Consider the following 72,089-nt stretch of genomic DNA (forward strand, 5'->3'; position numbering starts at 1 on the left):
AGAGTTCCAGCGAAAATAACATTTTAACTTTATTCTGTTTAAATAAGGTAGGAGAAAAAGCATCTACCATAGCCGTTCTTGTAAGTTAGGTTCATCCCAACCCTCGCGTAGGGTGTTCTACGGAAACCCTACGCTCGGATTGGGATGAACTTAACTAACACTCTCGGCCACGAAAGATACTTATAATCTTCTTCTGTGGCGCAACATTTAAGAATGCCTCTCTTCTGTTGTAACTAGGGATGCAAACGGATATTCGAATATTCGATCGAACGTTTGATATTCGAATGTCAAAATCGGTATTCGAATATTCGATGTTTTTTGTTTGATAAACCATTTGCCTACACCTTTGTTTATGTATATATTCGCGTGTCTCGTTTTTACAACGATCCCTTATGCCAGGGGCGTGGACGCTATGACACTTTACACTTGTCACATGTTTATTAGGGACATATCGTCGGCGACTATAAACAGTACCCGTAATTTAAAAAAAAACTGGCTATTAGACAAGTGACATTAAACAAGTTTCAGTTATTTTCGGTACATTTTAATGACCATGCCAATATAGGATATATGGAATCAGCTACAAAAGTGGTGTCATGGCTGCCAATTAAGCTGTGCAATATTGCTCAAATCGCCGTAATGATATGAATGAGTTAAGTGCTCTACACTGTTTTCCATGTTTCAATATATATAACGTTCGTGCTTTGAAATGTAACAGTATAGAATAACGTTTTAGGATATTATTGTACAATAGATGAGTCAAAATTCAGGGTTATTTTCGTTTATTACTGAACTAATTCCCGAGTAGGGTTTGATTTTCCATAGTTATATTTAGTAACGATCAATCCCAGAACGAGGCTGCTCGTCCTTCGGAAATACCCTCCGTTGGTGATCACGGCATTCGACCGGGAATTTTCGATCATGGCCTTTTTTACAAATATAAATGCTATTGAATGAAAATTAATTTGAGGTTTTGTTTGTACAAAATATTTTGCTTTTTGTTGGATTTATTTTCTGTAAATGGGGATTTTAGAGGCTAATTTTGGGGAAAATCAGGGTCTGTTGCGTGTACCAGCAGTGACAAAGGCCCCGGCTATAAATGTAACGAATAATAATAGTAGTTTGCTACATTTCTTAAATATTCATTTTGGTAATCGAATATTCGATCGAAAGAATTACCGAATATTCGAATATCAACTTTGCCATTCGTTTGCATCTCTAGTTGTAACAGAAGCGTACAAACGCGAACCTCTCCATCATCCGGGCGACCCGCTACAGCTGTGCAGGTTGCCGCAAGTACTATTCAAAATCATTTTCTCATTTGTCTTCTGTTTATCTCTGTCTCGTGTAAGGGGGTACAAAAGACGTGCTCATATAACTGATTGACTGATTAAGACACAATTGCAAGCTGTTATATTCTGATTTGTTTTCCTTATATAACTGAAATTTGCATTGACCAAATTTCTCAGCTCACTGAAACAAATAGTTTTGCATTAAATAAACATGAGCTCTGACATCAATAAGGCAGAGTAAAGGGTGTAACAAAAACCGTATTTATGTTCTCTGCAAAATGCAAAATTAATGTATATTCTAATAAGCAAGAGTTACCGAATTTCTAATTTTAGTCAATTGCTGGAATATCTCTTATCTGGCGAACAGAACTGCAATTGTATCATCAGCAATCTCATACTTCTTTTCTGCTGAATGTCATATTATGCATTATTCATATTACTGAATATACATTATTCATATGACTGAATATGTTTTCTGCAGAAGTTCGGCATTTCTTCGAACTCCTATGCCTCAACCAATATATAGGATTCGCATATTCATTTGATCGTGGCCGTGCGTCCAGAAATGTCAACGCACAGGATAAGGATGACCTAGATATCTGAGAACTCAGCGTGCTGGTTGTTCACTAGTTTGATGCCTCCGAGTTGTCGTGCAGGTTATGGCGACTGACTTCGTGAACAAATGAGTATTAAGGATCTACACACGATCACCTTTGATTGTTTTACCTAGACTCACAAAACCATACCGGAACCATGTTCAGTCTATGAGGTTTTCCACCACAGATTTTGCGTTGAAGTCCCGAGTTATCGCCCTTGTAAATTAACAGTCTAGCAATAATATTTTGGCTGGCGCTATCCTAAACCCTTGGCTTACAATCCTATATTGCTTCGGATTGTTGGTCATTGTCAAATTGGGTAATTACATGTATTAATTATTGTTTTAAATTTGTTTGGCCGGATATATCGCCGGAGTTTGTCTGGTATTTCTGGTATTTTGTTAATTCAATGAGTTTCCTCATGGATTTGTAGATGAGCACCAGCTCGAAATGGAGGAAATAGAAGTGTGATCATTTTGTACTGGCTTAAATTCAACTAAATAATACTCCATCACGCAGCATTCTGCCATCAAACATGTACATGTGAGGCAATCCGTGACCAATATATAGGTATTTTTGTAATATACATTAAATGAATTATTGTTTTTCTCAAGAAACAGCTAAAAAGATTGCAATGTAAATGAACTTCTTAGACATTCACAATTTATTTTTTACGATCGTTGATTGCTTGCTTTTTCTTTTAATTTGTTTTGCCATTGGCATATCGACATCACATAATCTCCCTGTGATGTACAGAAGCACCGTGGCAGTAATTGTTGTACAGTGACTTTGTGGCAGTATACAGTTGTTGCATGGGCATGTGTGTAACATTCGAAACAGTTGTTCCTAGGTCGCTTCTAAACTGTTGTCCCGAGGCCGATATTCTGGAATTGCTGTGCAGTAGCACCATGACAGTAATTGTTCTCCGTATTGTTTTACAGTGGCACTATGACAGTAATTGATCTCCGTATGGTAATACAGTGGCACAGTGACAGATATTGTTCTCCGTATTCTTGTGCACTAGCACAGTAACAGTAATTGTTCTCCATATTCTTGAACAGTGGCACCGTGACAGAAATTGTTCTCCGTATTGTTGTACAGTAGCACTATGACAGTAATTGTTCTCCGTATTGTTGTATGTACAGTGGCACGGTGACAGAAATTGTTCTCCATATTGCTGTACAGTGACACAATGGCAGTAATTGTTCCCCCTAATGTTGTACAGTGGCACCGTGACAGAAATTTTTCTTCGTATTGTTGTACAGTGGCACAGTGGCAGTATTTGTTCTCCGTATTGTTGTACAGTGGCACAGTGACAGTAATTGTTCTACGTATGGTTGTACAGTGGCACTGTGGCAGTTATTGTTCCCCGTATTGTTGTACAGTGGCACTGTGAAAGTAATTGTCCTCCGTATGATTGAACAGTGGCACTGTGACAGTAATTGTTCCCCGTATGGTTGTACACTGGCACTGTGACAGTAATTCTTCTCCGTATTGTTGTGCAGTGGCACGGTGACAGTAATTGTTCTCTGTATTGCTGTGCAGAGGCACTGTGACAGCAATTGCTCTCCGTATTGTGGTACACTGGAACAGTGGCAGTAATTGATCTCCGTATGGTTGTACACTGGAACAGTGACAGTAATTGATCTCCGTATTGTTGTACACTGGAACAGTGACAGTAATTGATCTCCGTATTGTTGTACAGTGGCACCGTGACAGTAATTGTTTTCCGTATTGGTGTAGAGTGGCACTGTGACAGTAATTGTACTCCGTATTGTTGTACAGTGGCACTGTGACTGTAGGTGTTCACCGTATTGATGTGCACTGGCAATGTGACAGTAATTGTTCTCCGTATGGTTGTACAATGACACTGTGGAAGTTATTGTTCTCCGTAGTGTTGTACAGAGGCACAGTGAATGTTATTGCTCTCCGTATTCTTGTGCACTGGCACTTTGACAGTAATTGTTCTCCGTATGGTTGTACAATGACACTGTGGAAGTAATTGTTTTCCGTAGTGTTATACAGTGGCACAGTGACAGTAATTGTTTTCCGTATTCTTGTGCACTGGCACTGTGACAGTTATTGTTCTCCGTATGGTTGTACAGTGGCACTGTTGAAGTAACTCTTCTTCGTATTCTTGTGCACTGTTACAGTGACAGTAAATGTTCTCCGTATTTTTGTGCACTGGTACAGTGACATTAATTGTTCTCCATGTGGTTGTGCAGTGACACTGTGACAGCTATTGTTCTCCGTATTGTTGTACAGTGGAACAGTGGCAGTAATTGATCTCTGTATTGTTGTACAGTGGCACTGTGACAGTAATTGTTCTCCGTATTGTTGTACACTGGCACAGTGACAGTAATTGTTCTCCGTATGGTTGTACAGTGGCACTGTGACAGTGATTGTTCTCCGTATTGTTGTACAGTGGCACTGTGACAGTAATTGGTCTCCGTATTGTTGTATAGTGGCACAGTGACAGTAATTCTTCTCCGTATTCTTGTGTACTGGTAGAGTGACATTCATTGTTTACCGTATTGTTGTAAGGTGCCGCTGTGGCAGTAATTGTTCTCCGTATTGTTGTAAGGTGCCGCTGTGGCAGTAATTGTTCTCCATATTGTTGTAAGGTGCCTCTGTGGCAGTAATTCTTCTCCGTATTGTTGTAAGGTGCCACTGTGGCAGTAATTGTTCTCCGTATTGTTGTAAGGTGCCACTGTGGCATTAATAGTTTTCCGTAATGTTGACAGGTGCCACTGTTGCAGCAATTGTTCTCCGTATTGTTGTAAGGTGTCACTGTGACAGTAATTTTTCTCCGTATTCTTGTGCACTGATACAGTGGCAGTAATTCTTTTCCATATTCTTGTGTACTGGTACAGTGACAGTCATTGTTCTCCGTATTCTTGTTCACTGGTACAGTGACAGTAATTGTTCTCCGTATTCTTGTGCACTGGTACAGTGACAGTAATTCTTCTCTGTATTCTTGTGTACTGGTACAGTGACAGTCATTGTTCTCCGTATTCCTGTGCACTGGTACAGTGACAGTAATTCTTCTCCGTATTCTTGTGCACTGACACAGTGGCAGTAATTGGTATCCGTATTGTTGTACAGCGACACAGTGGCAGTAATTGTTCTTCATATTGGTTTAGAGTGACACAGTGACAGTAATTGTTCTCCGTACATTTGTACAGTGACCCAGTGGCAGTAATTATTCTCTGTATTTTTGTGCACTGGCACACTGACAGTAATTCTTCTCCATATTCTTGTGTACTGGTACAGTGACAGTCATTGTTCTCCATATTCTTGTTCACTGGTACAGTGACAGTAATTGTTCTCCGTATTCTTGTGCACTGGTACAGTGACAGTAATTCTTCTCCGTATTCTTGTGTACTGGTACAGTGACAGTCATTGTTCTCCGTATTCTTGTGCACTGGTACAGTGACAGTAATTGTTCTCCGTATTGTTGTACAGCGACACAGTGGCAGTAATTGTTCTTCATATTGGTTTAGAGTGACACAGTGACAGTAATTGTTCTCCGTACATTTGTACAGTGACACAGTGGCAGTAATTATTCTCTGTATTTCTGTGCACTGGCACAGTGACAGTAATTGTTTTCCGTATTTTTGTACATTGGCACTGACAGAAAATGTTTTCCTTTTTTTGTTATATGGCAACGTGACAGAATTTGTTCACCATATCTTTAGTTCCACACATAAAAAACTAGTGTTTATTTCCCAATAGCACGGTAGCAGAAGACGGCCACAGCCAGACGAGGCGTGACGCAGACTTGGTTGGTACGCTTGCCTGAACCCGCCAACTCACTTTTATAATAATAGCGCATGTGAGGTTACAGTGAACAGTATTAACTGATGTCATTTTCAAAATAACCTCTTAAACCGTATGTTCAGTGATATTCCTATTGATTTAAGGCGGAACCGATGTATGTAAAGTTGGAGTGAAGTGTTGGCTCATATTTAAGTGGGCTTTTCCGTATCGTATTAGTTAAAATTGTGAAAATAACTATAAGCTGCTTAATATGATGATGTGACTGTTACTTTTGAACGTTAATTGTTGGAAGGATATATTCTGATAAAACAAAGAGTATAATTATTTTAAATCATTAGAGAAGGCTAGTTGTAACAATTGTTCAAAACAATGGATTTCAAAAATCTGTGGATCTTTATTCTGTTGATAATTTTGAAAGAAGGTAAGCTACCAATACCATTTGTAGTTGTTTATATGCAAAATGATGAGTAATATCTAAATCCGGCTTAAGCAGTCATTTAAATATTAACATAACGACACAGGGAGTGACTTTTGGTGTAATGATGTTTATAAATACGTTTTAAAATAGCTTTACAATATCATCGATGAAATGTGTTTAAAAGAAGAAATGAAATGTCTTAAGACATTGTTATTGACACACGGACTTAGATTAACTTTTAGAGAAAATGTATGATTTTTTTGTATATTAGACCAACCTGATAGTTATACCAGTATTGTATAGCCTAGTATTTTTAGTTTTTGAAATAATGTTTTATTCATGTATATATTGATATAAGGACAACCTTTGCTTGTAACGGCTTGTTATTGATACATTTCATGTTCCTATCTCAATAAATATACTCATTAACATAAAAAGTAAACACATCCTTAACAGGTAGAATGAAAACACAGAAAACATTGATTTTACCACAAATATTTTATAAGGTAAAGAAAAGAACACCAGATAAGAAAATATTGACTAATTCTCTCATCGTGTTAATTGCCTCAGGTGAATACTTTCATAAATTAAAATTGTTTGTTAAAGGGACCAACTCACATATTGTATTTCGGCAAACGACCTTTTAAACCCCTTTTTATGAACCAAACAGCAACTGGCAGAAATTAATTTGAACATAATTTTGTATCAAAATAGTATGGCAAACTTGTTTTTTTTATCTCGTTAAAACGACTTACATTGTAACGAGATAGATATAAGTCGTCAAGATAAAGATACTTTTAACGAGTAAGTAAAACACGTATGTCACTTGTATTCCATTGTAATTTTGTCTAAGGTAAATATGTTTAAAGTGACACTCTTATTCAAAATCATTACATACACATGTATAACAAGCATACTTTTTGAGTGATAAAGCTTTAACTACTTACTAAATAATGCCATAATGGAAAATATTTATTACTTAACAATATTGTAACCGTGTATTTAATAGCTGAAAACGCAAAAATATTAAATGATTGGTGAATGCTAAAAGATTTACTGTGATCTTCTATAGTCTCATAACGTAGAAATACCGTGTTTTATGCTCATTTCTTTCAAATTAAACTCGGTATCCTTCATAAGAACCATTGGTTTCGACATTTTGTCATCCTTTTTGGAATATTAAAACAAAAGGTTTAATTGTGGTAAATCTTACATGGGAATAAGAGTGCATCTTTAATACGTCATATAACTCTAATTTAAACTTATAATGATGATGATTTATCATTGAAACCATCATTTGGTTCGTTTATCGTTGCCTGGCCTTTTAAAGCGTGAATGTGTCCCTTTAACCTCAAATCAGTTGTAAACAGTTTCAGTTACCCACGTAGTATTAAACATCTTTTAAACGCCCTGTTTTGATAAACCTAACCACCAATAGAAATATGTGACACTATTATAACGTAGTTAATTTACAAAGTTTTTGCATGATCAAACAGGGGTATGAAATTGCTACCGTATTGCCGCAAATATTTCAAAACTAACATTTATGGAGTCTTTTTAAAACGAGAACCCCAGTCAAGTTTGATATTTTCTTTAGTTCATGGTTCAAAAGAATTCATTAAGTCCTCTTAACTATTTCATCTATAATTAAGGTATCGTGTGATATCTATACACCGAGGTTTTACTAGCTATGTTGTATCATTGAATAGTGGGGAGGGGGAGGGAGACATTTTCACGACGCTAGAGGGAAATTCATCAATCAGCGTCGGACTAAGTTGGAGTAGTGTTCTTTTTAGGTTGTGGACCATAGTACACAGATAGGGATTTAACCTTGTTTAGGGCGACTTTGGTTCTTTAACCTGTATAACATTATCACGTGTGACACCAGTTAACGTCCCTCCAAGAAGAGTGTTACTTTTGTAATCCCCATGATTGAACCAGTGACCACTGCACTGGCAATCCTGTGTCTTGCCACTTGATCATTGAAAACATGACCAACTGAGGCTGACATGTATATACGGAAAGTCAATTACCAGCAATTTCTTGCAATCAGTTTTCTTAATCAACTCATTAATTGCTCTAGATATGTTTCATTATAGAAATCCAAACTAGAGCGAACCTCTGTATACGGACGACGATTAATTACTGAAATATGTAAATGCACACAGTCTAGTGTCGTAAATAAGTATATGCACCAAACCTTAACCTGCCTGTCCTAAAACTAGCTTATGTAAAGTAATTCACTTTTGAAATACATTTTAAATGTACATGGTTCTTTAAATATACAATGTTGCTTTAGATGCTGCAGTTGTTAAGTATGCAGGCTCATGTCTCCGTCACTCGGTTTCTGTGGTAGGAATAACATTTAATCATTTAGAATCTGACGAAAACAACCGCATTTAGTCATTAATTGGTTATATTGCCAAGATTCCATTTAGTTATTAGTTTGTTTTATTTCAGTGAGGTTTAAAAGCCGGCAATGCCTAGTATAGAGTCATTCGATATCAATTTCGCGCTAAACACTAAGAATGTTAGCATTTATTATTTGTCTTCTTAACAATTACGACTACAGGCCGCGCACAGTCCGATACAGACATAATCGTTTAGAATACCAAAAATAAACATATTATTTCATATTTATTATGCAAATCTAAAGCTCTTTAATTACAAGGTAAAACAGATTCCATGCAAAAAGAGATTTGAATTCAAGCCGAATTCTTTCTCTCTTGTACACGAGAAAGACATCTTAAAACCTTGATTTCCTTAGACTGAAATTCAACTCGCAGTCTGAAATAAAAACACATTTTCTAAGAAAAGATTTTCCCACGCAAACAACATCCCTGTTACAACTTAGCTGGGACTTAGCTGGGGTTCTTCTGAGTATTTTATAAGCATGCTTATCAAATTATGAGCATTTTTTCTACTAATTGAAAGTCTGGCGTTCTTTAGAACCGGCAGACTATATAGAACAATCGGCATCATTAGTTTTATGTTTAAATGGTCCGCATTGAATCTGCTTTATACTATTACATCATAATTATACATAAATGTCTTTCAAAAATGATAAATGATTTTATTGTTAACCATTGAAGCTGAATTCTTCCTGCTTGTTTTATTTCCAATGAAAAGATGGTATAGATTTGACGATACATTTGCAATATTCAACTTAAGGTATCTCATTCATCATTGATACACAAATTAATTTTAATGTTTCATTTTAAAGTGACAAAAAGTTATGTTTGAATGTTTTTAATGTTTTCATCAAGAAGTTTTTAGTCAATGTTTTTTTTTAATGACACAAAGTTATTAAAGAATAAAATTAATAGAATTGCTGTACTCTTATAGTAACATTTTGTTTAATCACCCCCCCCCCCCCCCCCCTTGATATTTCATATCATTATAGCAGCGTCATTATGGTGCCATTCAAAAATGTAATCCGGTCAAAATTAATGAAATGTTTGATTAATACATATTAAACATAGAAATAATCTCGATGTTAATATCTAAAAGGCACTTTCACATCTTTGACTCCAAATGATGGATGACATATCTTAAACAGCACGACGCTGATTAAGAGAATAACGAGTGATTCAGTGTAATGCACGGGAAATTTGGGGGAAATTAATTTCGTTAAGAGATGATATCAGCAGGCAATCCTCATCCGGTAAAAGATTCGAGATGTCAGCTTCCGTTGTTGTTTCAGGGTATATTTCAGATGTCTGGACCTCACTCTATGTTTCTATCACAGTTATTAATTCTGATGAGCTTATCTCCCGCCAAAACCTGTTGTTTTTCTATCCCATCTTCTCAGAATGGGAAAAACTGACAGAACAAAGTTCTTATTGTAGAAGAATCACGCTTCCTTTCGTTCTTTGTTCTTTTGTTTCGAAACAGGATACATTAACTCCGCGATAAGGCACTATTTTCTTTATAACACTCTCATTATTAATTTGAGATTTCCCGATTCTGTCCTGATTTTTATATGATTCATTGTTGATAAATGTCAAGCTGGGATTTGTTTACATCATTATTGCTATGGGCGAACCCAATTTATATACTTACTAATAATATTGTGAGTGGTTCCATGCTGTTTTACAGTCATATTAATATTTTGTGGTCGGTGTAGGGAAAGGAAACGGTTGATATATTTTCTGCTATTTTTTTAAGTTTTAACCCGGGTAATGAAAACAAAATGTTATAAAAACACCGGGCCACATAATGTATTTTATGACATTTTGAAACATTATATGCTATGACTATGTTCTTTGTCGGTACACGTCAAATAAACGTTCTGTTATATTCTATATTGTTTTGTGAACATTCTAGAAGATGCTTTCGTTCTTGTGTTCATTTCATTGATATACAACTCCCATCACATTTATCATTAACTAATGACACTAAAATGCATAACATTATTATAATTCACGATTTTAAACACACATGGGATATCAGGCGCGTAGCTGCCCATTTGCGTCTATGCGGCTGAATCCACATAACTCGGGTAAAAACATCAGCCAAAGTTGCAGTATGCGTACTTGACTACTTGATCCTTAAACTGTCCATTTTCCAGAACTAAGAAAAGCACATCAGAAGGCCCAGGATGACAAAGATTGCATCATTATTTTCAAAATTGTCCGAGGGGGCATGCCTCCGAAACCCCTAACATAATTACGAATCCACATGAATAGAGGGCTAGCTACGTCCATGGACATGTACAAAATGAAAGATGATATTCAGCGAGGGCTTATAGAATAGGCTGTAAAATAATAACTGTCAACCTTCAAAAAAAACAAGGTTAATCGCCGTTGTTATATAAACATCTAAATAAAAAATACAAACAAATCATTTTTACCATCTTAAGATGGTATCATACAAACTTGTATAAATACACAGATTCTGGAGAAAATGCCCCTTTGGGCCAGTATTGGTGGCATTGACATTATGGAGACACCGGCAATCTATTTTCATACTTGTTTCTTTTCAAAGGATCAAATGCCGCCGATGATTGTAAGTACATGTACACTTTCCCACTGCTCTAAATGATATGCAATCAGACGCATGCCCTTCGTAGAAAGAAATACTGTACTTGATATTTGCACACAAATAGTCAGATCTTGAAAATGTTAGCATTCGCAACCATGTAGATGCTATATAGTATAAGTACTCGTAAATTATTTCATCTGCTGTATTTAGAACTTGATCTGGTGCCCGCCTCCAACCCAAGAGGTTGTGGGTTAAATCCAACCAGTCGAACTTTTTTTGTCACTGAAAAGGGACTGAGAGAGATTTTATTAGCTATCGGCTTTCGTAACAATCACGCTGAAAGAAATTAGTACACACTGATTAATTGCAATTCGAGAATAGTTTATTTATAAAAGTCCCAAAAAGAACCCCTTGACAACAATACATGTACACTCTGTTGATGCTTAAGTAACCATGTAGATATTCTATGCTATGTTTCGTTTGAAAAGTATAGGTATATTACTATTATTTGAGACTTATAAGGCAAGGTTTCATATAAGTTACAATTTATACGTTTATATATTTATAAACATTCAAGTGGCAGTTTCACATTTTACATCGCGTTGATTGGTGTAAATCGACCGTTTTGTGAGAAACGAACCATCCGGATAACACTTGTTAAATCGCAGAAGGCTCGCAAAAATAACAAACATGTTTGTTTTAAATGTTGAACTTATTTCCCACATCTTTGAAAACACATGTGTGTACGTTGCCTTTTTCTTCTATTTTTTGTTTAAATATTTAACTTTTTTTCCCATCTGCTAACACTCACAATATATACCAGGGAGATTGTAAGATTTATTATGTTATTGTAACAGTGTAGCTTTGTTTATTTCAGAAATATACAGCTATCTAGATTTATGGCATGAAATGTACCAGCATCTTCAACGTAGTCTCTCCAAAACTGTACATACAGTTTAGTGCCTTTTATAGCCCACTTCATCACAGGAAATTTAGTGCCTGCACATATTTGATAATAATATAGAAATGCGTCATAGTTGCAGTCAGTATATCCAATTACACGATGGCACGCATTTATATGGTAATATACCGTACATATATGGTGTATATGTGTATATGAATTGTATGTATCATATAGTATTGTATACTGCGATAGGCAGTCTTTTTTAGATCATTAAAGTGACACTCTTATTCAAAATCAATACATACACATGTATAACAAACATCAATTTGACTGATAAACCTTTAATTACTTAATAAATAATGCATTTATGGAAAATATTAATTACTGAATACAAGATTGTAACTGTGTATTTAATAGCAGAAAGCGCAAAAATATTAAATGATTGGTGAATGCTAAAAGATTTGCTGCTTAGTATAGTCTCATAAGGTAGAAATACTGTGTGTTATGCTCATTTCATTCAAATTAAACTCGATATCCTTCATCAGAACCATTGTTTTTTACATTTATTTATCCTTTTTGGAATATTCATACAATAGTATTAATTGTGTTAACTCTGGAGTAAGAGTGCATCTTTAAGGCAGTTTAACTTATTATGCATCTTTTTTGTATTTTTGGAAACCTTTATACGCAGGAGAAATCTAATTAGGAAACATTGATACCACCAAAGGATATTCATTATTTTCGTACAAATAAGTATCTTCTTTATACTTATACGTTTGTTTTCTATTGCACTGCCCAAAAGTTGGTAGGTGGGGATTTTGTGTGGTTAAGTTGTGTCATAATATCATTGTTTCTCTTCAAAACAGCGCCATTGCCTCTGGATTAACGTAATCGGAACTGGAAACTACCGAAAAGATCGGCGATATTGGCGATCAAAAAATAAACATGTTAATATAAAAACATTATATATTTACGTTGGGTAGGTTGGGAAACCGGAAGAAAACATACGTCAGCTTATGTCGATCTGTTATCAGATAGTGGAAAATTCGTTTTTATTAACATCCAGTCTTAATTGGCAAAATCTTCCCCGGCAGCTGTTAACAAACTATGACTAACACTAACCTTAGCTATTATTGTTCGTTTGAAATATGTTTTGATTGTAAAACAACTTCTGTCTTTTTCACAGCCTCCTCGGAAGAGGAAATTATATGCGCGGAACCATGGACGCGCATCCACCGCTCATGCATCTTCAACAACAGCACCTTGACGAGCCAAAAGGAATCAGCCGCCATGTGCGACTCCATGGGCGGGTACCTGCTTGTGATCAGTAACGTTGCAGAACGAGTAAGCGCATAGATTATGGTCTAATAGTCAAGAGATATATGATAGAAGTTTTGAACAGTGCGGGTCAGTTGTCGAAAGATATGTATAATTCTGCGAAATAGTATGATGTCTCTATTGTCTGAAATCGACAATGTGTGTCTATTATCGAATGTTGTCTTTATTGCAAACTGATGTGTCTATCGAAAACTGATGTGTTTCTGGCATCGACAATGTGTGTCTATTATCGAATGTTGTCTCTATCGAAAACTGATGTGTGTCTGAAATCGACAATGTGTGTCTATTATCGAATGTTGTCTTTATTGCAAACTGATGTGTTTCTGGCATCGTCAATGTGTGTCTATTATCGAATGTTGTCTCTATTGAAAACTGATGTGTTTCTGGCATCGTCAATGTGTGTCTATTATCGAATGTTGTCTCTATTGAAAACTGATGTGTGTCTGGCATCGTCAATGTGTTTCTATTATCGAATGTTGTCTCTATTGAAAACTGATGTGTGTCTGGCATCGTCAATGTGTGTCTATTATCGAATGTTGTCTCTATTGAAAACTGATGTGTGTCTGGCATCGTCAATGTGTGTCTATTATCGAATGTTGTCTCTATTGAAAACTGATGTGTGTCTGGCATCGTCAATGTGTGTCTATGATCGAATGTTGTCTCTATCGAAAACTGATGTGTGTCTGAAATCGACAATGTGTGTCTATTATCGAATGTTGTCTTTATTGCAAACTGATGTGTTTCTGGCATCGTCAATGTGTGTCTATTATCGAATGTTGTCTCTATTGAAAACTGATGTGTTTCTGGCATCGTCAATGTGTGTCTATTATCGAATGTTGTCTCTATTGAAAACTGATGTGTGTCTGGCATCGTCAATGTGTGTCTATTATCGAATGTTGTCTCTATTGAAAACTGATGTGTGTCTGGCATCGTCAATGTGTGTCTATGATCGAATGTTGTCTCTATTGGAAACTGATGTGTTTCTGGCATCGACAAAGTGTGTCTGTTGTCGAATAGTATGTGTCCTTCGTAGAAAAATGTATGATTTGTGTTACTGAAAGAAATCAAATGCTGTGTCTGTTTCCGAGTACACAGACAAGTACTTGTCTAACAAGTTTGTGTTTGTTAACATATATGGTAGAAGTCTGTTCAAGAATATTGCGTCTCTGTAAACGAAAAGTGCATGTCTGTTAACAAATAGTGCGTCTCTGTTAACAAAAAGCTCGTGTCTATTAACAAATGGTGTGCCTCTGTAAACAAATAGTGCGTGTCTTTTAACAAATAGTGCGTGTCTGTTAACAAATAGTGCGTGTTAGGTTAAAAAATAGTGCATGCCCGTTAACAAATAGTGCGTGTCTGTTAACAAATAGTGCGTGTCTGTTAACGAATAGTGCGTGTCTGTAAACGAATAGTGCGTGTCTGAAAACGAATAGTGTGTGTCCGTTAATGAATAGTACGTGTCTGTTAACGAATAGTGCGTGTCTGTCAACGAATAGTGCGTGTCTGTTAAAGAATAGTGCGTGTCTGTAAACGAATAGTGCGTGTCTGTTAACGAATAGTGCGTGTCTGTAAATGAATAGTGCGTGTCTGTTAACGAATATTGCGTGTCTGTAAACGAATATTGCGTGTCTCTTAACGAATAGTGCGTGTCTGTAAACGAATAGTGCGTGTCTATAAACAAATTGGACGCTCTTATTATCAAATAGTGCGTGTCTGTAAACGAATAGTGCGTGTCTGTTAACAAATAGTGCGTGTTTAGTTAAAAAATAGTGCATGTTAGTTGACGAATAGTGCGTTCTCAGTTAAAAAAGTGCGTGTCTGTTAACAAATAGTGCGTGTCTGTTAACAAATTGTTCATGTCTGATGACAAATAGTGCGTGTCTGTTAACGAATAGTGCGTGTCTGTAAACGAATAGTGCGTGTCTGTAAACGAATAGTGCGTTTCTGTTAACGAATAGTGCGTTTCTGTTAACAAATAGTGCGTGTCTGTAAACGAATAGTGCGTGTCTGTAAACGAATAGTGCGTGTCTGTTAACGAATAGTGTGTGTCTGTTAATAAGTAGTGTGTGTCTGTTAATAAGTAGTGAGTGTCTGTAAACGAATAGTGCGTGTCTGTAAACAAACAGTGCGTGTCTGTTAACAAATAGTGCGTGTCTGTAAACGAATATTGCGTGTCTGTAAACGAATAGTGCGTGTCTGTTAACAAATAATGCGTGTTTAGTTAAAAAATAGTGCATGTTAGTTGACGAATAGTGCGTTCTCAGTTAAAAAAGTACGTGTCTGTTAACAAATAGTGCGTGTCTGTTAACAAATAGTGCGTGTCTGTTAACAAATTGTTCATGTCTGATGACAGATGGTGCGTGTCTGTTAACACACGGTTCATGTCTGTTAACAAATAGTGCGTGTCTGTTAACGAATAGTGCGTGTCTGTAAACGAATAGTGAGTGTCTGTAAACGAATAGTGCGTGTCTGTTAACGAATAGTACGTGTCTGTAAACGAATAGTGCGTGTCTGTAAACGAATAGTGTGTGTCTGTTAATAAATAGTGCGTGTCTGTAAACGAATAGTGTGTGTCTGTTAATAAATAGTGAGTGTCTGTAAACAAATAGTGCGTGTCTGTAAACGAATATTGCGTGTCTGTAAACGAATAGTGCGTGTCTGTAAACGAATATTGCGTGTCTGTTAATGAATAGTGCGTGTCTATAAACGAATAGTGCGTGTCTGTTAACGAATAGTGCGTGTCTGTTAACGAATAGTGCGTGTCTGTAAACGAATAGTGCGTGTCTGTTAACGAATAGTGCGTGTCTGTTAACGAATAGTGCGTGTCTGTAAATGAATAGTGCGTGTCTGTTAACGAATAGTGCGTGTCTGTTAACGAATAGTGCGTTTCTGTTAGCGAATATTGTATTCCTATTAACAATTATTGTATTACTGTTAACAAATATTGAGTGTAGTGCGTGTATGCTTAAGCATATAACATGTCTGTAAACGAGTAGTGTATGTATGTTAACGGTTATTGTGCGTCTGTTAACAAACATTGTGTTTTTCTTTTTACAAATAGTGTATGTTTGTTAACGAATATAGCATGTCTTTTAACGAGTGCGTGTCTATTAACAAAAAATATACATGTTTAATATATAACCTTTATATAATATGTAAGCCTGTGTCTGTAATAAAATTGTGCACGCCACTCCGTTAACGTTAAAGTTTTGTCGGCTATCGGGATAATGTATATCTTCCCTTAAATCGAAAATGTTACTTTTCCTCTGTTTGACTTAATTTGACAGGAATCCTTATTTATTTTCAGCAAGGTGTGGTAAATGAAATCAAGAGGTTAGTCAACACGTATAGGTCAACCGATTACCTAAACTGGTGGGTGGGGCTAAAGTTTGGTGGCGAGCCCGCACAGTGGAGCTGGTTTAGTGAGGAAGAGTTCAACACTAAACTAACGTAAGTAGCTTTTCCAGGGGCGGTTCCAGGATTTGACGCTTGAGGGGGCGTAACATTTTGACTTGCGCCCCTTTCTCAGAACTGAAAATTATTTTGGTTTAAATGTTGGAAGAGGTAGTTTTGAAGTACTTTGCCAAGAATTATTTGACAATTTTTTCTCCGTAATACTGCACTGTTGTCGCATTTCATTACCTTTTTTCATCCTATATTAAAATAGAAAAGTTAATTTGGAAATTTTTCCTCCCCGGGGTCCGCTTGTGGTTACGATTTTGAAATACTATGTACACCACTGTTCTTTCTGTAAGGGAAGACTGCTCTCTCTAAATACATGACTATGCTATATAGCTAAAATACAACAGCTAAATAAATCTTTAAAAGTTGATCATATTGATCTATGCATTATTATTAAAGTATTTTAGATATTTCATTTTTATAACATCTGTTTGACATAAAGACATACTACGACCAATGTTGGCATTGTTTATATCTTTAACATTTTGTCTTGAAACAACAACAACAACAACAACAACAACAACAACAACAACAATAACAACAACAACAACAACAACAACACAAACAACAACACAAACAGCAACAATTACTTATTCAAGAACATGAACCACATTAGTATCATGTGAATATTCACTTCAGTGATTGGGCTCCGGCACAATCAGGAGCCCCGGCAGACTGTGCTATGTTCGACTACCAGGGGTATCTCCTTGAAGAAGACTGTGAGTTGCAGCACCCGTTCATCTGTGAACAAAACCGTACTGGTACGTACAGGATTTAACAAGTGAAGTTCGCTCGGTAGTATGCGAAATACAGAAAATATATTTGTGAGAAACGTTGGAGTCAGGATGTAAATGTTCAATTTCAAAAGGTCAGAAGTCAAGTTAATCATATTACTTTATACTACGTACGTAACTTAATCATGGATATATCAATGTCATTCGATATTTCAGTTTAATTTTCCTACTATGAAATGGATGATTTGTCATCAATTAATGATCAATGTAACCGCAACATGACCTGTAAATTAACGTTAAATAGTAATTTAATATCACTGTTTTACGAAAACAGTAGCAAATAAAACCCTGCATTGCAGTCCGTAGTAATCAATCACTTTTAGCCGTAATATTTCTAAGTTTTTCACAAACACACATATCTTTCTTTCCTTTCTGTTTAAAGCTTTAACAACCACAACGGCCGCCACAACTTCAACTACTACAGTGGCACCAGTCACCACCACTGGGGAGATGGTAACGGAACAAGAATCCACTTCCGGTGAACCAGAAATCTCAACAGAGCGGACCGGGCAGCCGACTACTCAGCATACGACACCCGATGTCGGTCCAAACCAGACGACGCGTAACCACACGGATGAACCGACGGAACTTCCGGACGTCAGCAACCAGACTAGCGGTACACCGCGACCCGACGGCGACACCAGCAGCACACAGGATCCTGGTGTTTCGACTACAGGTCAACCGGATGTGACGGATCCAGCTAATCAGGGGACGACTACCGATGGTCAAGGAGACTCAGGCTCAGAGTCGACGCCTAAACCGGATGTTCCCAGTGGCGGAACCCGACCATCGAATAACGTGACCGGAAATCCGAATCCTACAAACAGACCGACGCAAAACCCGAACATCACAACGGATAACTCTAGTCAACCCACTGATCGCACAGACAACCCAGATGTACCGACAGGCAGGACGCAGAATCCAAATAGGCCAACAGACAGAACCCCAAATCCAAACAAGCCGACGGACCGACCACCGAACACCAACAAGCCTACCAGCAAAACCAGCCCGCCAACGCCGACGACACCGTCTGCAGAGAGAGAAAGAGAAATTGAATTGGAAAAGTTTAAGGTTATTTTACCTTGTAATAAAATTGTAACACTATGAAAGAAACACAAAGGTTGACAAAACTGTGACGGATTATTTTTAAAAATACAAAAGAACTAGTAACAAAGGCACCCCAACGGGTTTGTCAATTTTGTCTACACTTCTGTCTATATTGTAGTTATTTAAATCAAAAGCTAAAAAATCAATAAAAAATACCATATATATAATTAAGAACCCTTTTTGACATTCATATGAGAATCCTATTGTCTTCCCCAACAGGACTGTTACGCTGTGAACTACGAGAGCACGTGCCCGCCCGTGCAGGCGTTCGGGATCTCGTGGCCGCGCTCCAACCCCGGACCAGTGCAGGTTCAGTGTGAACACGGTACGTCACGTGATTAGACGTATTTCTCACCCCACTCGATTCTTTCTTTAGACATGTTCGTACACCAACCTATTTTTGAAAAAAAAAGATCAAGAAAAGATCATGCACTGCTGTCTCAATAAATAAGAACTTCAATATTCCAAACCTAAAATACTCAGCGATACTATTTAAGAAAACGCCATGGGTGATTTTTTGTACAAACTACACATTATATACAAGTATTGACATGCTTATGTTCACTTTTTCCAGGAAATGCAATGTGGCACTGTTCTAGGAACCCAGTTGTGTGCTGGCGAAGAGAGCCTAATGTTCAACAGTGTACTTCACCGGCTGTCCAGAATCTTACCAGACAGGTAACGATTGACTTATACATGTAATGTGAAACTATCAATTACAAATATGGTGTTGGAAAGAGCTAGCGGGTAAAGTAATATGCCTCGCGTCCTGCAGAGACGTAATCCATTGTATATAGAACCAGAAGAACCTCATGCGCTGCCGAGGCGTAATAACCCTCGTGTCCTAATGAAGCTTGTATTCCTCGTATCCTACCGAGGCGTACTATCCCTCGTGTCTTGTCGAGGCGTGATATTCCTTGTGTCCTATTGAAGCTTGTATTCCCTCGTGTCCTCTCGAGGTGTAATATCCCTCGTGTCCTGTCGAGGCGTGATATTCCTCGTGTCTTGTCGAGCGTGAAATTCCTCGGTCCTATTGAAGCTTGTAATCCCTCGTGTCCTGCCAAGGCGTAATGTCCCTCGTGTCCTGTCGAGGCGTAATATCCCTCGTGTCTTGTCGAGCCGTGATATTCCTCGTGTCCTATTGAAGCTTGTAATCCCTCGTGTCCTGCCAAGGCGTAATGTCCCTCGTGTCCTGTTGAGGCGTGATATTCCTCGTGTCTTGTCGAGGCGTGATATTCCTCGTGTCCTATTAAAGCTTGTAATCCCTCGTGTCCTGCCTAGGCGTAATATCACTCGTGAACTGCCGTGGCACGATATCCCTTATTTATTTATTTGTTTGTTTAATTGTTTGTTATTTATTTATTTATTTATTTATTTATTTATTTATTTTATTTATTTATTTATTTATTTATTTATTTATTTATTTATTTATTTATTTATTTATTTATTTATTTATTTATTTATTTATTCATTTATTTATTAAAATTATAAACCGTTATGCGCGATTTTAAGCGGGAAAACACAGATTAGACAGCAACATGATTGTTGCGTTTGATATTTTAACAATGTAAAGTGACGTATCATCGGCCTCCAACTAGCTCGCATTGACAATTCTATGATTGTTTTGAGAAAATACTGTATTTGCCGATGTTTGGACCATCAGGTGTCTAGTCCCTTTAATGCTTCTTTTTGCATATGCAGTTATTGAGTTCTTGCTCTAGGGTGACGCATTACACAGAAACACGTGAACACCATTTGTGATAAACTCATATCAGCCGGAATTTATCTCGAGGAATATCGCGGAGTTCATTTATCATAATAATTATAATAAAATAGAAATCAATGGGCATCACAAGGAATGCAGCTTCATTTAAATCTGTCTGATATCAAGAATTCGCAGATTATTCGCAGCGCTGCATAATTCTGCCGAATGTAAAAGTGCATGCATGCATCATTTGTAGATCCCCGGGCGAAATGTCTTAACTTCACATGTCTGCAAAATCTGTTATTTCATTAAAGTGTCATTATGTAATTAAATCACAGAGCGTACACATGTGATGCACTTGTAGATCTAAATGCATTATTGGCTTGGTTAATGTAATCCCCAAGTACAAGATTTAATAATCAGACGCTGGAGTTTTCCATCATTTTCCGGATGCTTTTAGTGATTGGAAAATCTAAAAACGCATCAAATGCCAAGCCATGTTCGATTAACTTAACTCCTTTCCAAATATTATTCAATATTCAATTATGTAACTATTTTGACAGACAACAATTTCTGGCAAACTTCTGGTAGTTTTGTTCTTTCATTATTTTAATACCGTCATTGCCGTTCGTGTTAGCCGGAAATTGACAAAGCTTGTAAATCCCACAATTAAAACCAAAAAAGGACCTTTTCCAATCTGCATTTAGAAATAAATACCTACAGCTAATCCATGGCATTGTTTTGTTTTTTCATAAAAAGACTCTTAGACTCTTTTTGGTCATATATTTAAATAGAAGTGCACATTTGTTTTTTTATTTGTTTTCAGAGTGAGGCGTTTCTGGAGGACCCTGGTAATGCGGAGGCGGCACTAGCGTTCACCGGAAGTTTGGCGGCCGCGAGCGAAACCCCGGCCATGTCGGAGCAGGATCTCTACCAAACAACCGTCCTCTTGGAGACGGCCGGTCGCGCCAGGCCCAACAACGCCTCACAGGCCAAAACCATCATAAAGGTATTAATATAGTATATTGCTTTAATATAACATTCAGTTCATGCAGTGCTTTGATTGAATTAGTTCATTACAGAACAGTGTTGTAGCTTACGAATGTGGTGGTGGTGGTGGTTGTTTTGCTGCTGCTGACGATGATTATTTTTATGATGTAGTGATAACAATGCTGCTCTGACTTATAATTTAATGCTCGAGAGCGCATCGAAATGACTTAAAAACTTTTGCAATTATATTGAATCCAGAGTTTTTAAAATGTTATAATGCTCATTTAAGGACGTCCTCAAGTGTGGAAGCGGTCTTGTCGCCAATGACAAGAAGAGCACGTGGGCGGGAATGGAGCCGGCGTCACAACGAATCGTTGCCGCCTCCCTCATGCGTTCCGTCGAGAACGTGACGTTAGCGATGGCGGAAACGTTCACGGAACCCGGGGTTCAGACGATTGAGGACGAGAACATAGGTAACATTTCGAAGTTCGAAGGAGATATTCTTATACGAATCTGAATTTGTATTTGGTGAATTAGGTAAACGCAGCGAACAGTGTGGGGAAAATATCATTGAACTGTTGTTATTATTTGTTTAACTATTTTTGGAAGATTTTTTTTATTGACAGTTCAACAGTATTTTTTCTTATTAAAATGTAATAATCCTGCTAAGATAATCCGAACAATTACTCTAAAATGTTAATAAATACAGTATTGGTACTGTTTCCATGTATATATGTGAACTGAAGTTTATACATATCATGCACGCTAACTATATGTATGGAATCGTGTGATTTTAGCGGCTGAAGTACACGTGTTGTCAATGGCGAACACGCTTCCAGGGGAGGGAAATGTGAAGTTTCAACGAGAAGACAACTCTTTCTACATACCTGAGGAAAATTTATTAGCTCATAGCTCAGGTAGGGTCAAATAAAGTTTAAAATAAACATGACAGTAAATAATAATGAAGATTGAATTTTTAGGTTCACGAAAAAGGTTGTGAAGAAATGTGCAGTTATTTAATGTGGTATTTTTACCTTTTTTATTTCTATAATGGAAATGTTTGATAACAAGTTAGAATAATTTTTTTTCAAAGGTAAAACCATATTTTTTTTTAACGAAGTAACCCTTATTACCAAGTGCATAAACATGTACAACATGTTTGGCATCTTAAGATATAAGATACCTCTAATTTTCTAATTTAAACACAATCTGCAATTCAAGGCGGCGTTTCGCGGGCGGTATTCCTTGAATATCGAACATTTGGCGGTCTGTTGGAACCCGACCCGTCAGCGGATGTGACGTCAGAGCGTCGTGTGGCCAGCCGCGTGTTGAGCGCTACCCTTGGAGGAACTGAAGGCCAGGTGCAGCTGACAGAGCCGGTTATAATAGCCTTCAAAACGGAAAAGGTACATTGTCACATGTCAGTCGTAGCTACACCACTAAACCAAGCATAGGGTTACATTCCGACGGAAAATGACCTTTCTTTTTAGGTACAAATTGCTTTAAATAACAAAAGGCACAGACAGCATATAGTTGGAATTTACCAACTATTCATTTTGTTTATATATATATATATATATATATATATATATATATATATATATATATATATATATATATTATATTACTAGTATGTTAATTTCAATATTCCCGGGTCGACAATTTTCAAGGCACTAATCCTTTGGTACATAGAGCTCTTTCATGCCCAACTGAAGTGTATTTCCATTGGGACTGTGCCACAAGTGAACAAATAATAAACATATATTTACTTGGTACGCAGGTGGACGGGGTTGAGCGATACCAACACAAATGTTCGTTCTGGAACTATAGCCTTGGTTTCTCGGGCTCCTGGTCCCAGAAGGGCTGTGCCCTGGACAAAACTAACGATACCCACACGTTGTGTCGCTGTGACCACCTCACCAGTTTCGCCGTTCTCATGGACATCCATAAAACAGAGGTATTCCATCGTACTTACCTGTATCCTTTATATCACGATCCCATTCGTCGCGGCGGCAGGTGACTTATATCAACGCGCCATAAGATACCTTATAGTCTTTATGGATTATATCTTTTTAGTAGCTTCCTTATCTAACGAACCGCATTGGCGCTCAATTAAACATCGTTTGCAAAGTAATATTGCTACCATCAATATGCCCGCAAAAGAATATGATCATCTGCCTTTAAAAATGGATATGCCCATCTGACACTAACAACCTATATGATTATCTGTCTATATAAAATATAATCATCTAAATCTAAAACGTATATAATCACCCGTCTCTGATAACATATATGACCATCTGTATCTAATAACGTATATGATGATCTGTATCTAATAACGTATATGACCATCTGTATCTAATAACGTATATGATGATCTGTATCTAATAACGTATATGATGATCTGTATCTAATAACGTATATGATGATCTGTATCTAATAACGTATATGATGATCTGTATCTAATAACGTATATGGCCATCTGTATCTAATAACGTATATGATCATCTGATTCTAATAACGTTTATGATCATCATGCTCTAATAATGAATATGATCATATATTTATAAGAACCTATATCATGATCTGTCTCATGTATATGATCGTCTGAATCTTAAATCTTTTGTGATCGCCTTTCACTAATAACATATGTGGTCATATGTCTCTAAACCCATACACTCCTCTGTCCCTAGATCAAGGGTGTTCATGCGATGGTCCTGTCATACATCACATACGCCGGGATAATCATCTCTGCCGTCTGCTGTTTCTTCAGCTGGCTCACTTTTGTCTGTCTCAGGTAAATAATTGTTCCATATATTCAGTTAAACAATCGGTCCATTTACCTCAGGTGTTAATTTATCGATATATTCAGTGAAAATGGATCCATATACCTGAGGTAAATAATTTATCGATATATTCAAATAAAAATTGATCCATTTACCTCAGGTAAACAACTGTTCCATATATTCAGTTAATAATATAGTTTCACATTGGATATGTTATCGGAAAACAACAATTTGTTACCGGTTGTAAGGGTAATTAATCCTTGTGTATGAGTTCTGAATGCATGACGTTTTAATAGAGCTCTTAAGGGAATATGATGTAGATAATGATTTATTCCAAAGCATGGTAGAATAATGATTATTGTTCTATACAGCTGCTTGCCTAACCAGATAATTTTGATAGAGGTATAAAATACCCTAAGATCCAAATTCTCAAAAATACATGACCCCCTCTCGAAGTGTAAGTTTTCTTGGAAAATTTGTTTACAATGCAGTCTTAGTTTTGTTTTAAGGTTCCTAAAAACAACAAGTGTTCTTGCATACTGTACCGGGTATATTTAATATCAGTGATAGTGAAAATGACCCTCAAGACTTTTTTGATGCATCCCAATTCTAATTGAACTTACTAAAGCATGGCAGAAACCAACTTTCTCGTGCCTTGTGAACTAACACGTGACTTTTGCTGCATGAGTGGTTCCCGTTTTACAGCTGCCGCTGCATCAAAGGACATCGTAGCAGCGCCGATGAGCGGGGTAACAGTGGCGGTAGTAACTATGCAGGCTCCGCCTCTCGGTACGGTTTACTTCCGATTTAATCGAATGACGGTTTTGATTGTAGATTTGTGTTTGTTTGTTTGTTTGCATGCGTATTTTATTGAACTGCAAATACAACAGTCATGCAAAAGTAACCATTTTATTTTTTGAAAATACCTATGTTTATTTCATGATTTTATTTTTTATTAATATTTTATACGTTGCATCATGCTTATTTGATCATTCAGTTGTCTGTTTTTTACTTCACTTACAAATTATTCGTACCATGACTTATCAATAAGGAAGTAATTTAAGGCGTTAATCGTTTAAATAAACTTGACTTCTAACGCATAATCTTGCATGTGCATGTTTACAAGTTCACAACTACGCCTTATAATGCACGTGTTCTTAAGTGGTTCGTGTCCCCTGATTCTTCATGATTCATGAGCATGTATGAGTTAAACGGCGCCAGTCTTCTTTAGCTTAAAAACTATCATACCGCACACGTACTAAGTACTTTCCTCGTAAATAAGAAACCACGGTCGCTTCGCTGCTCGCCGCTCCACATATGGTTACTTATTTACGAAGAAAATACTTAATATACTCAAACCTATACTAATAAGAAAACTAGTTAATTTATTTTCCAATCCTCAATCCGCTCTTATCTATTATCTCCGGGCCGGCCTACTTTACCCTTGCCACGCTTGTTACAGATCCGTTCATGGGGAGCGGAACTCAATCCACAAACATCTCGTGTTCACAATATTCGTGGCTGAAATCCTCTTCCTTGCTGGTATACAGAGGACGGATGATAAGGTAGGTACAAGAATCGAGAGTGATAGTGGTCTAGTGGTAGAGGTTGTGGGTTTGATCCCCGTCAGGTCGTGGTTGATATTGTGGTAATACTTGTCCGCCTCTCATTCAAAAGGTTTTGGGTTCGATCGCCGCCATGTCGAGAGTAATAAAGTGGTAAGGTTGTCCGCCTCTCACCCAAGAGGTTGTGGGTTTCGATCCACACCAGGTCGAGACTGATATAGTGGTAAAGTTTTCCGCCTCTCACCCAAGAGGTTGTGGGTTTCGATCCACACCAGGTCGAGACTGATATAGTGGTAAAGTTGTCCGCCTCTCACCCAAGAGGTTGTGGGTTCGATCCCCGCAAGGTCGAGACTGATATAGTGGTAAAGTTTTCCGCCTCTCACCCAAGAGGTTGTGGGTTTCGATCCACACCAGGTCGAGACTGATATAGTGGTAAAGTTTTCCGCCTCTCACCCAAGAGGTTGTGGCTTTCGATCCACACCAGGTCGAGACTGATATAGTGGTAAAGTTTTCCGCCTCTCACCCAAGAGGTTGTGGGTTTCGATCCACACCAGGTCGAGACTGATATAGTGGTAAAGTTTTCCGCCTCTCACCCAAGAGGTTTTGGGTTCGATCTCCACCTTGTTAACTTTCGCATAGCCTCCAAAACACACATCATCACTGGGTTCTACCTAGGAAACGGAATCGAGCGTGATGCTATGATCAGTTTTCGCCACCATCGTGCAAAATGCCATTAGTGTACAATAAGTTGTACTTAAATAATTAATATCTGCTAACGCTGCAAACTTATAGTAGTGTTAAACCCAATACCTTCCGTTTCATATAGAATGCCAGAAAAGTGACAATTGAAATAGACTGTATGTTATTATGGTATGGTGGCGAACTGGCGATGTCCGTAGGTTTGTCATGGTATGCATATAAAGGTTACTCTTTAGTTTGTACTTGAAACAGGCCCACTCAATCGGCATACACAAATTAAAACATGATTGTTCTTACTTCTAGTGAAATACAAGCTGTTTAATACTATCTAGTACTTTTAGTGACCTGTTTTTTGTAATGACGTCATATTTCAGATCGCGTGTGCGGTGATCGCGGGCGTGCTGCACTTCTTCTTCACATCAAGCTTCTTCTGGATGTTTTTAGAGGGTATCCACATCCTCTTCATGCTCGTCCAGGTGTTTGATGCCGCCAGGTCAAGGGTCAAATACTACTACCTCGTCGGATATGGTACGTATTGTGGCTGGTGAAGGTTCAAATTATACTACCTCTTTGGTTATAAAACGTATCGTGGCCGGTAAATTGCTACTACCTCGTCGGATATGGTACGTATCGTGGCTGGTCAAGGGTCAAATACTAATATCTCTTCGGATATAGTTATATAGATGCCGGTCAAAATTATTCGACCTCGTCGAGTATGATACGTATCGCGGCCGGTCAAATACTACTGCCTCGTCGGGTATGATGCGTATCGTGGGCGGTCAAACCCTACTAACTCGTCAGGTATGATATGTATGGTGACCGGTTGAACACTACTACCTTTTTGGATATAATACGTATCGTGCCCGATAAAATGCTACTTCCTCGTCGGGTATGGTACGTATCGAAACCGGTCAAACATTTCTACCTAGTCGAGTGTAATACGTATCTAGACCGGTCAAACATTTCTACCTCGTCGCGTATGATACGTATCGTGGCTGGTCAAACACTACAACCCCATCGGATATTGTACTTTTCTTGGCTGGTCAAACACAGCTACCTCGTTTGGTATGGTACATATCTTGGCCGGTCAAACACTATTATCTCGTAAGGCATTTTGAACATCGTGGCCAGTAAAACACTGCTTAACCTCGATGGATCCGGACGTGAATTTGCGATGAATGAAATGTATAAGTAATCAAACAACAAACATATAAATAGCAGGTTCTCTTTGAGGCATTACGTTGATACATTTTTGTCACTAAAATTTTCACATATAACGTATCCAATTGACTTTTCTTGATTGAGGTATTTGCATTTATACATGTGAATTCCGCATTGTATGTACAGATGCTGTAAAATAGATAGTTTTCTGTAGCTCATTCATTCACTGAGGAATGTATGTATAATATAGTATGTTCTGAGTAAACCTAGTTTTTAATAGTTGGTGTTAAATATAAGCAAAGTAAAGTGTGTTTTTAAATGTATAATGTTTTTCAGGATTTCCACTTTTAATTGTTGGAATATCTGCTCTTGTTTATCATGATGGATACGGAACTGAAAAATAGTGAGTTTATCTTTCATACAAGTGACTTTACAGCAGCATGGATTTAAATGAATTGTTCCATTGTACAACGCAATTATGTATTGCAATATCATGAATATCATTTATGTGACTTATCTTATTGGGCGGTTTCTATTGCAGTTGCTGGTTGACTTCAGACAGAATGTTTTTATGGAGCTTCGCTGGTCCTGTAGCATTTATATTACTGGTAAGTTTGTTGGAAATAATTGTAAATCTTGTTCCTCTTAAAACTACTTCGTCAATACTTTAAGAACTATTTAAACTGATTTGGACTGTAAATCAGTCTTTTTAATAAAGTTTTTATTAAGATCTCAGTTAACTACTTTTAAAAACAATAACTTCAAACCTATACTATAATATGATAATAGCTCGGATCGAAAGTTCGTTTGCCATATGAAAGAAACAACAACAAATATATACATAGCTATATTGTTGTAAGAGTTATTTCTAGAACTGACCTATGGAAAATGCCTCTGAATAGGAAAAATGCTACGTTCGGTTTATATTATTTATACATTCCTAAAATTCTTGGTGGGATTTCTGAATAAGATGAACAGTTGGAATTTCTCTCCCATATTGCAGGTGAACCTGTTGATATTGATTTACGCCATGACAGCTGTGTGTAAACATTCAGAGTATGTTTTCACGAAGGACAAGTCTCCGACAGGAAACATAAGGTCGGTGGTTAATTGGTCTGTATGTTTAAGTAATAATAAGTGAGAAGGTAATGAGCCAGGTATGCTGCTATATAATATACATACTACAGGAGATTAGCTGGAACACACGCATACAGTTTTGATACACAGAATGCCAGTATTTTTTCTATTGAAAATTAAGCCGAAATTCGGCTCCCTTTACAATCCCAAAATCTTTACTTTTTAATCAAAAAGTAGAGTTATTACTTAACTGTTTATTTCTTGACAGGTCAAGTAGCACATGTATATTTTCATGCAGTCACATTCTATTTCAAATCTACAAACCAAGTGTCCTTAACTAGTCTTTGCTTTGGTTCTTTGTTTGAAAACACATTATGGAGTCAGTTTAAAGCACGTTTGTGCTATTTCACAAGCGTAGGAGCCCTGGCCTCATTCCCAAAAAGGTGATGAAAGTGTTTTAAGCCGGTTCAAGAACGATAAACTTTCAAAATTGGAACAAAATACAACAAGAACTTCGTGTGTCCATTAGTGATGTTGTCTACAAGATACTTTGTACAGGGTGCAACTAATATATTTTTATGTTTATATTAAGAAAACTGTTTTCACAGACACTCGTGTGTTTAATAATCCAATTTATTATTGGTTTATCTATTTGTTTCAGCGAAAAGCACAACCATACTAATTTTAATCTGCATACACACGCTTATTTTAGAAGTCTTCATGAGTATTAATTTATTATTCACTGATTCTTTTTAATATCATATGAATTGGAACGATGCATTTAAAAAAAACCCCAAAAAAACATGATGATCTTATATATAAAGTGTCCTAAACATAGTGTATGTTGCGGATATGCCACGTTCCTTTCGTACTCTTAGCGCTTTGATTTGTGCATTTTGTTCCCTAAATCCCGTTCCAACGTTCTCGGTTAAATTGTTTTTAATAGAAATACAACCAATAGTAATAGACCCTAAAAATGTTATATTAATACGGCCCATGAGATCAGTCTGTTGATTGTTGAAATTAAACGGTTATTTATTTGTCCAACCAGTCATCTGAATCCCATACTACGGACTGGTTTGTAGTGGAATTTTTGCGAATAACCAACCGACAATTTCGAATACTCAACTGGCAAATGAACGAAAATTAGTGATTTAAAACAGTATTTGTCACGAAGTTTCATGAATAAATATACATTGAGCGTGTGATTTTTTCACATGTATTCCTTGAGACCAGAATTAGACAGAGTTCGAATCCCCTATTAACAAATGGTTGGTAGTTTGATATCCATAAACCAATACACTTTTACAATTTTTACACATCATATTTGATATTGTTTTAGGGCATGGATCCAAGGAGCCCTGGCACTTGAAGTGCTGCTGGGCCTCACGTGGGTGTTTGGCTTTTTCTACATCAGCGAGGAGGCTCTTCCATTCGCATACCTCTTCACCATTTTCAACTCCCTCCAGGGCCTCTTCATTTTCGTATTCCACTGTGTACTCAATAAAAAGGTAGAACTTCCGTATATGCAACATGCGTTCATTTACTTTATTTGATTTGTCGTATTGTTAAAACATTGAATATCATGCGTTTATTTTGGTAGTATTTCTGTGGGTCGAAAGTAATGTGTGTAACTTACAGTTTAAAGATCATATAGTTATGCGGCGGCATTTTTATGCATGACTTTTATGCCAGTTCTTTTGGTTTATCTATAATAACTACAAAGGTACAACCTGTATATTCTTTTCATTTGGAAATGTACATAGTTATAACTTTGAATCCAGTTTTCTCTTCTTTAAGTACAACAATATACACTGATCTTTTCAGATCCGCAAGGAGTACGCACGGTTTATTGACTATCAGCGGCGGCCGTCATCCAGCGGCACTCACTCCTCCAAGGCGAACGCTTCCGGTCACTCCAACGGCCTCCAGCTCCACCGTCGCTCAGAGCCGGGTTTCTATGACCTCTCTAAGACCGCCAACGGCACGGACCGCCGCACGTCCACTGATGCCTGAACATCCAGATCGTGATATCACGAGGACCAAACTACTTGATGCTTATACTCGCAACGTGCGTGATAATGACACGTGTTATATGTTGGTGAAAATCAGGCATGTATGCATTTGCGCTATAAGACATCATGTGTGTCTCGTGCACTAACTGTGTCCGTGGATTAAAAGTGACAGCCGATTAATTCGGTGATACGAGGATCCAGATGAGTTCCAAGCCTCGGACAAATTATTCTAAAAACAAAATAATCCACTGAACATTTGTACGAAACTTTATATATATATAGGCCAAGCCTATTAGGATGTATTATTTAATAGACTAGAGCTCAATACCGGTGTCTCTCTTTTTAATGTGGTTGTCACATTTGTGTGGACCAAACCTCGGAATACCAAGAAAGCACTGCTACACTAGTGTTGGGGCAAGGTGCTTAAAAATATTGTTATGTAACGGAACAACATCAGCTCTTCTTTGGATAATAGCAGAGAGTTCCGATTGCTAATGTAGTACCGTTACAAAGCGCTGTTTTTAAAGCTACTCGCATAAGGTCCCATTTTCTCGAAAGTTCATAAGCATTAAAAGCTTTAGTAGCTTATTTCATTAAACAAACTTTCTTTAACCAAATAAAAATGTAATTTTTCTCGAATATAAATATTACACACTCATTTCTTAAAGAAAATAGTGGGCTTAGCTAGGTATGTAGGACTTTAGATGTTATTTTGGGGCCAGATGTTATTTTTTTGTATGTAGCAATATTTTGAAACTCAGAAGGCATGTATTTGTGTTCAGTTTAGAATAAGCCATAATTTTTTATTATAATTCGTTTTCAATAGATACGCTGTTTGTTATTGTGTATTGTTGAAGGGGCTGTGAATTTCCAAAACATCACATTATTTACCGAAACTGTGTGGTCAACAGACTAGTAACTTTGCAGCATAACGGTATTGATTTTAGGTTCATAAAGTATGCTATATAGCTAGTACATTGTTTATATTCATAGTAAGGATTTCAGGTTATATCTATAAATATGGATCCATTTTTGCATAATACTCACAGGATTTTGTCTGTAAATGTGTTTTTCACAATTGAATCATTTACATTTACTATTGAATGTAAGTTTATATATTGTCGGTGCTTCTTATTTAATGTGTATATATGTCCAACCCTCTTGCCTCAAATGATCTATACGAAACCGCAGATTTTACAGATCAATTTAAAACGAAAGCAAACTCAAATACATAAAATCTCATTATTGTTCACTTACGAAATTGAATTAAAAGTAATAAAATATAGGATGGCATTCTACCTGTTTTCGTTCAACTCACAGTATCCGCTATTATTACATATTAATATGAAATAAGCAATAAGCTCCGCTTCATAACAAATACAAGCATGTCATTGACTCATTCGAAATTTTCAAAAATGTTAAAAGATCTGCGACTGATCTGCGACCCTTTCGTGAAGAATCCTGAGAGTGACTTTAAACCTAGGAGCAAATTTTTACCCATGAGATATTTTAAATATTGGAGTTATTGTAAATCTAGTTGGAATGTTGCAACTCAGAGCGATGCTGTCCCTTAAAATAATAAAATTTACCAAAGATCAATTTTGTATCTAGGAGCGATTTTGTAAGCAGAAAACATTCTTTCTGTGAGTAACTTTGCACCTAGAGGTGATTTGCTATTTAGAAAAGTTTTTTACAGTACGCTAATCTTGTTAAATGTCCCTCCTAATATACGATATAGCTCTAAGGTTTCTTCATGAAAAGAATCTTTGATATATTATATTTTATACCGAGGTTGAACTCATATAAATTCTGTGATATCACCCAGTGTAAAGTCATTTAAGCAAATTTTTGTTTGAAACTGATCTTTAAGTATTTCCTTCTATCTGTATAAACATGCTTCAAATGCAATAAAATCTGTAAAGACAATGCCTTGCTATTGATTTTGCCAACAAAGACACATCCTTCACGTATGAAACAAAATCTTATCATTACAGGCAAATGGTCCAAAGGTAAACATGCCAAAGGGAAGTATGATCTATGAGGGATATAAGCTGACTTAAAATATTTTATTGAATAACTGAATGTATGACTTTATTTTAACCTATTGGCTTAAAAATGGGAAGTGTGCAGACATTTTAGCTCGTCTGTTTTCAAAAACAAAGTTAGGGTATTGCCGCCAGGGCATCTATTTTTGCTGCATCATTGGTATACCACCCTTATCCGGAGGTATTGAAATGGAACTTGGTACACATGATGCCAGGGTCAATTCACACATGTAGCAAAGATAATAACTCTTTTCTTAATTATTGTTAAGTTATTCCCCTTGTTTACCTGCAAGAACGGCATTCCACATGGAGCACTCTTTTTTATAGTAATCATTAATTCATTCCAGTTTTGCCCAATCATCAAACTCATGTATAAATAAATGATATGATAATCAATTTCCTAATAAATTGTATCTATAATGATAATGAAAATATTAAATCCTTTCATAAAATGTAAAATTCAGTACAACTTTGGAAACGAATATTGAAACTTTATGACTTTTTATGACATTCAGAAAATATTTAACCTAGTTCCTAAGTTGTTATACCTGAGGTGGCCCATATTAAAAAAAACGATCAAGAAAACATATACACAAGAAGTGTGACAAGCTTCGTAAGAATTGGATAAACTATATTCATGCTGAAGAATCAACTGGGTGCATTTGGGGAAGCCGTGACGATGATAAAGTTCGAGAACCCGTATCTTTTTTGTAACAAAGCTACCGAATTTCTAGTTTTTGCATATGAATAATCTTATTTCCGACTTAGCCATAGCGCCATCGCAGATTCAAGGTCGTAGATCTGTGTTCTGGCAATCTTCAACTCCTTACGAAGAGCATTTATTACCTTGATCAATGAAACATTTTGCTGTAGAAATCAAAGAGCGACATTTGAAACATTTGTGCATGTGTTTTATCATTTCAACAAGAAATTATCATTGTGTTGAGAATCATTAAGTTAAAAGCAGAACCGATAGCTATATTCTTTCAAGGGTGATGAAAACAGCGCACAGTTTTACTTTCTAATAATAAATGCAATATCAATTGTAAAGATTGATATTTTGAATCCACCAACATTTCTTTTAGAATAAAAACAAACAAACTTTAATTCATTTAGCTTTATCTACAATATAACTATGAATATTTGGGATCTGGGAAATTCATCCAGAAATATATTTTTATCCAGTTTTTTAACGAAAGCCATGTAATCAGAATGAGAATAAGGGTGGGGTCAATGTCATTGTACTGAAAATAGAAAAATGGTTTCTGCCCAATAATTTAGTAAGAAAAGATGGTGTGTATGCAGCCTATTTGAAAAGCTAGCTTTGGATTGCTTTTGACGTGGTCGGTGACATGATCAAGGTCGCGGTTACTAAAATAGAAAAATGGTTTCCACCCAATAACTTTAGTAAGAAAAGATGGTGTGTATGCAGCTTATTTGAAAAGCTAGCTTTGGATTGCTTTTGACGTGGTCGGGCACATGGTCAAGGTCGTGGTTACTAAAATAGAAAAACGGTTTCCGTCAATATACTTAGACTATAATTTATGGATAGTTATAAAAATTGTTGTAAAGGTAGAGTGTTTGAAGAGCTAGCATGGGATTGCTTTTGATGAGGTTGGGGTCAACGACAAGGTCACTGTAACTTATAAATAAGAAAAAAAATGGTTTCCACCCAATAACTTAAGTAAGAATTGATGGACAGTAATGAACGTTAGTGTGTAGGTAGCTTATGTAAAAAGTTAGCTTTGGATAGCTTTTGAGGGGTTGGATTTAAGGTCGATTTAAATTTCCACGCAATTACTTTAATAAGAGTTGCCAGATAGTGAAGGATATTGGGATGTAGGTAGCACATGTGAGGAGGTAGCTAGAGAATGTCTTTGAGGAGATTGATGGATAATGATGAAAGATGGTGTTTCGGTAGCTAAAGCAAAGAGCTAGTATGAGATTGCTTTAAAGGGGTCAAGGTCAAGGTCAAGGTTACTAAACAAAGAAGAAAGGTTTCCGCCCAATAACGTATGTTAAATGGATATATAGTAATAAATAAAAATTTGTGATTAGGAAGCTTATGTAAAGAGCTACCTTGGAATTGCTTTTGAGAGAGTTGGGTCCAGGTCAGGGTATCAGTTACTAAAAATAGAAAAAGGTTTCCAACCAACAACCGTTAGGATTGATGAATGACTTGTTGTGTAGGTAGCTTATATGACTAGCTAGCTTGGGGTTGCTTTTGAGGGGGTTGGGGTTACGGTCAAGGTAACTGTAACTAAAAATAGAAAAAATGGTTTCCGTCCAACATCTTTAGTTAGAATTGATTGATAGTGATGACAGTCGGTGTGTAAGAAGCTTATGTAAAGAGCTAGTTTGGGGTTTGAGAGGGGAGGGGTAAATCTCAAGGTCAATGTTACTTATAATAGAAAAATAGTTTTTAAATTACTTTAGTTAGGGTTGTTGGTGTATGTTGTGTAGGTAGCTTGGAATTGCCTTTGTATAAATAAAGATAAAGGCTGCTACAATTTCCTAGTTCATACAAGAAATAAGTGGCTATAATACGTATAGCCTATATTTAAAACCTGGTTTCGCCGCATTGCGGCGCTTCTGATGAATAGTTGCACTGTACTGATGAAAATTGCTGCTTGGTTTGAATTTCAAAACTCTGTTTAACTTTTTTGATATATCTATTCATAATTGTATAACAGGTTATTTGTAACAGATACAGTATTTTTTGCCATTAAATTAATGAGTTAGGGTAACACTCTTGTATTGAAGAACAATTTATAAATTAATTGAAAGTATAAAGTTTTGAGTCTCGACTCTCAACCGCAGTCTTAAAAGGTTAGTGAATAGAGACCAATTGTCAATTAAACTCCTCCCCAAAAGGGTCTGTATGTCCATACATGTGAAGTGTCGAACTTTTAACAAACCATAATGTACTTGTACATACCTGGATGATGCGGACATTGTCAGCTCGGTGAATCTCAGAGTCCTTAGGCAAGTTTCTTCCTCAGAGAGGCAACAGAGCGCTCAAGATGCTCCCGCTGGCGGCTGTACTCCTTCTGAATATGGGCGTCAACACTCGCAGACTCAATCTGTAAAAATATCCATTATTTTACAGTTTTCAGTTATAGGATAGTGCCGTTAACATTTTGCTAAAAATATCAGCGATATGGAAAAAGGTTTTCTAATTTAATTATCTCAAAATATCAAAACGACTCTTAAGTATTTTTGCAACACCCGCTTCTACAAAATTTAATTGAGAAAAAACTCATTTTCAATTACAATGGGACATTAACTTCAAATTTTTGAAACATTTTGCAGATAACATCAAAATTATATGTCTTTAATGTTATTTTCTTCCTTTTTGCTGCAGTTAAATTTCCATTTAGATTGCTATTTTGAAAAGTTTATTCGACTGTTACCCAAATGACTCAAACACCTCGTCTTTGCCTTTTGTACCTGTAGTTTTCTCAATAAATCTTACAAACATACAACAGATCACACTATGAATAAGAAAGCGAACATAATTGATGCCTCTTGTGAAATGAAACCCTCTGTATTATGACTCATAATTGATATGAATCACTTAAATATTGATAATTATCATTATATAGTTGCTTGTTTTGGAGTGTAATATGAACATAACATATATTTTTACATTACACTAATGCAATTTATTAGGAATATTAGTACTCCGTTTTGATCCGGGAAGTTGAAATTTTAGCAGAAGCATTTATGATCGGTAAATACTAAAACTACAATGAATTACTATAAAATACATTGACTTCATTTTTCCAAAAATTATTTCGAGTCAAACCTTAAAAAATGAACAAAAACTTTCATTTTCTTAAGGGACAAATATGTCATGTTATCAATAGATCTTCCATTCTTTGCAATTTGATTTTAACATTTAAGAAACTCATATTCGAAATGTTATTAAGGTTACACAAGGCTAGCTTTACAACTTTGCCCAAACTTATATAATAACTTTTGTTATATATGGCCACTCATGTAAAATCATTCCAAATAAACTAGATTTAGCTAGTGTTACTTTTACCTCAAGTCAGTAAATAGAAGCAGGAAGCAATAAAAAAATGAGCAATCACATCTTTGGATATGTTCCCAACTTACAATGTCTTCATATATATATATATATATATATATATATATATATATATATTTCCTCCAATTATGAAGAGCAAAACTTATTTACAGTTGATAGACATATACAATGATATTACAAAATGTATGTGTATAGTACATGTTTGAGCTGTTCAATATTTCAAATGCAATTTATTGTGATTGATAATCATGCAATTCATCACAATTTATAACACAAAATACAGTAATGCATAATTAATATCTGATATGGTACACCGTATACTAGTTAACACTTATACGAGAAGTACATTCAAATAAGCCACTATAGTTTAAGCATAACACCTAGCACATGCAACCATTACATCATAATTAGTTAAGCAATCGTAACTACTTGCCGAAGCAACACTTAACAAATACTGACACTGGTCAGTATAGGGCATTGACATAAATGAGCTAAACTTGCGAATACCATACGTATGACAAAAACTAAGAACATGTTCAGTCATGTTTTCGTCAAAAAACTGCACAAGTTACATCGCTGTGGATATGGACGTGAAACAACGTTTCCGATAGCATTTAGGATTTTTACACATAGTGGACGAACTTTTTGACTGTTTCTAGCGATTCTCCAAAGAGGGGAGCATTTTTTTTTTTTTGCACATCATTTTCAAGTGCTAGGTTTCCCCCTACGCTCGTTATATCCACAAACAATTTATGTTTTACCGGTCGAGTTAATGTCAAGTAACTTCTTCCATGCAAACTTCGATGGAAATATTGCATCATTTACATATGTATTTAAAAAGTACAACAGTTTATATTTTGTTAATAGTCTGTAAATGTCAGGTATAAATCCAAACTGTTTATCAAATTTCAGAAATCGCACTAGCCTATTCACAAATAACTCCTTGGCTAAAACTTGCACGGGAGCCGACATAACTGGCCAAATAGTTGAAGTTTCCGATAATCTATCATTGTTTCGATATCTGTCATATTCAATGTACACAGTGAAACGTTTGATGACATACTTTTGCGGAAACCTTGCATGTGCTTAATACAATGACGATGGGCAGCTTCTAACTTTCTCATGTCATTTGCCGAGTGCTGATTTCACATTTCACATCCATATAGCGCTTCTGGATTTGACACTGGTATATTGTCCTCAATGTTATAACACTGATCTTTTCAGGACAAATGCCACTACCACAAATGCTGAAGTAAGTCCCTCTTAGCTTAATACACGCTTCGCGCATTGATTCTGTTGCAGATAGATGTTCATCACACACAACACCCAAGTGCATGTATTTACCATCGACGGAAACTAAATTCTGACTAAGTAAAATGTTTGCTGTGGTCTGGTAATGCTACGTAAGAAATTACACACAATGACTGAGCATTTACTTGGGTTGTAAAAATACCGCCACCGTCTAGAAAAGTCCCAACAGATGTCTAGCATATTATCAAGTCCCGTTTTAGAAACAGACACCAAGACCATGTCGTCCACCACTGTCGGGGAGCACATCCGCATGTCATGGATACAAAGACCATTGTCACTATTTTCCAGTTCCTTGATTAATCCGCCTATGAAGAGGAGATACATTAACGGTGAACTTTTCCCGCCATGTCTGGTGCCTTATAAAAATGGAAATTTCGTCGAGTAGAGTCCTTGATATCCAACACGGCTAGTCACATTTGAATACATCTTTTGAAACGCAACCAAGGTATACCTGTCAATAACTGTGGATGAGGTATCCCTATCAAGCTCCTTGTATAGCTGAACAGCTTGAATAAAAGGCCGTCGATCCAGACACGGTCAAAGGCCTGTCTACTGTCCAAAAAACAAAGGTACACTGTTGACATGTTTTCTTTAGCAAAGTGGAGACATTCCCGGAGTGAAAATGACGTCATGATGCACCCACGATGATCCTAAAATCCCCCTTGCTATGTGTTCAGCTTATGAATAATAGAGTCCTTACATCGACTGAGCAGAACTAATTCATAAAGTTTGAGTATTATAGAAGACAACGTAATAGCGCGAAAGTTATTGGGATCGTCTTTTGACTTTTTCCCGCCCTTATGGAGTGTAATTATTTCACCACGCTTCATCAAATCAGGAATATATCCTAGACGCAACATACTAGTGTACACGTTTGCAAAAGTATTGGACACAGCGTTACGCCCATAAATCAAATGTTCATGCCTAACACTATCTGGCCCATACGCATTTCCCTCTGGTAATGTCTTAATCGTGTTTTCACAGCTTCAGGTGACACGGCAACTTTTGGATCAAGGGTAATTTTCGCAAACTACTGCTCCACAGCCTCTGTTATATGTTCTTTCCAATTCTCGTCAAACTCGGGTGATGGAGAATGAAGTGACTTAAAATACAAGCCCCACTGCTATGTAATTTTCTCCCGGCCTCTGCACATCTCCCCGTCAAACTTTATTCCATCACCAGTCTTATTCACAGAGCTATTCTTTCGCGCTTTCACTGATTTCCAGAAATAATCGGAATCTGTTTCAGCCGCCCTTTCAAGTGTATGGTCAAGGTTTTGCAGAAATTCTTCAACTGTTCTTCTGTGTTTACGTCTAAATGCGCACTTCGCTTTTTTGTACTCAACATATTCAAAATAATTTTCGCCTATTGGCCTACCAGCCCGGCACCAGCTATAACGTAACACTTTCATATTTTTTCTGTAGTATAGAGATCTCTTTCGACCAATATGGTTTAAGGTGTCTCTTGAAGATCCGTTCTGGAAATGATTTACTTGAACATTCTAACATTTTATCACATACACTTCATAAAGTTTGTCAATGCCCCTTTTGTCACATGGTTCTTTAGTAATCTGGTTAAACAAATAATGCAATAAAGATTCATAGCAATAAATATGATTCACCTTGACTTTTTTCCAGTAAGTACAATAAGTCATATTATTGGCATTATATTCATTATCAATACAATTTTAAGCGATAAGCAACAAATAATCGGTCTATGCCGAGAAACGTTTGAACAACCGTCATCCACAACTTCACAATGTGTCACAAAGTCAATATTCTCCCGTAGTATACATATATAGTCTTTAAGTGACGTAAAACAACCGTCATATGATACGTACGTGTTGTCAGAACGTACACACGATGGCACGGTATTTAGGACACATGTTACAATCATTTAAACGGTCTATCAAACACTTATCTCGGCTGTTGAACAACGGCGCACGCACCTTGGCGTTAAAGTCGCCCATGAAAATCGTAAGACCCATTTCACTATAAGTGTGATGTAAATCATACAATATGGAATTATAATCATGATATATCTCAACAGAGTGGTTCACACAAGGCAGGTATACTTGGAAAATGTACATATATTGTCCAGGTACAACTTGGAATTGAATACCTACAATACGATCATCATTTATATGCAATGGTGAAATAAAATGGTCAAAATGTTTTGCCACCGCTCTTTCCTACCCCGCATTGCTTCAGAGTTTTATCACAACATGTATAATGATTGTAATCACTTGCTATCGAGTTCATGTAATGCGAGTTGGATGGCAGCAACCAATGTTCTGATATACCACAAATGTCTATATTTCCCTGAGTTAATACATCACAAAGATAAGTTGCACTGGACATAATTCCCGTAACATTCCATGTAAATAGATTAAGATTGCACATACTTGCCGCTCTGAACCTTGGAGGAATATCACGATGAGTCCCAGACGGCCGACTCGCCTGGCGCTCGCTTGGTTCCCGGAGGGTTTCGTAGACCCCTTTCGCTCTAAATGAGGTGATCCGATTGCCCCACTCCCGGCGGACGCCGGTACGCCCATCCGGTCTTGTAGTTGCCGACCCATTCCTTGGTTCCAGGAGCGACCCGTGTGACCGCCACGGCTCAAATGTAAGGTAGCTCGGTCAGAATTCATCCTCCAGCACATAATGAGTTTGTTCATCTGACGCTAGAGTTAGCTTTACCAGTACCCGCTTTGCGTTTTTCCTTAAAGGAAACACACGGATGCCTTTTACAGAAGGCCCCTTCGTCGGTATGCCAGTTGATAACAGTTCCGTATTTACCTCACTACTAAGTCCAAGTACACAGAAATGTTTATTACTGCGCTTGCATTGCACAACATGAAAGTCTTCTCGCTCGGTGACCCTAACCGGAATAGGATGCGATTCCATTTCAATACACGAGGTGATGTTGTTGCCGCCGCTCACTAGCGGATCTGCCCCCGCCTCAAATACACTTTCATCACGTTGTTCGCCGTCATCATATGGTAACGTTTCTGATACAGCCATCTGAAACCCCACTGTAGAGTCTCTATTTTCAAAGGTCCCAAAACTGTCAGACGGCACCGCCGCTAAAGTAACAATATGCTCCGTGTCAAGAAACTCTCAAGTTTCCGAACCCTGTCTTCCATCTCTGTAATTCTTGCTACACAGGAGCTAGTAAGTTCAGTCATTTTATCTACAGACGAGCTTGCAGAAGTTTTTATTGCACTTTTACACTCTAGTTTATCAAGACTTATACTTTGCAAAACGTTTCTGGTTAAGCCCAATTGTTCAGATCTCAGTTTGTCATTTATATGTCACGACTGTTCAATCAATATAAAACCTGTCTGCAACGATGAAACAGTGTCCTTTAGCATGCTTTACTCAATAGCACAGATACATTTCTCAGTCTGTTGCCCTGTGTTTTGCGTTTTCAATGCCTTTTAGTGAGCGACTAAGCTTTTTCGACCCTTTCCGGTGCTGATCATGTTTTTCAGTACACTAGGATCACCATGACGTGTTTAATAAAGAGAGCATTGATCGATTCCTGAAGCATTTCCGGGGTCCTGAATGTAGCCGACGCAGTTTACTAGGTCCGCCATGAAACGCTTCACAACGGCCTCCTTGTCGGATACTAGTGAATTGCAAAGCCCATAATTGTGAGCAGTTCCTCACACAGAGTCTATTACAAGCACCTTACCTTTAGAAACTTGTATTAATAGTCAGCTGTAATTGAGACCTCCAATACAGCATGCATGTAATAAAGGAGACAATAAGTCTAATAGGGATGGTACAATACATTGCACCCCCAAAAGAGACATAATGCATAGAAGTTTGATGTAGTTGACAAATCAAAAGCGCAATACAATGCTGTTTTCGCAATAATTGTTCCAACTGAATCTAATCAAAAACGTTGAAAAACAGAAAATTAAAACTGTTTTGTTTAAGTTCACAGAATAGTATCAATTAGATGTTTTTCACCGTTTTGAAAATTTCGATCGTTCTGTTATTTAAATCAAACATCAGTGCGCACAATACTGGGACACAATATGAATGGCGTCATTTCCGAGATAACGCTACGTGCGCATACATATTGGCGTATTTTCCCAATGAAATACAGTTAAAAGTCTTTTAACACTACTTTTAGGCGTATAATAAATAGAAAAATAATATTTATTTCAGTGTACGATCGCAATGTATTTCACCTTGTGAACATCAATAGGATATGGCACTCGTGAAATATAACTCTTGGTGCTCAATCGGTGTAATATATAATGATCATAAACTGAAACAATCAATTACCCTCTACTTAGTGCTATGTCTTGGTTTTGTCAATAAATACAAGTTCCAAATACACTTTGGAGACAATTCATTAGTTAATTTTTGACAATACTTCAACATATTTTAATCCCTGGATAGGACTGTTACCGACCATACCTCCTATATATGTTCCTTCATGTTCTGGATGTCGGTCTCGCGCGGCTAGATCTGTTTCAAAAATTTCTTTATTTTAAGCCAAGATCCGACTCGTAACACTCCTTGTTTATTTGTATATATTGAGTAATGCTCCACGTATGCAGAGTTTTGGGTTTATCTTATTTATTATAGTGGAGATAATCATGATGATTTTGTTTTCGTTTGGTAAAATTAAGTTCGAAGTATTGGGGCCTTTTATATTCAACACATCTTTAATATATTCATTCAGTGCAATGCTGTACTGCTGATTCAAGAAATAATATATAACTTGATATTTGATAAACATATACTAAATGTAATGAAAAAAGTACTAAAACAGGACATTGTCTATAGATTTCATTTGTCTATTTACTATGGAAATGGCGCCCAAGTTGCAGCAATCTGACTTATATACAAAGGGAGATTATGCCAGTCACTTTCGTGTTTTGTTTTCTTTCCAGTTACTTAAACCGCAGTATAAAAATATTCGCATTTATCTCAAATCAAAACAACTTTAATGCTACACTTTAAATTACCATCAAAACTGTAATAAAAAGATCTGATAAATATGTTCTGATTCAAAATAGAAAACTATGGGCAAATACGTAACTATATAACTAAACATTATATAAGCTTCGCGTAAAAATAAATTTGACGTGTTCGCGTGTCTCTCCTTTTCCTGTATAACATCGTCACGGTCCAGAATCCCATTCTTGGAATACAGGATGTCCTTGTCCTGGTTTTGGATGATTGACCCCATGTTCGCCCTCTTAGCATAGTACTTCTTGATCTCCTTCTTGTGGCCGTTATTCACTTTCTGGAGCTCATGAACTGTATAAGAAAAAGAATAGTAAGAATTATATCTCTTACATCTAACTTACATATTATCTAACTGCAATACTTATGTGAAAAACTACATAAACAAGCTCATTAGCCAAAAGTTAAAACTCCGTTAATGGCACAGAGTAAGTGTTATTCTTTTAAAGTAGGTATAAGTAATTTCGTTTTTGTTTGAAAATAAAAAGTTAAAACACTTAACTATGTTCTAATACATACAGCATAGTGATTTAACATGCAAAAATGACTCTAACATGCTTCTTATGATGCCCGTCTCTCCTTTGAGTCTCATGTTGGCCTCCTTCTCGTCTTTCAGTCGACGCTCGTCTGCTGGTGTGTCTCGTCATTTGCTTCATAAATTACAAAGAATTCAAAGAAATGACAAACGAATACAACTTTTTACTTGAAACTGGTAGACTAAATTATTAGAACTTTAAATTCATCAATATGTGTTATGTCTTTTCAGAGGATATTTATGATACCATTCTAAGACACACCGCATTATATGTCTGATATTCCGAGTTGAAGAGCAAATCAAGTGACAGAGGAGACATTCAATAATCAATATCAAGACTTGTTGCACACTTCAAGTTAGTACTCTCCTTCGTTAAGTTTTAATTAATTTATTTTTGCTGCATTGTGAAGACGGCTAAAAAATGTCTCGATTTCTTTAGTTTTTCATATAAGTTTTCCGATTCCGTTTTCCTTGAAGAACTGGTGTCCTCTTTAAGAAGCCATGATAAAACACACCCAGTTGGGTTGGAATCTACACTCTTTTGGGTGTGAAGCAGCCTCTTTTACTACTAGACCACTCTCACCGTCAAATGATGATTGTTATGAATGAACCCTCACCTGCTTCAGTATGGTGGTCATCTCCTGTTGTAAAGTCTCGTAGTACTCTGTGTGCCTCTCGATGGCTCGGTTTTCGCTATACGATCGTTATTAGGCGAAAGGACTTAGTCCTCCGATATTTCGTCTTTGACCAATGAGCTTTTAAGAAAGTAACTGTGTGGCAATAAAACATGAAAAAGAATGATCGATCTTGAAGAATCTTAAAGCATTGCATAATTTACGTATTACGTCGTTCAATACAAATTATCGGATGGTCTTCAGCGATTTATCTTTTACCGATTTTCGGTTTTCCCCTTTATCGGTAATTTTCTTTTAAGCTCGTATGCACGACCCAGATACATACTGTATTGAGCAACGAATGATGGGATATACTTCAACGGTGAAGCCTGCAGAATGACCCTGATATTAAAATTAAACATTAACATTGTTACTACTCGGACAAAAAATCCAGGACGCAAGGACCAATTTTCCCTGAAAGTTAACCGGACCTCATGGTATCATATCGGATACATCCGCGACCCGATGGTCTTTCGTAGTTACAAAAATGACTTTGTCAATGCAGACATTATTTGTCCATATAAAATCAACTTGTAAGAAAACGCATCACCAAATTAGGTAAGCATTGCCAATAACGCCATTAACATGAAAAGGTTCGAGCCACTGTAAAGTCTTGCATTCGTATAAGTTATTTCAAGCTAAGTTCTAGAGTAGAATACTGTGTTGATACACTTTCACTGCTTTTGGCATAGACATATGGGTGATCAAGTCTTCAGTGTGTGTGGTCGCCGCCATAACATAGGGTGTTTAGGGTGTTATTGTGCTGATATATTTTGTAAAGTCCCTGGATACATATTGCAGCATGTATATTTGCATTGTTACTACACTGCCGTCTGTGGAATGTTTCTGTAATGTTCGTGCACTCAGGGTCTCCGATTAAGTTACACCGGGGTTACTGTTGTCGACACCAGTTTCACTGGTGTTACAGGCAAATATTTTTTGGAGTAATTATTTTTGTGAAGACACTGTCCCAGTCGGGATGTGATTCTCCTAGGATGGTCTCCCGTTTGCAGAATGCGTAGAACGAATATATCGGTTGACAGGGTGTATGAAAAAACTACAGCAGATCCAAATTATTGTTTATCCAAACATGATATTTTTCGTATGATTTTGCTTGCTTGTACACAAATAAAATAAAATAATACGATTTCTTACCAAATCCTAGTCAGGTGGACTATAATCCTTCCTATATATCACCTATATATCACTCTCAACCACTCCTGTTTACTGTCGAAATTTTTTCGGTAAATAATGTTGTAAAATTTTAAAGTGGCAATGTATGTTTTTGTCACAAATATACTTTTACTTTCGGTAAACATCTCGCTAATTATTGCTGTGTCCTAAAGTAATGCCCCCTGCTTGCTTTGTTAGGCATAAGTAGTTTATGTCCGAAATGTTTAGGCGACAACATTAAAATTCAAGGGATATTAGTCGTATGGCTAAAGTTCTGTGTACAGAAAGGAGTCGTGCCATCAGTAACGATTGACGTATATTTCAACAACACTCATGTTCAATTCATCGCTTATTTACGCCTAATTCGAATTCAATGTTGCTGATCAAGTGCCTTTATGTTTATATAAAATATTAAAAGATAAATTACAATACAACTCAATAATCAAGTCGTAAAAAATGGATCTCCATTACATTTCTCTCATATAACGTAGCGGTCGCTCTCCGTGTTGTTGTTCTGTTGCTCTGGTACATTATTTGGTCTTTGTATTTGTTTACAGTCGCATTGTAGCAAACATTGTTCTCCGTATTTTGTAGAGTAGCATTGTAACGGTAATTGTTCTCGATGACATTGAACATAGGCACAGTGACAATCGATGTTCTCTGTATTGCTGTACAATGGCACCTTGGCAGTAATTGTTTTCCGCACTGTTATGCAGTAGCACCATGACATGCGTATTCCCTGCATTATAGTACAGTAGCACCTCGCCAGAAATTGTTCTTCGTATTGTTGCACAGTGGCACCCTGACAGCAATTGTTTTCCGCATTGCTAACGAGTGACATCGTGTCAGTAATTTTTCTCCGTACTGTTGTTCACTAGCACTGTGTCCCCGAATCGTCGTACAGTGGCGATGAGACAGTAATTGTTCGTCGTATTGTTTTACAGTAGCAATGTCACAGAAGCTGATCTCCGTATTGCTGTACAGTGGCGCTTTCAAAGAAATTACTATCCTTATCGTTGTGCAATGGCACTCTGACAGTTATTATTCTAAAATGTTTTGTACAGAAATTGTTCTGGGTTTTGTTGTGCAGAAGCATTGTGACAGCAATTTTTCCCGTATTTGGCGACAGTGGAATTATCACAGAAATCGTTCTCCGTATTTTGTTCAGTGGCAAAGAAGGAACAAATGTTGTGTAGTGGGATTGTGACAGAAATAACAGTGGCACTGTCACTGAAACTTATCCCTCTATCGCTGTACAGTGGCATTGTTATAAAAATTATTCTCCGTATAGTTTTAACAGGGGAACGGTGACTGAAATTATCCTCCGTATTTAGACAGTGCCATTGTGACAGTGGCATCATAACATATGTTTTCTCCGATTTGTCGTACAGTAATTGTTCATCGTATTGTTGTACAGAGGTATCGTGACAGATATTGTCCCCCCGTTTTGTTGTAGAGTGGTACTGTTACAGAAATGTTAACTGTTCTGAATGGTCATATAACTTGTTGATATGTCTGTCTAGCGCACGAGATGTTACAGAAAATCTTGTTCATTAATTTCTCTTCTAAAATTAACTCTTAAACCTTGTGCTCAGTGATTTTCTTATTGATTTAAGGAACCGATGTATGGAAAGTTGAAGTGCATTGTTGACTCATATTTAAGTGGCCTCTTCGTATCATAATAGTTAAGTTTGTCATAATAACTTTTAGCTGCCTTATATGAGTATGCGTTTTTTACTTCTGAATGTTAATTGATGGACGCATATATTCCAATAAAAACGAAATGAAAGGTTTATTTTGCAAAGATTTAAAAGTTTTATTTGTAACATTTAAAAAAAAAATGAATTCAAAGAATTTATGGATCTTAATTTTGGTGATTATTCTAAAAGAAGGTAAGTTACCGACACCATTTTTAATTGCTTGAATTCAAAATAATGCGAAAAACCTAATTATGACTTGAGCAGTCACTTCACTATTAATATAATGAAACAGGATGTATGATGTATATAAATATGTTAAAAGAATCTTTACAAAATCAATAGTGACATGTGTTTTAAAAATAGCTTCCGACATTAATATTTAAACACGGACTTATATTACTACCATACATTTCCTTAAAATTCAGTTCCAAACCAATGAAAAAAAGTATATCTACTAAGAAAATACACTCGCTTTAAAGTTTTGCACAGTTTAATTTTCAAATAAACGATTCTGCACCTGGCTGGAAGAAAGCAAAATTAATTAATCTTTTTGATATTTATGAAAGATTTGTCTCTGAGTGCAGGTATTGGACTGAATTTAAAGTATGACAACTAATATGTGTGTGCATCATTCAGAAATAAACAAAATATTAATCTAAAGTAGCATTCTCAAAATTAAATATAAATAGTGCATCCTGGACCACATCCTGTTATTTGGATTTAGTTATAACGTAAATTAACAGTCATATTTTTTTGTGGTCGGTGCAGGAAAGGGAACCGGTGCTTTCATTAGTTTTAACTTTTGAAGTCATTTACCCGGGGATTGGAGACAAAAAATGCATAATGGGACATTTGAGATAAAGTGTTTACTTGCTCCGACTATGTTCTTTGTCGGTAAACGCAACTAAAAGTTCTGTTCTGTGCTACATTATTTTGTGAGCACTCTCTGCTTCCATTCGTGTGGTCATACTATTGATAATTATACAATATTACACCTTACCGCAAATTCATATTAACTAATGACACTTCTATGCATTACCCATATAACTCGCCTTTCTGAATATGTACACGGTCAAAGATAAAAAGCAAACGGAGACGCGTAGAAATTAAGCTGTAAAAGAAAAAGTGTCAATGAAAATCGCAGTTGCAATAGAACCACCAAAATTTAAATAATTCAAACAAATTACTTTGATCATTTTTCAATGGTTCTATACAACTTGTATAAAACACTGATTCTAGAAAAAATACCATCAGTGTTATAGACTTTAGAGGGACAACACATTCTATTATTTTCATACTTGTTTCTTTTCAAAGGATCTGATGCCGATGATGATTGTAAGTACATGTACAATTTTCCCACTGTTCTTAATGATATCCACTCAGAAGCATGCCATTCGTAAAAAGAAATACAATACTTGATATTTGCACACGCAAAAATAGTCAGCTCTTGAAAATGTTAGCTTTTGAACCATGTAGATGCTATAAAATATAGTACTCTTATATTATTTCATCTTCTGTATTAAGAACTTGATGATCTGGTGCCTCCCTCCCACCCAAGAGGTTGTGGGTTAAATCCCAACCAGTCGATTTTTGTCACTGAAAATGGGCTGAGAGATATTTTATTAGCTATCGGCTTTCGTCACTATCACGCTGAAAGAAATTAGTACACACTAATTAATTGGAGAATAGTTTATTTATAGAAATCCCACAAGAAACCCGTTAATAACAATACATGTATACTCTGTTGATGCTTTAGTAAACATGTAGATATTCTATGCTATGTTTCGTTTGAAAAGTATAGGTATATTAATGTTATGTGGGACTTATAAGGCACGGTTAATAAGTATACAATTTATACAATTATAAATATTTAAGTGGCAGTTTCACATTTTACATTGCGTTCATGTATAATGGACCGTTTTGTTAGAAACGAACCATCCAAACACTTGTTAAAATCGCAAAGGGCTCGTTGCCTTTTTCTTCTATTTTTTATTTTTTGTTTAAATATTGAACCATTTTTCCCATCTGCTAACACTCACAATATATACCAGGGAGATTGTAAGATTTATTATGTTATTGTAACAGTGTAGCTTTGTTTATCTGAGAAATATACAGCTATATAGATTTATTGCATGAAATGTATCAGCATCTTCAACGTAGTCTCTCCAAAACTGTATATACAGTTTAGCGCCTTTTATAGCCCACTACATCACAGGAAATTTAGTGCCTGCACATATTTGATTATAATATAGAAATGCGTCATAGTTGCAGTCAGTATATCCAATTACATAGTGGCACGCATTTATATGGTAATATACCGTACGTATATAGTAAATATGTGTATATTAATTGTATATATCATATAGTATTGTATACTTCAATAGGTACTCTTTTTAACTCAAAAAGGTCGTCTCCTATTTAACTTAATGTTATCGTTTTTTTCATTTGTTTTGGACTTCTTTTTACGCCGGAGCAGAATTATTAGGACACATTGATACCGCCAATTGATATTCACTTTTTCTCACTATTTTTGTAGAAATAAGACATTCATTATCTTCTTTTTACTTATATTTGTTTTCTATTACACAGCCCCAAATGGGTAAGTCGGGATGATAGTGTGGTAAAGTTGTATCTGTCAGAATATCATTGTTTCTCTTCAAAACAGCGCCATTGTGTCTGGATTAACGTAATCTAGAGCGCTAGATATTAACATTGAAACTACCGAAAGATAATCGAAAATAGCGATCAAAAATAATAATAATCGAGATTGCAAAAACAACAACATTATTACTAAGGAACCTATGTTGGGTAGGTTGGAAACCGGAAGCAAACCATTTTTCATACACCTCAGCTTCTGTCAATCTGTTATCAGATAATGGAAAATTTGTTTTATAACATCAAGTTTTAATTTGCATAATCTTCCCCGGCAGCTGTTAACAAACAATGACAAACACTAGCCATGGCTATGAATTATTCGTATGAAATATGTTTTGATTGTAAAACAACTCCTATCTTTTTCACAGCCTCTTCGGAAGAGGAAATTTTATGCGCGGAACCATGAATGCGCATCCACGGCTCATGCATCTTCAACAACAGCACCTTGACGAGCCAAAAGGAATCAGCCGCCATGTGCGACTCGATGGGCGGGTACCTGCTTGTGATCAGTAACGTCACAGAACGCATAGATTGCAGAAGTGCATAGATTATAGTCTAATAGTCAAGAAATTATTATAGAAGTTTCGAACAGTGCGGGTCAGTTGTCGAAAGATATGTATTCTTCTGCGAAATAATATGATATCTCTATTGTCTGGCATCGTCAATGTGTGTCTATCATCGAATGTTGTCTCTATTGAAAACTGATGTGTGTTTGGCATCGAAAATGTGTGTCTATTATCGAATGTTGTCTCTATTGAAAGCTGATGTGTGTTTGGCATCGAAAATGTGTGTCTATTATCGAATGTTGTCTCTATTGAAAGCTGATGTGTGTTTGGCATCGAAAATGTGTGTCTATTATCGAATGTTGGCTCTATTGAAAACTGATGTGTGTTTGGCATCGAAAATGTGTGTCTATTATCGAATGTTATCTCTATTGAAAGCTGATGTGTGTCTGGTATCGTCAATGTGTGTCTATGATCGAATGTTGTCTCTATTGAAAGCTGATGTGTGTCTGGCATCGACAATGTGTGTCTATTATCGAATTTTGTCTCTATTGAAAACTGATGTGTGTCTGACATCGTCAATGTGTGTCTATTATCGAATGTTGTCTCTTTGAAAACTGATGTGTTTCTGGCATCGTCAATGTATGTCTATTATCGAATGTTGTCTCTATTGAAAACTGATGTGTGTCTGGCATCGTCAATGTGTGTCTATTATCGAATTTTGTCTCTATTGAAAACTGATGTGTTTCTGGCATCGACAATGTGTGTCTATTATCGAATTTTGTCTCTATTGAAAACTGATGTGTTTCTGGCATCGACAATGTGTGTCTATTAGCGAATGTTGTCTCTATTGAAAACTGATGTGTTTCTGGCATCGTCAATGTGTGTCTGTTGTCGAATAGTATGTGTCCATTGTAGAAAAAAAATATGATTTGTTTTACTGAAATAAATAAAATGCTGTGTCTGTTTTCGAGTACACAGACAAGAGTGTGTTCGGTAACAAATAGTAGATGTCTGTTCAAGAATATTGCGTCTCTGTTCACGAATAGTGCATGCCTGTTAATAAATGGTGCGCCTGTGTTAACAAATAGTGCGTGTCTTTTAACAAATAGTGCGTGTCTGTTAACAAATAGTGCGTGTTTAGTAAAAAATACTGCGTGTCTGTTAACAAATGGTGTATCTCTGTTAACAGATAGTGCGTCTCTGTTAACGAATAGTGTATGGATATTAACAATTATTGTATTGCTGTTAACAAATATTGAGTGTAGTGCGTGTCTGCTTAAGCATATAACATGTCTGTAAACGAGTAGTGTATGTATGTTAACGGTTGTTGTGCGTCTGTTAGCAAACAGTGTGTCCTTCTTTTTACAAATAGTGTATGTTTGTTAACGAATATTGCATGTCTGTTAACGAGTGCGTGTCTATGAACAAAAATGATATATGTTTAATATATAAACAATTTATAATATATAAGCCTGCGTCTGTTATAAAATTGTGCACGCCTCTCCGTGCTAACGTTTTGTCTTCTATCGAGATAATGTATGTCTTCCCTTAAATCGAAAATGTTACTTTTCCTCTGTTTGACTTTAGTTTGACAGGAATCCTTGGTGTTTTTTTTTCAGCAAGGTGTGGTAAATGAACTAAAGAGGTTAGTCAACACGTATAGGTCAACCGATTACCTAAACTGGTGGGTGGGGTTAGAATTTGGTGGCGAGCCCGCGCAGTGTAGATGGGTTAGTGACGAAGAGTTCAACTCTAAACTAACGTGAGTAGCTTGTCGTAAATGGGTTGGGTTAAGATTAAAAATGACCGAGTTACCAGGGGCGGTTCAAGGATTTGACGTTAGAGGGGGCGTAACTTATGGGCGTAATCTTTTGACTTGCGCCCGTTCCTCAGAATGAAACTAATTTTGGTTTAAATGTTGGAAGGGGTAATTTTGAAGTACTTTGGCAAGATTTTTTTGACAATTTCTTCTCCGAAATAGTGCACTTTTGGCGTATTTTATTACTTTTTTTCATCCTATATTGAAATAGAAAAAAATAATTTGAAATTTTTTTCTCCCCGGGGTCCGCTTGTGGTAACGATTTTGAAATACTATGAACACCACCGTTCTTTCTGTAAGGGAAGACTGCTCTCTCTTAATACATGACTTATGCTATATAGTTAAAATACAACAGCTGAATAAAGCTTTAGAAGTTCATCATATTGATCTATGCATTATTATTAAAATATCTTATTTGACATAAAGACATACTACGACCTGCGTTGACATTATAGATATCTTTCACATTCTGACTTGAAACAACAACAACAACAACAACAACAACAACAACAGCAGCAGCAGCACCATCACCACCACAAACAACAACAACAAAAACAATAACAATAACTTATTTAACAGCATGAACCGCATTAGTATCATGTTAATATTCACTTCAGTGATTGGGCTCCGGCACAACCAGGAGCCCCGGCAGACTGTGCTATGTTCGACTACCAGGGGTATCTCCTTGAAGAAGACTGTGAGTTGCAGCACCCGTTCATCTGTGAACAAAACCGTACAGGTACGTACGGGATTTAACATATGAAGTTTGCTCGGTAATATTGCAAAATACAGAAAATATATTTGTGTGAAACGTTGGAGTCAGGATATAAATGTTCAATTTCAAAAGGTCAGAAGTCAAGTTAATCATATTACTTTATACTACGTACGTAACTTAATCATGGATATATCAATGTCATTCGATATTTCAGTTTAATTTACCTACTATGAAATGGCTGATTTGTCATCAATTAATGATCAATGTAACCGCAACACGACTTGTAAATTAACTTTAGATAGTAATTTAATATCACTGTTTAACGAAAACAGCAGCAAAAAAAACAACAACCCGCATTGCAGTCCATAGTAATAAACCACCTTTAGCCGTAATATATAGATGATATTATGATAGGACGCTTTTCTGGTGACCTGTATCACGTCGAGTTCGGTGTGTAAACACGTATCCGTCGAGACCGCAGGTCGAGACGGATACATGATTACTCACCGAACGATACGTGATGCAGGTCAACAGAAAAACGTTTTATCGTAATATTCCATTCATTATATACCTGCCTATTCAATTATCCCTTTTTATTTTTCGGTTTCAATTTGATTTGAATTTACCGCCATCTGTCAAATGCGCGTATGAATTCGAATGTGTTACGTAGTGTTGTGTAATGAAGTCAAGGGAGGCTACTACAGCGAAACGAAGTCAGAATTACAGAATTCACTTTATTGAGCAAAATAAGAACAAAATATTTTATGTTTTAGCAAAATTAACAAATTGCTTATTCGAAAACAATTATTAAATGTCACAGCACAAAAACAACAACAACAAAATCGGTACTTATTTAACGAGTATGCGCTAATCGTCATTTCCTATAGACGTAACGGCCAACTTTAACAAAGTAAATATTCGTGGGAATTTTTGACGATCATAATATGCAGAATTGAGGGAAGTTCGTGAGTCAATCGCTATTTCTATCGATGACGTGAATTCGCCTTCTTCTTTGTATTGGCGTGCTGCTCATATTTTTATGAAAATAAACAAGGATAATGCAACAATTAATGAACTTCGAAATGGCAAACAGCGCGTTCACTGAAATAGCTGTCTAGATAGATTGGAAGTGTTCTCTGCTTCGTGCTTATCCTCATGGTTCTTTGAAGACCATGAGAACCATGTTCCTGAATAATTACATGCTTCTGGAGCGGGAGTAAAGTTAGATAATTTGATGTAATTAAAAGTTGACAGGTTTTATCAGTTTTTTAGTCACGCTATTTTTAGCAACGTAAAAGTAGTTCCGAGATTACACACAGTACTCGCATGATACGGAATCAGAAAACGACAGTATCATGATACGGATTTTTCAATACGGTGTGTTGTATTTTTACTGTTGCATATGGAAAAGGAATTTGTTAGGCATATAATAATTTTAATTATTTTACAAACACAAATACAACTTTCTTTCTTTTCCTTTTAAAGCTTTAACAAATACAACGGCCGCCACAACTTCAACTTCTACAGTGGCACCAGTCACCTCCACTGGGGAGATGGTAACGGAACAAGAATTCACTTCCGGTGGACCAGAAATCTCAACAGTGCGGACCGGGCAGCCGACCACTCAGCATACGACTCCCGATGTCGGTCCAAACCAGCCGACGCGTAACCACACGGATGAACCGACGGAACTTCCGGACGTCAGCAACCAGACTAGCGGTACACCGCGACCAGACAGTGGCAGCGGCAGCAGAAATGATCCTAATGTTTCGACTACAGGTCAGGTGCATAAAAATAATCCCGCTCTGATATCCAAAGAACTAGACTGTGGTATTTTTTTCGGCATTGCCAATATTTGGATTATTCAAATAATCACGTGGTATGGAGATGCGCGGTTCTATCCTTACGTAATACTAAAGGCAACAAAAGTGGTCGAATAGGACGAAATGCGTTGTCAGTAACGAGATGTATGCATACTTGAAATGGCATCCATCCGAAATAATATGTGATTTTAGTCATTTCTTCGTATTATTTATTTTATGATTTCACTATTTTTACTTTGACTATTTAACGTCCTGATTACGCTTTTAGCTTCCACTGTACATATTCTCCGTTTTTATATCCGTTTCGTCTTTGTGTGCGCATTCCGGATACATGCATAAACAAAATGCATATGAAAGTGGCCGTTATGCGGTTTAAGTCACATCAAAAAGTATGATTCAGAGCCACATTTTTGGCTGTTTGACAGGTAATAGGACATATTCAACATCTTATCATGAATACACGACAATATTTTCACTTACTAGTAAGGGTCCCATATTTACAGACTTTTGTAAACGTTTACACGGGACATTATTAAAACGAAACAATGCCGTTAATTAAACGTCGTAGTAAATAAATAGTGCCTGTACGCGCACATAAACTATAAAGATATTTACAGAGGATATTTGTTTATTTCAGTGTAAGATCGTATTTTATTTCTTAATTACCCCCTTTTTTGGAAAGGGTGTTATTTAGGAAACCACCCATGGGGCGCCCCTCACGCAAAATTATAGCTGTCAACTTTTCTATTTCCGGTTTGTTGAGAAATAGTTCTCTGCTATTTATTCTTATAGATTATTATTCGCTCGTTTTTTTAGTGCAAAGCTTTTATGAACAGTAATCAGTGCGGTTTTATAAGTGCAAATATGTTCCAAAAAATAACGAAAACACTTTTATTTTAAGTGGGGCATGAATACATAACCAAATTACTACGACGCTATTGAATGAATGAATAGTTGGAAGGTCAAATGTGTTGGCAAAACAAATGCGGATATTCATTGGATTTTAAACATTCTTCTTAGTTTAAGACTGCATGTGTTTTATAGTAAATGGATATTCAGTCATCTACTGTCAGAGACCAGTCTGTTTCGCTTGAAAACAGGTTTGTTTTCCAGGTAAAGAGTGAATGCCACGCTAGTTTGTTGACAAATTTTGAGCCGTGGGTGGGGTAAAAATATCGGATTATCTGTATATTGTTGTGTTAATTTTCCGGGAAGCTCATTTTACGTATTACAACGGCAAACAGTTCAGAATACAATTGATCGATGATATAAAATTCTTGTTATGTTCGAACAGTTGTTTTCGTCTGTAATTTGTTTGTTATGAAAGCAAATTTTCGAACATTCAGCTTCAAGACCAAGAAAATGTTTGAAAAACGGGATAAACGGTAATAAATGGGAAGTTGTTAATTTCCAATTATTTATTTATTTAAATTTATAAAACATTTCTTTAATGTTTAAACATTATTTTGCCAACATTTACTGGTTCAAAGTGAAGTGTTCTGTTTTGATCAAGGCAAGTAACTACAAAGGATTTTAAAAGTAGTTCTGAAAGTTGATATTTTCACTCCTTATTTTACAGTTAAAAATATCAAATTGATGACCCCATATTTCATCGAAAAGCATGAAAGAAACATGTTTATTTGATTCATTTTACAAATTGTACGAATGAATGAACGTACGCTAGTATTTTAAACCGCAAGCATTAACAATCAGTATATAAATTAAGTTCTTATACCATTATATCATAAATCTTTGCACATATCTATCAAATACAAAATATTTTCACGATCTTACGTTCATATTTACGCCGAAAACACTCATGTTGTGACATCATCGTTGCACTGTTGAAGGCTTTTTTAAAATTTTATAGTTGGAAAACACTGTTTTGAAGTAGTCCAATCTCTGCACTATTAAGATACTTTACATATCAGGGCATTTCAATTACATCTGTAAAAAGTCAGATTTTTTCTCCCAAACGTTAATTTCGATGATAAGCAGGTTGTCAACATTCTGTTAAAAACAGGCCCTTTGTCAGCATTTCCTGAGTAATGCGGCCGAAGTATATTTAGGAACACACAGGGGCATGCTCCCGTAGGCAAGGCTTATATTTCACGATATAACATTTGAAGCCAATTACCAATCTATTTTTTCAATGGTTTATTTACCCGTTTAGGTATGTATTTTCATGCTAAGGCAACGGCTAATCTCCCTTTATGGTTAACAGTAATTATTTGATATGGAAAGCCAAAACAATAAAAGCAAATGTTGTAATTACAAAACTATTTTTCCGTCAAAGCTTTTCATTGAATGAATTAACACTGCAAATTTGTAAAGAATGAGTATCAAAATGGAAAGCTACACTTTCAAAACACAAATTATTAGCGATTTATTAAGAATATTAAATTTTCTCTTTGGTCATATACAAAGTGTTTTTTTTTCTAAATTGTCATATAATTGGTCCCATTCTAATTAACAAGAATATACCCATTTAAATTATGTGGTAGCAAATTCACTTTTTCTCCATCATTTTGACCGGTATGCTTTATTGCCAAACAGTCCCAATTTAATCTTACACCCAGATATTATTTTATAATTTTCTCTATATATTTCCATTCACAATTGCTTTGTTTCCAAACAAAATAACACGTTGCGTGACACAAAACAGAATGGAATTAAGAAGTGTCTGCATATCTCTTCTTCTACACCAGCGATTTTTTTGTCTTGCCCTTAAAATACAATAACATATACTCATTACAGTTTCATTGGAATACAGCCTTGGACTTTATGATGCTCGTTTAGTGCTTTTACATACTTTATAACAAATTCAACCGTTATAAATTTATTTTGAATGTTGCTTTACTTTAGACAGAGGATGATGAATTATGAAACAATTTGTATGGTAAATAGCCTGCAGTAATTGTTTCAGTGATTGCACAGTGAAATAAATATCACACTTGATTTAAGATATGGTTGTCTTTGAATAAACCTTTAGCCGCTGGACTCATGATTATTTCTTATTTCCAATATTTTTAATTGGTTTCATGATTGTCTCCTGACCAGTGGCAACACAGTTGTGTCTAACTGCCCCCAAATGGAGGTATATTATATACTGAAGTCGCAATGGCTATATGCCTTTCAGTTCCTTTGGTTTTACAGCTGTAACTGACTCAATTTTATTTGATTTTTATTGAATTTTACATCATCAATGATCAACGGAAGTTTTGTTTTGCAAATAATTTGTACTCAAGTCGTTAAGGCGAAGGTCACGTTAAAAATGACGTTTCCAGCCGAGGGGTGATATCAAATGTATCCCTCGTGTCCAGCCGAGGGGTGATATATATTACCAAATGTATCCCTCGTGTCTTGCCAACGCGTGATATAGAGTACTAAATGTATCACTCGTGTTTTGCAGAGGCTTGATATATAGTTCAATTGAATCCCTCGTGTCTTGTCAAGGCGTGATATATACCACCAAATGTATATCTTGCGTCCTGTCGAGCCGTTATATGTAGTACAAATGTATCCCTCATGTCCTGTCGAGGCGTGATATATAGTACCAAATGAATCCCTCCTGTCCCGCCGAGGAGTGACATATACAACTAAATGTATCCCTTGTGTCCTGCCGAGCCGTAATATGTTGTACCAATTGTATCACTCCTGTCCTGCCGAGGCGAGATATATAGTATCAAATTTACCACTCGTGTCCTAATAATGTCAAGAATGTCACTCTGTGTGCGTTGTAGAGCAAATGTTTTAAAAGTGTCTATACAAAAACTCACTTCACTTATTAAAACCACTTTCTCTGAGCTTTCACATTCAACACATTTATTGTCATCATCTTGGTTGAAGGTATTTACGGCAGAGTTCTTCATCTCAATGAGAATGACAGAAACAGGGCGACCGCAGTTTTTCATGGTGTTTTCGCACGTATAAATATTGCTCTAAATGTAAGTGAGGGTGCTTAAGTCCTGAATGAATAGGTCACGCAACAACCCAAACCCAACCAGGGATGGGGGGGGGGAGCATCATCCTCACTCTCCTTGTCCCAAAAGCCGATCTTCGTAAAACACTAAATGGTATCTGCCTTCACTTCGTTCCAGGATGAGTTTATCCAATAAATTTGCTGTAAGATTTTCAATACTCTGAGGATCTCTGGACCGGTCTCTGAATTGTGCCTTTCTATCTCACCCAGCACATATGCAAGATGCCTCTTCTTGTTTGTTAAATTTCAACGTCTGAATGATGCCAGCGTGCATTGGCCGCAGAACTTGATTGCAGTTCTTAGGAAAGAACAGCAGCTTCACGTTTATCAGCGTCATGTTAGGGTGTACGGGTGCGTTGTCCACAAAGAAAATGAAGTGTCTGTTCGCAGCCCTCATTTTCCGGACAAGCGCCCAACGAAGCGATTCCCGAAGACCCCGATTAAGCGGAGAAGAGGCTGGCTTTCATCGGAAGTTTGGCGGCGCAGACTCATTCCCAGACGACCGTACTCTTTGATACCCAACAACGCATCACAGGCCAAAATTATCATAAAGGTATTAATATTGTACAATTATGTTGCTTTCATATAACATTAAGCTGATGCAGTGCCTGGGTTGCTTGTTCATTACAAAACAGCGGAACAATTGATCTATATACCTCAGGTAAACAACTGATCCACATCTTTCAGGTAAACAATTAATCTATGTGACACTTTGAAGGAAGACTTTAGTAAGTTTATAGATTAGTACACTTATGTTTCGTAGTTTTGTTCACTATCTTAACGTTTGTATAAGGATTCAAGCTTTTCACATTTAAGTCGAAAACATGCTTCGTAAAAGTTTCACATTTTCTTTCTTTGTTTGGTTCATGCGATCACTTCATTGTGGCAGTGGAAAACTACTTGTTTGAGTCCTGGATGTAAGAGGTTTTAATAGGCAAAACTTTGACCCTTCGGGGAATATGACGTACATGTCTGCAATGTAGTTATGACTTCATTTGATTTATACACAAGCCTAGTGGAATAATGTTTGCTTGCCTAACCGGTTAGTTTTGGTACAGATATATAAAACCCTTATATATAAAATGTCTAAATGAAATGAAAATCTCTCAGAGAGTACCTTTCTTGCGCACTGTCCTTACAATGCAATTTTTGTTTTGTGTAAAAGGTTCCTAGAAAAGGCCAGACTTCATGCATAACTGTACCGGAAACTTTTAATTATATATATATTTAATATCGATATGGTTGCGAAAATGAGACTAATTTATTGCATCTCGATTCTATTTGAACTTATAACGGCATGACAGAAAGCAACTTTCTCGTGCTTTTTGGACCAACAGGTGACTTTTGCTGCATGAGCTGTTTCCGTTTTACTGCTGTTGGTGCATGAAAAGAGCTCATACCAGCGCCGCCGAATGGGGTAACATAGGTGATAGTAGCTACGCAGGCTCCGCCTCTCGGTACGGATTAGTTCTGGTTTAATCGAATGATGGTCTTGATTGTAGATTTGTGTGTTTTGTTTGCATGCATAGTTCATTGAACTGCATATTCAATAATGTCATACAAAAGTAACCATTCTATTAAACAAGACCTATGTATATTTCATGAATTTGTTTTATTAATATTTTGAAACGGTGCAAAATGCTTATTTGTTCTAGATCACTGTATAATTCACTACGAATGCATTGTATTAGTTTTAATTCATCAGGAAGTTAATTAGGGCGTTAAATGATTAAATAAACTTGACATTTAACACATTATCTTCCCTCATAGCATGTGCTTGAATACAAGTTCACAACTACGCCTTATAATGCACGTGTTTGTTCAAGTACTTAAAAGTGGATCGTTTCCCACTGCTTTTTCATGCTTCATATATGAGGTAAACGGTGCCAGTCATCTTTTTCTTAAAATACTATCATACCGCACCCGTACTTAGTAATTTCTTCGTAAATAAAAATCCACCGTCGCTTCGCTGTGCTCCGCCCGAATGGGTTACTTGTTCACGAAGAAACTTCTCTATAAACTCTAACCTATACTAAGAAAACTAGTTAATTTCTAATCCAACCCTCCATCAAGCCGCTCTCTCCCATAATATCCGGACCAACCCACTTTACGCGTTCCTCTCTTGTTGCAGTCCGTTCGTGGGGAGCGGAACTCAATCCACAAACATCTCGTGTTCACAATATTTGTGACTGAAATCCTCTTCCTTGCTGGTATACAGAGGACGGATGATAAGGTATGTACATTACTCGACATTGATAGTGGTCTCGTGGAATAGGTTATGGATTCGATCCTCGCCTGGTCGAGAGTGATATAGTTGTAAAGTTTTCCGCCTCTCACCCAAGAGGTTGTGGGTTCGATCCCCGCCATGATAAATTTCCAAAAACCTCTCAACACCTGTATTGGTTCTACCCAGGAGACGTTATCGAGCTAAACACTACTACCTCGTCGGATATGGTACATATAGAGGCAGGTCAAACATTTCTACCTTGTCAGATATGATACGTATCGTAGCCGGTCAAACACTACTACCTCGTCGGATATAATGTGTATCTAGGCCGGACAAACACTTCTACCTCGTCGGATATGATACGTATCGTAGCCGGTCAAACACTACTAGCTAGTCGGATATAATATGTATCGTGGCCGGTCAAACATTTCTTCCTCGTCGGATATGATACGTATCATGGCCGGTCAAACACTACTAGCTAGTCGGATATAATATGTATCATGGCCGGTCAAACATTTCTACCTCGTCGGATATTATACGTATCATGGCCGGTCAAACACTACTAACTAGTCGGATATAATATGTATCATGGTCGGTCAAACATTTCTACCTCGTCGGATATGATTCGTATCGTGACCAGTCAAAAACTACTTCTTCGTCGGATATGATACGTTTCATGTCCGGTCTAATACTACTTACTCGTTGGATTTTGTTTGTGTCGTTGCCGGTCAAACACTACTATCTCCTCCGTTCCGAACGTGAATTTGCGGTTGAAATGAAATATATAAGTAATGAAACACACAACAATAGTGGCAGCAGTTTCTTCTTGAACATTGTTTATACATTCCGAACCTTCTTGGTGGAATTTCTTATTAGGATGAACGGTGGGTATTTCTCCTCCATATTGCAGGTGAACCTGTTGATATTGATGTACGCCATGACAGCGGTGTTTAAACATTCAGAGTATGTATTTACGAAGGACAAGTCCCCGACAGGAAACATAAGGCCGGTGGTTAATTGGTCTGTATGTTTAATAAATAATGAGAAAGAAATGAGCCAGGTATGTGGCTATATAATATGCATAATACAGGAAACTCGTTGAACACACTCTTTTTTCGGTTGAAAATTATGCCGAAATTTGGCCTCCGTCAAATCCCAAAATGTCAACGCTTTCGCAAATTGGGACTCATGTTTTAAATTCTTATTTCTTGACAGGTTAATCAGTAGATATATGTTTTAATGCAGTCGGGTGTTCTTAAAATTCTCCAAATCCAGTATAATAAAGGAGGCTTTGCTTTGTTTTTTTTCGTTTGAAAATACATTTTGGTAAATAATTTAAGACATTTTGTTGCTATATCACAATTCCAAGAGCCCACGCACCATTCTCAAAAAGGGGGAGAAAAAACTAAAGATGCTCTACTTTTTTAGCAGGTTAAAGGAAGTTGAGGCTTGAGTTATTTCGTGGTTTATTTTTACGTTTCAGCGAAAAGACATAAAATAATGGTTTCATTCTGCATAGCTTAGTTTATTTCAGAATATCTTAATGCTGCACTCTCACAGATCGGACGTTTTGACAACGTTTTTTTTTTGTCTTGGAACGAGCAGTTGTTTGCGTAAATATCTGAAAACCAGTGATAAAAGACTGATGACAAAAGATCAGATCGCAGATTATCATATTTCCTCTCCAAAATTGATGTTTTATGTATTTTTCTTAAACCGTAAGTAACGGTTTAAGCCAATAAAACATTAAATATGGAATGGAAGTATGAACATTTGCTATTTGATCTTTTGTTAACAGTCTTTTATCACTGTTTTGCAGATTGGCACGCAAAAATTCAAAGACAAAAGGTAGTATTTACCTATTCTTTACTTATTCTTTTTTTATATTATATTAAATGGAACAATGTCCAAGCAAATGCTCCCATACTAATCTTAGTATAATGTGTCCAAAACAGTGCGTATGTTGCGGAATTCCACGTTCCTGTCGTACTTTTAGCGCTTTAATTTGTACATTTTATATCCTTGAATTCGTTACTTCCCGTTTCAACATGCCCAGTTAAATATATTTTTTACAAAAAATACAAACAAAAGCAATAGACACAATAAAAGAAAAAGGATGTAGTTTCAATACGACTCAAGTGATCAGTATGTTTAATTTTGAAATCAGACACCTAGTTGGTAGGTGGTGATTAATATTTCGTAAGTTTGATATTTGCAGAAAAACAATTGGCAATTTGGAATAACCAGCCGGTGAATGCATGAACAACGTGTTTTAAAAAGTGTTTGTCACGAAGATACATATGTGTACATGCATAAAAGTACATTTAGCGTGTGATTTCTTCACATGTATACCTTAAGACCATATAAATAGACAACATAGAATCCCCAACCACCAACTGGTTGGATATTCGAATTTCCAACTACCAACTACCAATTACCTCCAAATTGTACCGTCATAAACAGATACACTTTTACATGTTTTACACATCATATTTTGGTACTGTTTAAGGGCGTGGATCCAAGGAGCCCTGGCACTTGAAGTGTTGCTGGGCCTCACGTGGGTGTTTGGCTATTTCTATATCAGAGAGGAGGCCCTTCCATTCGCATACCTCTTCACCATTTTCAACTCCCTTCAGGGCCTCTTTATTTTCGTATTCCACTGTGTACTCAATAAAAGGGTAGAACTTCCGTACATGCGTACATGTACATGTATGATTTTCATTTATTTGATTTGTCGTATTGTTAAACATTGAATAGCAATGCGTTTTGTTTGGTATTTCTGTCTTTCGAAAGTATTGTGCGTAACTTACAGTTTAAAGATCATAAAGTTATGCGGCGGCTTTTTAATGCATGACTTTTATGCCAGTTCTTTTGGTTTATCTATAATAACTACAAAGGTACAACCTGTATATTCTTTTCATTTGGAAATGTACATGGTTATAACTTTGAATCCAGTTTTCTCTTCTTTAAGTACAACAATATACACTGTTCTTTTCAGATCCGCAAGGAGTACGAACGGTTTATCGACTATCAGCGGCGGCCGTCATCCAGCGGCACTCACTCCTCCAAGGCGAACGCTATTGGTCACTCCAACGGCCTCCAGCTTCACCGACGCTCAGAGCCGGGTTTAAAAGACCTCACTAAGACAGGCAACGGCACGTCGCACGCTCACTGATGCGTGAGAATCCGGGTCGTGATATCACGAGGACCAAACTACATGAAGCTTATACTCACAACGTGCGTGATAATGCCACGTGCTATATGTTGGTGAAAATCAGGCATGTATGCATTTGCGCTATAAGACATCATGTGTGTCTCGTGCACTAACTGTGTCCGTGGATTAAAAGTGACAGCACCAATAATTCTGAGATACGAGGAACCGCATGAGTTCCATGCCTCGGACAAATTAGTCTAAAAACGAAATAGTCCACTGAACATTTGTACGAAACTTTATATATAGGCCAAGCATATTAGCGTGTATTATTTGATAGACTAGAACTCAGTACCGGTGTCTCTCTATTTAATGTGTTTGTGCAAATTTGTGTGGACCAAACCTCGGAATACCAAGAAAGCACTGCTTCACTAGTGAAGGGGCAAGGTGGTTAAAAATAGCGTTATATAACGAAGCATTATCAGCCCTTCTTTGGATAATAGCAGAGAGTTCCGATTGCTAATGTAGTACCGTTACAAAGCGCTGTTTTTAAAGCTACTCGCCTATTGTCCAATTTTCTCGAAAGTTCAAAAGCATAAAAAGCCTAAGTAGCTTATTTCATTAAACAAACTTTCTTTAACCAAATAAAAAAGTATTTTTTCGCGATTTTTATAAAAACAGATTCCTTTTCAAGTTCAAAAATCCTAAGGAATATGAATATTACACAAACATTACCTAAAGAAAATAGTGAGATTAGCTTCATCTAGTCATGTAAGACTTTAGATGTTAATTTAGGGCCAGATGTTATTTTGTATGTAGCAATATTTTGAAACTCAGAAGGCATGTACTTGTGTTCAGTTTAGAATAAGCCATTGGTTTTTTATTATAATTCGTTTTCGATAGATACGCTGTTCGTTATTGTGTATTGTTCAAGGAGCTGTGAATTTTCAAAACATCATTTACTGAGACTGGTCAATAGATAGTAACTTTGCAGTATAACGGTATTCATTTTAGGTTCCTAAAGTATGCTATATAGCTAGTACAATATAACATTGTTTATGTTCATAGTTAGGATTTCAGGTTATATCTATAAATATGGATCCATTTTTGCATAATACTCACAGGATATTGTCTGTAAATGTGTTTTCACAATTGAATCATTTACATTAACTATTGAATGTAAGTTTATATATTGTCGGTGATTCTTATTTAATATTAATGTGCATATATGTCCAACCCCCTTGCCTCAAATGATCTATACGAAACCGCAGATTTTACAGATCAATTAAAAGCGTAACCAAACACAAAATCATTGCATTCTTGTTCACTTACGAAATTAATTTAAAAGTAATTTAATTTGGGATGGCATTCTACCTGTTTCGTACAATTCACAGTAACTGCTATAATAACATATTAATATGAAATAAGCAATATGCTCCGCTTCATACCAAATACAATCATGTCATTGACTCATACGAAAGTTTCAAAATCTCTGTTGAATGTTAAAGATCTGCGACCCTATCGTGAAGAATCCTGAGAGTGACTTTGTACCTAGGAGCAATTTTGTACCCAGGAGAGATTTTAAATATTGGAGTTATTGTGAATCTAGTTGGAATGTTGCAACTCAGAGCGATGCTGTCCCTTGAAATAATAAAGTTTACCAATGAGCAATTTTGTATCTAGGAGCGAATTTGTAAGCAGAAAACATTCTTTCTGTGAAAAACTTTGCACCTAGAGGTGATTTGCTATTTAGAAAAGTTTTTTACAGTACGGTAATCTTGTTAAATGTCCCTTCTAATATACGATATAGCTCTAAGGTTTCTTCAGAACCTCAGATATAATATATTTTATTCCGAAGTTGAACTCATATAAACTCTGTGATATCACTCAGTGTAAAGTCATTTAAGCATATTTATGTTTGAAACTTATCTTTAAGTATTTTCTTCTATCTGTATCAACATACTTAAAATGCAATAAAATCTGTAAAAACAATGCCTTGCTATTGTATTTGCCAACAAAGACACATTCTTAAGTATCCAAACTTGGAAGTCACTAGATAACGTATGAAACATGCGCTTATCATTACAGTCATATGGTCCAAAAGTACACTTACAAAAGGGAAGTATGATACATGAGGGATATGAGCTGACTTTATTGAATAACTGCATGTATGACTTTATAATAGTCTATTGTCTAATGATTGGGAAGTTTGAAGACATTTTTAGATTGTCTGTTTTCGAAAAGAAAATTAGGGTATTGCCAAGGCAACTATTTTGGCGGTATCTTTGCTATACATCCCTTTTCCAGGGATATTGAAATGAAACTTGGTACACATGATGCCAGGGTCAATTCACAGATGTAGCAAAGAAAATAACTCTGATATTAATAAATTATTGAGTTTTGCTCCACATGGAGCACTCTTGTTTAGGGTAATCATTAATTCATTCAAGCTTTGCCCAATCATCAAACCATGGTATAAATAAATGATATGATAATCACATTCCTAATAAATCACATAAATAATGTTAATGAAAATATTAAATCCTATGGTAAAATGTAAAATTCAGTACAACATTGGAAACTTTATGATATTTGTATGGCATTAAGAAAATATTTAACCTAGTTCCTTAGTTGTTATACCTGAGGTGGCCCATATTAAAAAAAACGATCAAGAAAACATATACACAAGTATTCTGACAAAACTTCGTAAGAATTGGATAACATATATATATGCTGAAGAATCAACTGGGTGCATTTGGGAAAGCCGTGACGATGGTGAAGTTCGAGAACCCGAGAATCTTTTTTGTAACAAAGCTTACGATTTTCTAGTTTTTGCATATGAATAATCTTATTTCCGACTTAGCCATAGCGCCATCGGCGCTCGTAGCACGACAAAGTAGATATCGAGATACTTTCCTTCTTCATGTTCTGTTTAATCGCAGCTTCAAGGTCGTAGATCTATGTTCTGGCAATGTTCAACTCTCTACGAAGATCATTTATTTCCTTGATCAATGAAACATTTTGTTGTAAGAATCAAAGAGCGACATTTGAATCATTTGTGCATGTGTTTTATCATTTCAACAAGAAATTATCATGGTGTTGAGAATCGTTAGGTTAAAAGCAGAAACTATAACAATATTCTTTCAAGGATGATAAAAACAGCGCATAGTTTTACTTTCTAATAATAAATGCATTATCAATTGTAAAGATTAATATTCTGAATCCACCAACATTTCTTCTAGATAAAAAGATCAAACTTTAATTCTTTTAGCTTTATCTAAAATATGACTATGAATATTTGGGATCTGGGAAATTCATCCAGAAATATATTTTTATCCAGTTTTTTAACGAAAGCCATGTAATCAGAATGAGAATAATGGGTGGGGTCAATGTCATTGTACTAAAAATAGAAAAATGGTTTCTGCCCAATAACTTAAGTAAAAATATGGATTGTAATAATAATTGGTGTGTATGCGGCCTATTTGAAAAGCTAGCTTTGGATTGCTTTTGACGGGGTCGGAGACATGATCAAGGTCGCGGTTACTAAAATAGAAAAAAAGGTTTCCACCCATATACTTAGATTAGAATTAATGGATAGAAATTTAGTGTGTAGGTAGAGTGTGTGAAGAGCTAGCATGGGATTGCTTTTGAGGGGGTTGAGGTCAATGACAAGGTCACTGTAATTTAAAGAAAAAGGTTTCCGCGCAATAACTTGAGTAACAACAGTAATAAGTAACAGTAATGAACGCTAGTGTGTAGGTAGCTTATGTAAAAATAGCTTTGGTCTGCTTTTGAGAGGTTAGATTTAAGGTCAATTTTTTAAAAACATCCACGCAATTACTTAATAAGAATTTATGGAAAGTGATGAATGTTGGAATGTAGGTAGCACATGTGAGGAGGTAGCTAGGGAATGTCTTTGAGGAGGTTGATGAAAAATGATGAAAAATGGTGTTTTGGTATCTTAAGCGAAGAGCTAGTATGAGATTGCTTTAAAGGGGGTCGTGGTCAAGGTCAAAGTTAAGTTACTAAACAATGAAGAAAGGTTTCCGCCCAAAAACGAATGTTAAATGGATATATAGTAATGAAAGTTTGTGATTAGGAAGCTTATGTGAAGAGCTAGCTTGGAATTGATTACGAGAGGAGTTGGGTCAAGTTAAAGGTATCAGTTACTTAAAATAGAAAAAGGTTTCCAACCAACAACTGTTAGGATTGATGGATGACTTGTTGTGTAGGTAGCTTATATGACTAGCTAGCTTGGGGTTGCTTTTGAGGGGGTTGAGGTGAAGGTCAAGGTAACTGTAACTAAAAATAGAAAAATGGTTTCCGTCCAACATCTTCAGTTAGGATTGATGGATAGTGATGACAGTTGGTGTGTAAGAAGCTTATGTAAAGAGCTAGTTTGGGGTTTGAGAGGGGAGGGGTTAATCTCAAGGTCACTATTACTTATAATAGAAAAATAGTTTTTTAAATTACTTTAATTATAGTTGTTTGGGTATGTTGTGTAGGTAGCTTGGGATTGCCATTGTATAAATAAAGATAAAGGCTGCTACAACTACCTAGTTCATACAAGAAATAAGTGGCTATAATACGTATAGCCTATATTTAAAACCTGGTTTCGCCGCATTGCGGCGCTTCTAATGAATAGTTGCACTGTACTGATGAACATTGCTGCTTGGTTTGAATTTCAAAACTCTGTTTAACTTTTTTGATATATCTATTCATAATTGTAAAACAGGTTATTTATAACAGATACAGTATTTTTGTGCCATTAAATTAATGAGTTAGGGTAACCCTCCTGTATTGAAGAACAATTTATAAATTAAATGAAAGTATGGAGTTTTGAGTCTCGACTCTCAACCGCAGTCTTAAGAGGTTAGTGAATAGAGACCAATTGTCAATTAAACTCCTCCCCAAAAGGGTCTGTATGTTCATACATGTGAAGTGTCTAACTTTTAACAAACCATAATGTACTTGTACATACCTGGATGATGCGGACATTGTCAGCTCGGTGAATCTCAGAGTCCTTAGGCAAGTTTCTTCCTCAGAGAGGCAACAGAGCGCTCAAGATGCTCCCGCTGGCGGCTGTACTCCTTCTGAATATGGGCGTCAACACTCGCAGACTCAATCTGTAAAAACATCCATTATTTTACAGGTTTCAGTTTTGGGATAATGCCGTTAACATTTTGCTAAAAACATCAGCGAAATGGAAAAAGGTTTTCTAATTTAATTATCTCAAAATATCAAAACGACTCTTAAGTATTTTTGCAACACCCGCTTCAACAAAATTTAATTGAGAAAAAAACTCATTTTCAATTACAATGGGACATTAACTTCAAAGTTTTGAAACATTTTTGCAGATAACATCAAAGTTATATGTCTTTAATGTTATTTTCTTCCTTTTTGCTGCAGTTAAATTTCCATTTAGATTGCTATTTTGAAAAGTTTATTCGACTGTCACCCAAATGACTCAAACACCTCGTCTTTGCCTTTTGTACCTGTAGTTTTCTCAATAAATCTTACAAACATACAACAGATCACACTATGAATAAGAAATTGAACATAATTGATGCCTCTTGTGAAATGAAACCCTCTGTATTATGACTCATAATTGATATGAATCACTTAAATATTGATAATTATCATATGGAGTTGCTTGTTTTGGAGTGTAATATGAACATAACATCTTTTTACATTTCACTAATGAAATTTAATAGGAATATTAGTACTGCGTTTTGATCCGGGAGGTTGAAATTCTAGCAGAATCTAATTTTACGAGACGAAAGCCATTTCTGATCGGTAAATACTAAAACTGCAATGAATTACTATAATATACACTGACTTCACTTTGCCCAAATTATTTCGCGTCAAACCTTTCATTAAAAAATAAACAAAAACTTTCAGTTTTTGGGACAATTATGTCATGTGATCAATAGAATCTTTCATTCTTTACCATTTGATTTTACCATTTAAGAAACCTATATTCGAAATGTTATTAAGGTTACACAAGTCTAGCTTTACAACTTTGCCCAAACTTATATAATAACTTTTGTTATATATGTCCACTCATGTAAAATCCTTCCAATAAACTAGATCGAGCTAGTGTTACTTTTATCTCAAGTCAGTAAAAAGAAGCAGGAAGCAATAAAAAATGAGCAATCACATCTTTGGATATGTTCCCAACTTACAATGTCTTCATATATATATATATATATATATATATATTTATTTATTTCCTCCAATTATGAAGAGCAAAACTTATTTACAGTTGATGAACATATACAATGATATTACAAAATGTATGTGTATAGTACATGTTTGAGCTGTTCAATATTTCAGATGCAATTTAATGTGATTGATAATCATGCAATTCATCACAATTTATAACACAGAATACAGTAATGCATAATTAATATCTGATATGGTACATTGCATACTAGTTTACATGTATACGAGAAAGTACATTCGAATAAGGCGCTATAGTTTAGGCATAACACCTAGCACATGCAACCATTACATCATAATTAGTTAAGCAATCGTAACTACTTGCCGAATCAACACTTAACAAATACTGACACTGGTCAGCATAGGGCATTGACATAAATGAGCTAAACTTGCGAATACCATAAGCTTTAATGACAGAGTTCCATACTTCTGCCTGCTATTTGTCTCTCATATGACAAAAACTAAGAACATGACTGTTCAGTCATGTTTTCAGTCAAAAAACTGCACAAGTTACATCTTTGTATATATGGACGTGAAACAAAGTTTCCGATAGCATTTAGGATTTTTACACATAGTGGACGAACGTTTTGACTGTTTCTAGCGATTCTCCAAAGAGGGGAGCATTTATTTTCTTGCACAACATTTTCAAGTGCTAGGTTCCCCCCTACGCTCGTTATATCCACAAACAATTTATGTTTTACCGGTCGAGTTACGTTAATGTCAAGTAACTTCTTCCATGCAAATTTCGATGGAAATATTTTATTATTTATATATGTATTTAAATAGTACAACAGTTTATATTTTGTTAATAGTCTGTAAATGTCAGGTATAAATCCAAACTGTTTATCAAATTTCAGAAATCGCACTAGCTTATTCACAAATAACTCCTTGGCTAAAAACTTGCACGGGAGCCGAAACTGGCCAAATAGTTGAAGTTTCCGATAATCTATCAGTGTTTCGATATCTGTCATATTCAATGTACACAGTGAAAAGTTTGATGACATACTTTTACAGAAGCCTTGAATGTGCTTAATACAATGACGATGGGTAGCTTCTAACTTTCTCATGTCATTTGCCGAGTGCTGATTTCACATTTCACATCCATAAAGCGTTTTTGGATTTGACACTGGTATATTGTCCTCAATGTTATAGCACTGATCTTTTCAGGACAAATGCCTCTACTACAAATGCTGAAGTAAGTCCATCTTAGCTTAATACACACTTCGCGCATTGATTTTGTGGCATATAGATGTTCATCACACACAGAACCCAAGTGCATGTATTTACCAACGACGGAACCTAAATTCTGACCAAGTGAAAATGTTTGCTGTGGTCTGGTAATGCTACGTAAGAAATTACACACAATGACTGAGCATTTACTTGGGTTGTAAAAATACCGCCACCGTCTAGAATAGTCACACCAGATGTCTAGCATGTTATCAAGTCCCGTTGTAGAAAAAGAAACCAAGACCATGTCGTCCGCCACTGTCGGGGAGCACATCCTCTGGTCATGGATGCAAAGACCATTGTCACTATTTTCCAGTTCCTTGAATAATCCGTCTATGAAGAGGAGGTACATAAACGGTGAACTTTTCCCGCCCTGTCTGGTGCCCTGTAAAACTGGAAATTCCTTCGAGTAGAGTCCTTGATATCTAACACGGCTAGTCACATTTGAATACATCTTTTGAAACGCAACCAAGGTATTACTGTCAATAACTGTGGATGAGGTATCTCTGTCACGCTCCTTGTGTAGCTGAACAAGCTTGAATAAAAGGCCGTCGATCCAGACACGGTCAAAGGCCTGTCTACTGTCCAAAAAACAAAGGTGCACTGTTGA

The 72,089-nt window shown here is 36.4% G+C and overlaps 2 protein-coding genes across 5 annotated transcripts; both read left to right on the forward strand.

The window, feature by feature from the left end:
• The first annotated feature begins 5,652 nt into the window (after positions 1-5,652).
• On the forward strand, positions 5,653-32,598 carry LOC128214599 (adhesion G protein-coupled receptor L1-like). 3 transcript variants are annotated; one of them, XM_052921159.1, is made up of 22 exons: positions 5,653-6,089; positions 11,073-11,093; positions 13,160-13,317; positions 16,619-16,761; positions 17,413-17,534; positions 17,950-18,638; positions 18,894-18,999; positions 19,249-19,352; positions 21,206-21,388; positions 21,659-21,842; positions 22,167-22,286; positions 22,591-22,775; positions 23,150-23,326; positions 24,063-24,166; positions 24,861-24,944; positions 25,618-25,720; positions 26,794-26,947; positions 27,917-27,983; positions 28,122-28,188; positions 28,584-28,678; positions 30,000-30,168; positions 30,485-32,598. In XM_052921159.1, the coding sequence occupies exons 1-22, from the start codon at positions 6,038-6,040 to the stop codon at positions 30,671-30,673; spliced, it is 3,276 nt and encodes a 1,091-aa protein (XP_052777119.1). In that variant the 5' UTR covers positions 5,653-6,037; the 3' UTR covers positions 30,674-32,598. The 3 variants fall into 3 exon arrangements, with proteins under 3 accessions (XP_052777119.1, XP_052777121.1, XP_052777120.1); XM_052921161.1 differs by lacking the exon at positions 24,861-24,944; XM_052921160.1 differs by lacking the exon at positions 11,073-11,093 and having other exon boundaries at positions 5,654-6,089.
• A 14,573-nt stretch (positions 32,599-47,171) lies between these two features.
• LOC128214765 (uncharacterized) lies at positions 47,172-66,022 on the forward strand. 2 transcript variants are annotated; one of them, XM_052921402.1, is made up of 7 exons: positions 47,172-47,344; positions 50,176-50,299; positions 51,933-52,075; positions 52,750-52,871; positions 54,333-54,626; positions 60,784-60,885; positions 61,790-66,022. In XM_052921402.1, the coding sequence occupies exons 1-6, from the start codon at positions 47,310-47,312 to the stop codon at positions 60,843-60,845; spliced, it is 780 nt and encodes a 259-aa protein (XP_052777362.1). In that variant the 5' UTR covers positions 47,172-47,309; the 3' UTR covers positions 60,846-60,885; positions 61,790-66,022. The 2 variants fall into 2 exon arrangements, with proteins under 2 accessions (XP_052777362.1, XP_052777364.1); XM_052921404.1 differs by lacking the exon at positions 50,176-50,299 and adding an exon at positions 48,467-48,487 and having other exon boundaries at positions 47,208-47,344; positions 54,333-66,022.
• Positions 66,023-72,089: the final 6,067 nt, after the last annotated feature.

Source organism: Mya arenaria, chromosome 13, assembly GCF_026914265.1.
Source record: "Mya arenaria isolate MELC-2E11 chromosome 13, ASM2691426v1".
Taxonomy (NCBI): domain Eukaryota; kingdom Metazoa; phylum Mollusca; class Bivalvia; order Myida; family Myidae; genus Mya; species Mya arenaria.

Bases quoted from the DNA above. Each gene is read 5' to 3' on its own strand.
- LOC128214599 (XM_052921159.1), top strand. From the start codon at position 6,038: ATGGATTTCAAAAATCTGTGGATCTTTATTCTGTTGATAATTTTGAAA. The intron at 17,535-17,949 runs GTACGTACAGGA...TTCTGTTTAAAG, and splicing joins CTGTGAACAAAACCGTACTG to CTTTAACAACCACAACGGCC. The intron at 23,327-24,062 runs GTATTCCATCGT...CTCTGTCCCTAG, and splicing joins TGGACATCCATAAAACAGAG to ATCAAGGGTGTTCATGCGAT.
- LOC128214765 (XM_052921402.1), top strand. From the start codon at position 47,310: ATGGATCTTAATTTTGGTGATTATTCTAAAAGAAG. The intron at 52,872-54,332 runs GTACGTACGGGA...TTCCTTTTAAAG, and splicing joins CTGTGAACAAAACCGTACAG to CTTTAACAAATACAACGGCC. The intron at 54,627-60,783 runs GTCAGGTGCATA...CTCTTGTTGCAG, and splicing joins TCCTAATGTTTCGACTACAG to TCCGTTCGTGGGGAGCGGAA.